Source organism: Magallana gigas, chromosome 5 (assembly GCF_963853765.1).
Source record: "Magallana gigas chromosome 5, xbMagGiga1.1, whole genome shotgun sequence".
Lineage (NCBI taxonomy): Eukaryota > Metazoa > Mollusca > Bivalvia > Ostreida > Ostreidae > Magallana > Magallana gigas.
Genome location: NC_088857.1, coordinates 7,113,407 through 7,181,188, shown reverse-complemented (window position 1 = coordinate 7,181,188; position 67,782 = coordinate 7,113,407). Strand labels below are relative to the sequence as shown.

General features: G+C 33.2%; 6 protein-coding genes across 12 annotated transcripts; 2 read left to right on the top strand and 4 right to left on the bottom strand.

The window, feature by feature from the left end:
• Positions 1 to 6,612: 6,612 nt before the first annotated feature.
• Positions 6,613 to 13,356, bottom strand: LOC105317495 (prolyl 4-hydroxylase subunit alpha-1). The gene is made up of 14 exons (XM_011414145.4): positions 13,085 to 13,356; positions 11,420 to 11,586; positions 10,388 to 10,731; positions 10,130 to 10,181; positions 9,831 to 9,958; positions 9,465 to 9,629; positions 9,121 to 9,209; positions 8,650 to 8,767; positions 8,454 to 8,504; positions 8,275 to 8,361; positions 8,090 to 8,158; positions 7,874 to 7,970; positions 7,624 to 7,718; positions 6,613 to 7,520 (listed from the first exon to the last, which is right to left on the bottom strand). The coding sequence occupies exons 1-13, from the start codon at positions 13,258 to 13,260 to the stop codon at positions 7,627 to 7,629; spliced, it is 1,635 nt and encodes a 544-aa protein (XP_011412447.3). The 5' UTR covers positions 13,261 to 13,356; the 3' UTR covers positions 6,613 to 7,520; positions 7,624 to 7,626.
• Positions 13,357 to 27,421: 14,065 nt separating this feature from the next.
• Positions 27,422 to 40,179, top strand: LOC105317494 (uncharacterized). Its single transcript, XM_066086091.1, has 18 exons — positions 27,422 to 27,534; positions 27,620 to 27,744; positions 27,934 to 27,971; positions 28,229 to 28,307; positions 28,482 to 28,508; positions 30,678 to 30,819; positions 31,424 to 31,616; positions 31,727 to 31,921; positions 32,459 to 32,862; positions 33,021 to 33,185; positions 33,363 to 33,529; positions 33,626 to 33,654; positions 35,424 to 35,708; positions 36,064 to 36,321; positions 36,750 to 37,007; positions 37,523 to 37,771; positions 37,996 to 38,286; positions 38,745 to 40,179. Exons 1-18 carry the CDS (start codon positions 27,532 to 27,534, stop codon positions 39,185 to 39,187), a joined length of 3,351 nt encoding a protein of 1,116 aa, XP_065942163.1. The 5' UTR covers positions 27,422 to 27,531; the 3' UTR covers positions 39,188 to 40,179.
• Positions 40,180 to 41,122: 943 nt separating this feature from the next.
• Positions 41,123 to 49,230, bottom strand: LOC105317493 (prolyl 4-hydroxylase subunit alpha-1). Of its 3 annotated transcripts, XM_066085705.1 has the most exons (13): positions 48,865 to 49,229; positions 47,606 to 47,772; positions 44,507 to 44,850; positions 44,249 to 44,296; positions 43,934 to 44,065; positions 43,626 to 43,790; positions 43,408 to 43,502; positions 42,935 to 43,052; positions 42,735 to 42,785; positions 42,552 to 42,638; positions 42,366 to 42,434; positions 42,189 to 42,285; positions 41,129 to 41,477 (listed from the first exon to the last, which is right to left on the bottom strand). In XM_066085705.1, the coding sequence occupies exons 1-13, from the start codon at positions 49,038 to 49,040 to the stop codon at positions 41,386 to 41,388; spliced, it is 1,641 nt and encodes a 546-aa protein (XP_065941777.1). In that variant the 5' UTR covers positions 49,041 to 49,229; the 3' UTR covers positions 41,129 to 41,385. The 3 variants fall into 3 exon arrangements, with proteins under 3 accessions (XP_065941778.1, XP_065941777.1, XP_065941779.1); XM_066085706.1 differs by lacking the exon at positions 42,189 to 42,285 and having other exon boundaries at positions 41,123 to 41,477; positions 48,865 to 49,230; XM_066085707.1 differs by lacking the exon at positions 47,606 to 47,772 and having other exon boundaries at positions 41,131 to 41,477; positions 48,865 to 49,003.
• A 1,453-nt stretch (positions 49,231 to 50,683) lies between these two features.
• Positions 50,684 to 56,656, bottom strand: LOC105317492 (KRR1 small subunit processome component homolog). The gene is made up of 10 exons (XM_011414141.4): positions 56,501 to 56,656; positions 54,429 to 54,628; positions 54,153 to 54,287; positions 53,415 to 53,624; positions 53,139 to 53,195; positions 52,616 to 52,786; positions 52,304 to 52,381; positions 51,525 to 51,630; positions 51,312 to 51,358; positions 50,684 to 50,999 (listed from the first exon to the last, which is right to left on the bottom strand). Exons 1-10 carry the CDS (start codon positions 56,520 to 56,522, stop codon positions 50,976 to 50,978), a joined length of 1,050 nt encoding a protein of 349 aa, XP_011412443.2. The 5' UTR covers positions 56,523 to 56,656; the 3' UTR covers positions 50,684 to 50,975.
• LOC105317491 (uncharacterized) lies at positions 56,530 to 61,102 on the top strand. 2 transcript variants are annotated; one of them, XM_066084164.1, is made up of 3 exons: positions 56,530 to 56,678; positions 59,515 to 59,615; positions 59,830 to 61,102. In XM_066084164.1, exons 1-3 carry the CDS (start codon positions 56,632 to 56,634, stop codon positions 60,573 to 60,575), a joined length of 894 nt encoding a protein of 297 aa, XP_065940236.1. In that variant the 5' UTR covers positions 56,530 to 56,631; the 3' UTR covers positions 60,576 to 61,102. The 2 variants fall into 2 exon arrangements, with proteins under 2 accessions (XP_065940236.1, XP_065940237.1); XM_066084165.1 differs by lacking the exon at positions 56,530 to 56,678 and adding an exon at positions 56,782 to 56,930.
• A 2,379-nt stretch (positions 61,103 to 63,481) lies between these two features.
• On the bottom strand, positions 63,482 to 67,205 carry LOC105317489 (vitellogenin-2). Of its 4 annotated transcripts, none has more exons than XM_011414137.4 (5): positions 67,053 to 67,205; positions 66,334 to 66,452; positions 65,624 to 65,716; positions 65,250 to 65,340; positions 63,482 to 64,635 (listed from the first exon to the last, which is right to left on the bottom strand). In XM_011414137.4, the coding sequence occupies exons 2-5, from the start codon at positions 66,419 to 66,421 to the stop codon at positions 63,735 to 63,737; spliced, it is 1,173 nt and encodes a 390-aa protein (XP_011412439.3). In that variant the 5' UTR covers positions 66,422 to 66,452; positions 67,053 to 67,205; the 3' UTR covers positions 63,482 to 63,734. The 4 variants fall into 4 exon arrangements, with proteins under 4 accessions (XP_011412439.3, XP_011412438.3, XP_034336739.2 ...); XM_011414136.4 differs by having other exon boundaries at positions 66,334 to 66,473; positions 67,053 to 67,200; XM_034480848.2 differs by having other exon boundaries at positions 66,334 to 66,473; positions 66,926 to 67,057.
• Positions 67,206 to 67,782: the final 577 nt, after the last annotated feature.

Below are 67,782 nucleotides of genomic sequence, written 5' to 3'. Positions count from 1 at the left end.
TAACTATTAACCAAAGTCAAAAGCACACAGCGAACTGCGTATGTCACTGATCTTACACACTGACAATATACACAAGTCGGTCCGCTTTACAGCACAAAGAACACTGGATGACGCCTTGTTGATTCATTATAATAGATAAGTGCCAATGACAATTATATCTCTATTCCGGTATTGACATTTCCCAGGTCATTCAAGGTTATATATAGACCTTTAAAAGACAGCTGTCACCCCTTTTGATAACGCTTATGAACCCCCAATCAATCGAATTGTCACCCCTTAACACACAGGCCAGGCTATGTCTGTGGGAGGTTTTGTTTTCAGATTGGTAAAACATACCTTAATGCAACGCAGGGATCCAAAGAATTTAAAGGAACTTGAAAAACACAAACGGGCTTTAAATCTCATTTTATTGTTAAGTCGTCGTTTAACTTTGAATTATTTTATATTTTATAGACGATCGCTCAAGAGGGGAGAAGCTCACGAACCACAAGAACTAGTTCCTTTACTCGAATGAAAAGAGATTCTTATCGTATTGAGATTGCGTAGTTTTTTCAACCTACTTACATATAAGAGAATGAGATAAGGTGTAGAAAAAAAGCTAGGTTAAGGTGCCTCACTACACCTTGAAATATTTCCTCAAATCAGCAGAAAATTACTTGATTATGATAGAAAGCATGATGGATAAGAGGTATCATATGTCAAATAGGCGAAAAAAATGTGCAATTTTGGATAAAAAATGATAGTTTCAAAAATTTCATTTAGTTAACATAAACAAAAGCCCAGGCGAATTCGAACTCATGATCTGCGGTTCACAAGCCTGATACTTTAACCACTGAGCTATGACGATATAAATCTGAATCGATTGATACAAATAGTTTAACAAAACATTTAAATCGCCATGTTGTGACGTAGTGTCTTAAAAAAGTATAAGTCTATAAGTGTGGTGAAGAACCTTAATATAAAATAGACTGTTGTTGTCAGGGAAATACATAGTCTAGTAAAAAGGAAAATAATTAACTTTCAATTCCGTATCAGGCACGTAGCATCGTTTTTGAAAGTGGGGAAAGGGGGGGGGGGCAGACTCATCCAAAAAATCTGGTTAAGAAAAAAAGAAAAGAAAAAAAAATTGAAAAAGTTACTTTCCAAAATCATGAAAATCTAATCCGTGGGAAGGGGGGGGGGTACAAGTATACTGTTCACTTCAATTTCACTCTTTATTTTCTTATTTTCAATTCAATTTATACATGGTCACAGAAAAGTGTGTGTGTGGGGGGAGGGGGGCAACTCCATTTTAATTCAATTTATTGTATGTAAATTTAAGAAAAAAGCTTTGCTGCGCAAAAAGTGGAGGGGAAAGGCAGTCTCTCTCTCTCTCTCTCTCTCTCTCTCTCTCTCTCTCTCTCTCTCTCTCTCTCTCTCTCTCTCTCTCTCTCTCTCTCTCCCGATGCTACGTGCCTGAGTATCAATGACGTCACTAAAATGTAGTGATCAATTTGTTTTAGGTTTGAATCCGCCGAAGATTTTGATTTGTATATTGAGTATCCGCATTTCCATGCTTGCCATTTCTTTAACTGACCTCATGGAATATATATATTCATTTGAATACATGTTAAATTTAAAACTTGCACTAATACTTTTTTTTCAATTTTGAGAGTTTTCCCTCGTGTCTTTGTAATTATTTATCATAATCATAAAAAATATAATTAATTATGATAATCATTTAAAATGAGCAAAAAGTCAATTAACGCAAATAGAAACCCTATAGAGAGCATATTATTTCTAACGTTTACATTAAGAATCAGATACTTCTGTGATACTCTGGAATAGATATGGACTGGCTCTGAATAAAATCAGCCTGTATTTGCAATTTCCTGTACAAAGTTCTCAGTAACCTTACGTCAAGTAGTAGTCTTTGACTCCATTGTCTTCCCACGAATGTTTATTTAAGGTTATGACTATTTTAAAGAAGTCATGACATCAAATTTTATTTTTAAATAAACTTTCGTGGGAAGACGCTATCTACATACGGTGAACATCTCGTCAGAGATGGGACGACGGCCAGTTCAAGATCAATGAAGTCTCTGACAGTAGGATTGATATACCAATCCATTCATTGACATTCTGTCATTGGTGTTAAGAGACTCAGAAATCAAGAAAAAAATACGACAGCATCTGATTGAACCAGGCTGTAACCTGATTTATGGGAATAATGATATCGCTCTTGTCAATAAATATTCTGCCATTAATTCAGTTATGATTAATGTGACTATGAAGGAAATATCGATATATACAATTAACAGAAAAACAATGTAATTTGTCTTCCCAAAACAACTTTGTCTATTTCAAACTTTAAAATAAAGTGACGAGTGCAACAATTGGTTAACATATGTGAAAAACAGTTTGAAAAATACCTAATCAAATGTACATGTACTTGTATATTGAAGGATAAATGCAGCGTACACATTTCTATGTAAATAGCCATTCAGCACCATATGAAATACTTTGATTTGTTTATTTGCTGATTGATCTCTAAGATTGCATCTCCACGTAGTCTTCTAAGGTACTGACATTCAATAAGTTTAATACAGACCCGGAGAGAGAAGCTGTTATAATTGCTGATAATACTGATAAACCCTGAATCGATATGACAGCAGTTCTTTGGATGTCAGACGTAAGGGTCTGTGTTTGCACATCTGTGCTTGCTTTAAGCAAAGTATTGCATAATTATACATAAAGTTTAATCTCGAAAACATTTGACTGTCTTTGTGGCCATCACCTTTCTTTGACTATTTCAACCTCATGAAAAAGAAAAATTGATCTATAGAAATGTTTTCAAAATTATATCAAATTTGAAGCTAGATTTGTGGATACTTTTTTCTTTACAAATGTCTATAGCTCGAATTTTATTTTACATATCTATTCAATGTAAATCTTATTTGATTAGCTTATTGTGACTTAGCCGCCTCTTTTGATACTTAATAATTAAGACTTTGTTTTGTTGTTAAATTCGGTCAGTTTGTTCGAATTCTTACATGTAAAGATGTAGCTTTTATATGGAACGAATTGTCAGCTTCCCGTATAAAATTAGCTGGATTTAACAAAATATAAAAGATAAATCTTTTGAATAAATCACGATATATAGCTAGGTAATATTCCTTCCAAATAGCTCAGTGGTTTGTTTAGTAGTGGATTAGAGACATTAAGCCCTTTTCACAATTTTACAACTTTACAACACTTTGCAACTGAAATCTTTTAGATTTGCACGAGCTCTCTCATACGTTGCACGAGCTCTCGCATCCGTTGCATGCGTTTTAGTGCTCGCATCAAGTCTTCTCAAAATAGTAGACATGCACACTATTCAGACTCGACCGAATGCGATCCAAATCATCGCAGTGAAACGAGCAAACATTAGTACGAACGTTTTACAACGTTTTGTGTACTCGCAAGACTGATGCACGATTTTTAAAGTTCGTAAGATGAATCGCGGTTGTTAATGCGCGTATTGTGCGACCATGAGTCTGTTGCTCAACATGTCTCATGTTATCTTGCAACGTTTTACTACCATTGCACGACTTATCAGTAATATGCCTTGCTTTGCCACTAGTTTATATACCCTGTATAAGCATCTCTGTTTCAGACCACAATTCAAAAATTTACATTTATCGCATGATGGTGAGGGATATATGAAGGTTTATTTCTCCAAGAAAAATCATATTTCCCCAGGGCATCGCCTTCAGGATTTTTTGGGGGGGATTAAATCTTCATATTCCCTGAACATTAATGCAATAAACGAACAACATATGATTATACAAAATACGTTGATTTCATACTTGTCTACATCATATGCTCATATAGGCTTTTTCAGTCCTATGAAATCGCCCTGTCAGGTGACTTTCTAGACCAATCAAATATAATAGAATAATCATATTGAGGTATAATAATAAATGTTGCTGCATCTCTGTTTCTTCTTGGGCGGCATGTACTCTCGCTTTCAACTATGTCTTCTGAAGAGCAAAGGAAATGGGCGGTATGTATACCCCCTCTGATTAGCACGAGCATTCGTACCATGGAACGCATGATCGCATGTCCAATTGAATTGGCGCACGTTCAATCGTCTGATCACCTGGTCTCTTGCGGGATCCTATCGCATTATCTTTCAACAGTCGCTTTCATTGTACAACAGTCGCATATAGATGCAAGATATATAGCAAGATTTAATGTGTTTACATCGCACAACGCTCGCTTAGATCGTGCGAATTTCGTACGAATACTTTTTTCAAATGCGATTTTTTCGGCAACAGTTTACGATTGATATCTAATTTAATCGGTCGCACGAATATTCAGTCGCTTCTGCCCGTGCGCCAATTGTGAAAGGGGCTTTAGATGTAAAAGACCTCGCACAGGTAACTCCACCTTTTATCTTACATTTTTGAAATGGTTGACAGTTTGTTATTGTCATTTTTCATGATTTAAATGATACACTCAATAGGTCTCATGATATAGATGGTACAGATGATACAGATGTACAGATGATACAGATGTACAGATGATACAGATGTACAGATGATACAGATGGTATAGATGGTACAGATAATACAGATGTACAGATACAGATGGTACAGATGATACAGATGTACAGATGATACAGATGTACAGATGATACAGATGTACAGATGATACAGATGATACAGATGGTACAGATGATACAGATGGTACAGATGATACAGATGGTACAGATGATACAGATGTACAGATGATACAGATGTACAGATGTACAGATGATACAGATGGTATAGATGGTACAGATGGTACAGATAATACAGATGGTACAGATGGTACAGATGATACAGATGGTACAGATGATACAGATGTACGGATGATACAGATGTACAGATGATACAGATGGTATAGATGATACAGATGGTATAGATGATACAGATGTACAGATGATACAGATGGCATAGATGGTACAGATTGTACAGATAATACAGATGTACAGATGGTATAGATGTAGAGATGATACAGATGTACAGATGATACAGATGGTATAGATGGTACAGATGGTACAGATGGTACAGATGTACAGATACAGATGGTACAGATGATACAGATGTACAGATGATACAGATGTACAGATGATACAGATGGTATAGATGGTACAGAATGTACAGATGATACAGATGGTATAGATGGTACAGATTGTACAGATAATACAGATGTACAGATAATACAGATGTGCAGATGGTATAGATGTACAGATGATACAGATGTATAGATGATACAGATGGTATAGATGGTACAGATTGTACAGATAATACAGATGTACAGATGATACAGATGGTACAGATGATACAGATGTACAGATGATACAGATGGTACAGATGGTACAGATAATACAGATAATACAGATGTACAGATACAGATGGTACAGATGGTATAGATGTACAGATGATACAGATGTACAGATGATACAGATGGTATAGATGGTACAGATGGTACAGATAATACAGATGTACAGATAATACAGATGGTATAGATGTACAGATGATACAGATGTACAGATGATACAGATGGTATAGATGGTACAGATTGTACAGATAATACAGATGTACAGATGATACAGATTGTACAGATAATACAGATGCACAGATAGTATAGATGTACAGATGATACAGATGGTATAGATGATACAGATGTACAGATGATACAGATGGTATAGATGGTACAGATTGTACAGATAATACAGATGTACAGATACAGATGGTACAGATGACACAGATGTACAGATGATACAGATGGTATAGATGTAGATGAAGAGATACGAAGATCTTGACATTAAAGTTAAGAAAGAAAAAAAAACAATTGACAATATATGTATGGCACGTCGAAATCAACATAAATAAGCTCGGCATATTTCCACAGTTGATAAACTAAGTTTACTGACTGAAAACTATAGTTGACGAACCAAAACTATAGTTAACGAACCATAATTTTTATCTGTAAAACCAATTATTATTTATAGACTGTAAACTAAAGTGGTTGTAAACTATAGTTTACGAATGCTTATCGAAGTCTGTAAATAAACGTTAATAATAGATTCTAGTGAAAAATATTCACATCTGTAAAATATACGGTAATTTACATTCGTTAACTGTTACTAATAGTTGTTAATTATAGTTTCACAAATTGTGAAACTATGTATCTCAGACAAACAATGGTTTGCAATCATTTGCTGTTATCAGTGTTATAGTTTACACGTCTAAAACAAAGATGATCGCGTTAACTATGGTTTAAAAATGCGAAATGTAAATAATTGGCATTAACTACAATCTAGTCCATAAACTAACAATAATTTACAACCAAGAAACCTAGTTTATCGACGATGAAACTATGTTCACCTCATTTTTGTGAATTTTACGTGCCATATCTATGTACCAAGTTGTAAAGGAGACTCGACAATCTACACGAGTGGCCACGTTTTCCAATATGTCTGGATTTCATTTTATTTTGTTCATTTCTTCTGTGACCGAAGAAGGAGGTCATAATTCATGGTAATCACATATAACATTAAAAATAAGTGATGAATAAGAAAAAAACATCATCACAACAAAGTTTCCCAAAACACGTGTGTTGCTATTTTATTATCTAAACGTAAGCACTGATCGATTGACAAATACCACAGAACAATAAATCGTTGTCTTCTTTCTAATTGTTTCTTTTTTACTTCTTCAGTTATAATAGACAGTTGCTACAACTACTATACAAAATACTTTTTAAAAAGTCCACAAAACAGATAAAATTCATGTCTGTTCGGCTTTTTAAAGTACCATATTGAGAATTTTTGTTGTTTTATAGCATTCTATGTTTATTTATTTTGATTCAAGTACCTTGGTAACAAACTTTATGTGAAAATTCTACAACTACAGTAATTAAACAGAAACATCATTTGTATGTAATCGTTAATGGTATAAAATAAGGCGTTTATCTTTAATTTTATTAAAAAACCCATCAGGTCTCAGGATAATGAAGCAATTTCAGACTTAAGTCAAAGTTTCTATCAGTCATAAAATAATCTTTAATCATAAAATGACGATTAGATCGAAATTTAAAATTTAAAATTAACAATGTTATATCAAGGCAGTTTTAATATCATGTCAATTTCGTCAAAAGACATTGTGCAATTTTCGACTTAATTCTAAGATGGCTTTATGATTTCGAGGTCTTTACAACAAAAATTGTGTTGTTTGAAAGGTTTATTAAACATAAAACGATTACATACAGATGATGTTTTTGATTAAGTAGTTTAAGAGTTTTCACATAATTTTGTAAACAAAATACATCGACCAAAATAATATTTTCCATAATTTCAATGCAAGGTGTAATAAATTGTGAACAGCATGGTCCTAGTTTCAGCTGTCTTCAGTTTGGTACTTCCACTCATTTACAATTTGATTTCAACATTTGAAATATGATACCAGATTTACCCAACCAATACAACTTCGTTGTAGGTAAATTAGCACCTTAGCACTAATATAATTAACAATTGGATTTCAATATTTGAAATATGATAATTAATTGATTTAATCAGTACAACTTCGATGCAGGTAAATTGGTACAATGTACTCGTCAAATTTTTGGAAAGTCTTCAACAGCATCTTCGGTCAGACCACATAACCTTCGGTCCATCTGTCCTTCTTCACGAATCCACTTGTTGCTCACTAAAACAATAGTGAGCTATTTTATAAATAGATCAAGTCACACTTTATACATGTAGTGTCATAACAAAGCTTAATAAAATTATTAGATATTAACGAACATGAATTTCGTGTGGATAGAATGGACAAAAGGCAATCAGATATGCAATAAGTGTTACCCCATTTAGATCCAACTAAGACTGGACAGCCCCCATGTAAAGTTCGGGGATCTGTCGCTCCACTCGGTCTCACGTTATACCAAAACGCCGCTCCTCCCTGAAATCAAGTGATACGTCACCGAACGAGTGTAGAAAAAATATGATCTCTATCTATCTATCTATCTATCTATCTATCTATCTATCTATCTATCTATCTAAACACACAAATTACAATACCTTGGCAACTGGTATTCTTGTTTTTACTTCCGGAAATACTGTGGCGCCACCAGCCTTGACGTCATTCAACTTTAAAAATGCAAAGAGCTGTTAAATCTTTCTAAATGTTTTGCATAAACTAAAAAGCATTTTATTGACATGACCAAATAATTTCAGAGTACTCCAGTTGTTTTTGGAAAACTAACATAAAACATCCAGGTTGCCATTCTCTCACCGGAAGTTCTAATGTCATCAGAGTCTAACGGATTAGATGGTATCCCCAGCATGTACCCCTATAAAAGCCAATGAAACATTTTCATTAAACAAAAGTAATATAATAGTTAACAACTACAAGACTACTTAGCCGTTAGTACACAAGACTTACCGTATAATCGTAGTGAACTGTGTACATTCCTCCCACTCCATAATTCAACACCTGTACAACGAAAGTAAATATATTGTTTTGCAATCCTGTTCTCATAGGTGTTTTACAAATTTTTCATACAAAGAATAGCATAACAAATGACTCTCTTTAATATGCACAACTCCTTTTATATAAATCAAATTTAAAATGACCATACCTGGAATTTCTCGGAGTGACTTCTCACTGACTTGTACTCGGCACTAAGTCCTGTTGTAAGTTTGATCCTGTTCTCAAGCCGCGATAGCTCTGGGTATTCATCTGTACCAAGCCAAGATCTGTAAGGAAATAGTAATATAAAAGACTTATCGCCATTATGCCAATTTTGTTGTATCGTTATAATTCCCCATATTTAACCAGAATCTCTCGACTGTTAACTATCAAATTACTATTTCTTTTTCCAGACAGCTGTAAAAGTGTATCTCAAATTGTGCCAAGTTTACATTAATCTCGATTCGTTCAAAATTAATGAAAATAAAGCAAGACTGGTCAGTTATTTGATAGAAGTCAGTATTAATCGAGAGCGTACGGTCGAAAAACAACAAATGAAAATATAATGAATGATAACAATAGATAGCAAATAGTTTACTGATTTGGTTTAAAATGATGAGTCGGAATAATGTAGACTTACGTTTGACTCACGCGTACGTTATCAAGTTTTCCATACGTTACATGTCCATCTGGCCCAGTATTTTCTAGAAAAACGGTGGATCTTGTGAACTACAAACATTACACACTACGATTGAAGTAAAATATAAAACACCAACGTTAAAATATTTGATTTTATCTTAAGATCGATTACAGGCTTATAATTTTGATATTTCTTATTGATTTAACATTAGATCACCGTTCTAACATTATGTAATGATAAAACAGTTACATGTAGATTCAAAAGCCGATTTTGATGACATATTTATGAATGTAATACAATTTATATAAAAAGACAGCAATAAACGCAATTAATTAAAAACATACTCCCTTGGAAGCAACGGATTTTAGATGTTCAATACTGGTGGGAGAGATGACGTCATGAAAAATGGCAATCCTTGGTTCGTAATTGACAACTTCCTCTTTTGCTTTGTAATAAGGTATAACAGTTTCCCTTAAAAAGCACCGAAGCTTGGCTAGCTCCTGTAGACTCTGTGATAAAGTTTTCATTGTTTAGCATATGCATGTAAATAATGACACGTTTATAAACACAGACATTTGTTCTGTAAATAAATTTCAAGGTACTTTCTTTCGGTTTTCTGAGAGTAAAAAACAAATAATACCATATACTTCAATGATAACTGAATCAGTAATCATAATTTGCTTAATATATATACCATCAATGTCATTTACTTTTTGTTCCTCACGACATAGAGCTTCGTACATTGCATCCTTTGGTGTTGGTTCTGGAATGGTCTCGTTCTCGTTGCTGTTCGCACTGGACAGATAAAACGCTACGTCTCGATTTATACCACGGTTATCTAGGTGATCCAAACAAGTCTCATTTAGACGATTAACAAGTATTATCATCTTTGGAGAAAGATATTACTTTAAAAATAATAATACAATGTATAAAATTTTTAAATATGTATGCTTTATAAAACTCAGTTAATGAAATGAAAAGTGTTTTCAAACAAAGAAGGAAAAATCACCTAAACTATGGAAAGGTTCCAAAATAAGAATCCCTTTCTTTGGAAAACCTAACTGAAAATACACATTGCTTTACACTTATTTTTCATATTAATGGTAAACAAATGCCCAATATTACTATTATTTCAATGATATTTATTACAAATTTTACATGCATGCTTTATATATATGTTAATAACAACTTTGAATTAAAATATACAAAATGTAATTTTAACAAAAGAAAGCTACTAGACGTCTAAGAAAGTATTTATAATTCTAACTTTGTAGAAAGACGCTGCTAGTGACCGCGCAACACGAATCACAGTGGTCTGGTTGTAGGAGAACCCATCCCGTGTTTGTAATCTTTTGTACAAAGCTTCTAGCCATCTCATTTCTGAGTAGTCGTCCTTGACACTGTCCGCGAACTTCGCTACGGTCAACACCTCGTCATCAGACATAGGTTGGTCTGCAGTGTATGTTTGGACAATGCCATTGATGAATTTATTGAGATCTAGCTTGTACACCTTCCACAATCGTAGGAGAGCGCTTGATGCCCCGTCTAAATCGTAGGTCGAGGGCCACAGACCAAGACGCTTGCTCACCAGCTGAACAGTGAAATTAAAATCTGAAAAAAATCGCCACATTATTGAACAAAAATCCTCATTGTTTTATTACTAATGTGTCAAATTTCAAACAGTCACGACCATTTATCTTCTATTGTTATTAAATGATTAATTGTAAACGTAGGATATTATATCAATAAACAAATGATCCAGTGTAACGAAAAATATTGACCCGGGTTGAAATTTGATCCGGGGTTCACTTGTTAACGTTGAATATTATGCCATGGTTGCTTTTTCTATTGAAAATATAGACCTAGGACTATGAATCGGGTCATTTTAGCGGCTTGTTAAGTTTTTTTTTTAAATTTCCGATTACCTCAACATGTTGAAAATTGATCCTGGTGAAAATTATTCCACCTCAGAGCGTAAATTGTCTTTTAACTGAAAGTTGCTTAGCAAGATTTATTCAACATTGAAAAATGATATCCAGGTCAATTTTCAATCCAGGTGAAAATACTTCGGTCCAAAGTTGAACTTCAAATCCGTCTTGTTAACATTGCGTTAACTACCAAACATAAAGGTACTTTTATGGTATAGATATGATTTACGTATATAACTACAAGAAAAAAAGTTCATAAATCAATTTCTTTATGGTATGCCTTGTGTTAATCATAAGATTTATTTACCAACATGTTACGTGTTCTAACGTTATTTGAATTATCTTCATTTACTCATGCCTATGATTTATACCTTTAGCAGCTTCAGTATCCTCGCAATCTTTGCACCAGATGTTATCAAATACCGACTGCCATTCCACGACAAATCGATACAGTAGATGGAAGTCGTTAATAGGGTGTTCGATGTAGCGATACCCATCCTTGATAGTCTTTCGTTTTATTTTAAGCGACTCAGAAAACCTACAGGAGATAATGAAAACTCCCTGATAAAACACGTCTGTGATGTGATTTTTGCAAATTCAATGCTGATTCATTGCTCTGAACTGAACGATAACAGGAGAGAGAGAGAGAGAGAGAGAGAGAGATAGAGAGAGAGAGAGAGAGATGATAAGGTAGATGTGTATTGAAATATCAACACTTTATCAATCAAACAAAACATTTGCTGGTGAATTATGTGCTAACCATAATTCACAATTTATGCAAGATCATGGGGGCTTCAAAATCTGAAATCGCATTTTGAAAACTTGCCTTCTTAGTAAATTAGGCGATTTAACTGAAATAGTTTGATAGCTTTTTTAAATGGTATGAGAAAAGAAAGTTTTTCATTTCTCAAAGAACTTTAATGAAAAAGATTTCTTAAGAGCACCTTATTTGGCCGAATATATATATATATATATATATATATATATATATATATATATATATATATATATATATATATATATATATATATATATATATATATATATATTGTCAACATGCTTGATTGAAACTATTTCGGAAACCAGAATAAAACATACATTTGTAGATTTACTAAGAATGAACACGTCTCTCTATACAATGATGTCGCCCGAGCAGTAACAGATTCGGTATTGAACGAGCTTTTGCTTTTAATTCTATTCTCATTGATTAATTTCCCAACGTACAGAGCCTGTATTTTAAAAGATTCTGAAAAGGACAGCTGTCATTCTTGCTGCTTAGCCTGACAATCACTGACCGTCATCCCCACCAGATGTTGGACAGGATGATGACGGGGCGAGGTAATCGTGGAACTTTTGTTTTTCGAAAACCTGTATTTACCCAACGCCTGGTCTTGAAGAATTTAAAAGACCTTCGATTTAAAGAACGCAGAGCTTAAAGCTTGAATATTACATTGTAATGTCTGAGCATTCATTAGAGGTGGAACACGCATAATAAGTGCAAACATTAACTATTTGATAACGACTTAAGAATTCCTGCCGGGGAGACTCTCAGTGCATCAAGAGAGAAAATAAATGTCTCAATCACGGAGCGATATAAGATTTTGAAAATTGTTCTGTTAAAAAAATAGTTTACTTTTAAAAATTCATTTTATTATCTTTCTACACTATTATGTAAGACGTATGAGATTTTCCAGAAGTATGACCTATTTTACTTTGCACTCTTTTTTTAATGCACTGCTTTTCAAATAAAAAACAAGATATTATGGTTTCATCGTGTATTTATTATTCCTTTACTTTACCATTAAATATGCATAAGATTTACCCTTGTATTGCATTAGTTTCGGTGAACTTTTCGATCTTAAAAAGGATACGCACAATTACAAATCTAATGGTATCTTTTTCGCAAATGTTATACTGAAACATATTACAAATATAAAAAATCAAAAGACTCAAAAACAATAAGCAAATATATAAACATCCATGAAGATCATTAAAACCTTAACGAAAGAATAATAATTAGAAACCCCCACACATACCTTAATATTTCTTGGGGAACATCCTGTCCGCTTTCCTGTATACTACTGATGTATCTATTCAAACTTAATTGTAATTTCTCTTCTTCTCTTAAAAGGTCCTGTAATTTACATAAAGCACTGAAAAGATCACACTGCAAAACAGAGAAAAGACCAAAGACAACCAATAAACGGAGCATGATGTATAATGTCTCGTATTTTCAAAAGGACAAATTGACATTCGATGGACCATGTACCACTAGATACTGGGCGTTTTACAAGATTTGTGTTTTACTTGATGCGTGTCACTGTATTGGAGGGATAAGGTCGATGAAATACATATGTGCGCAGATATGTCCAGGAATGTAGATTAATTTTTATGTATCTGAATTTGGTTTAATATTCTTGGTGACATTGCATTTATACTTTTGATTTGTTTTTTATTCATGTATTATGTTTTTTTACATGTAGTCTCATAAACAACTGTTAACACAATCTTAAAATCAGGAAATTTCAAGAAAAAGTGCTAAATGATCCTATCATTTAAATAATATCGAAAATAACAGAAGATATCCTAATTTTCTAAATTTAATTACTCATTACATATTTTTGAGACGGTTGAAAGTTTGTTATTGTCATTTTTTATTGATATCATAAATACATTATATCGTGAGAGGATAAGATATCCAAAACCCAATGCCAGCTAAGATTAACTATACGTGCACTTCAACAATTCCCACACATTGTAAACAATGTATTCCGCCGCTTAGCAACTTTACATTGCAAACTCGAAAAGAATAAGCAATAAAGAATAATTGCAAATAAGAAGAGATTTCCATGTGATGTTTAAAAATATCTGATGTAAACTTACACTGTCCAACTAACATGCTACATGTATATATTCACAGATTTTTAAAAAATTGGAATTACATTTTTGTGCAAAGAACGATTTCCATTGATGTTCAGTCGACATCCGGGCCACCATGCCCCGTATGTATAGTCTGGCCATCGCTTACGCACTGTGTCGAAATTAAGAGATTCTAGATATTAAAAATATCACATCATACATAGTCCTGTTGATCTTTATTTCAGTCGTTTAAACTGCAATCATGACAAATCGATAGAAATATGTAAACTATCTTTATCATAAGGATTGTGAGACTCAATAATTCAGGTTGTTTATTCAAAAATAGCTAATTTAATTGTCAGTACAGGATGAACCATAAATTTTAATACTGTTTTAAATACAAAGTACAGTTTAAAACAGCACTTCTGTATTCAATGAAATTGGACTGCAGTTTTATACTACGTAGCTTAAGTGACGTTTTTATGTCTTATTCGGCATAGCAGGGGAACTTAAAATTAACATCAAAATAACAATACACTATATGGTAATTTGACTTCTTCCGTTTTGCAATAACGATTGTGTAGACTACGAACCCCGGGATAATGACACCACTGCTATGCCCAGTAACACAGCAGCAAGTTGCCTTCTGGATTCAGTCCTAAAAGTAATAAAACTTTCTCTATTTTCTTGTTCAAACCATACGGCCATTCATGACGTATGTGTTTATGGCACATCTTTTCTGTACTTTTTCATACCTCAATCTTCTATTATTCAGAATTTTATTTCGAATATCATTGATACCATCATTGTTAATTCATGCAGGTTCCTTTTATATATTCGCTTTGACAAAGCATGCAGAGACCTTGATAGTCATTGTTGTTCATGGTTGTCCTTAGTTCATCTCAAATAAAATCTGTGTTCCAATCTTAAAGTCTTTGCTTCCCTTCTACTCTAGAAAGAATTAATCGTATTACTATTTCTTTGGCATATTAACGTTTAAGATTCTCAAATACGTGCGTTTGATTTGTAGCCTTTTTTATGAAATTGTTACACCTTGTAAAATCCAACAACAATCATATGCCGTTATTCTTTTCAAGGATATTTTTACCTACCTTAAACATATTTTAAAAAGTGTAGCTATAGGTGATTAAATTGATACCTTATGCATTTATTAGTGTATCTCTTAGCATATCAATGTATGACAATTTGGAATAGTATCAGAATCTATAATTCTACATAATTCTTGATTCATCTCGTTTGACCTTATGAAATAATTAAACAACACGACTTTAAAGACGCTGAAAAAGGAACGGATGCTGTCGGCAATTTAAGGTAGTCCATTTTTCAATCAAAGAATTTCGATAATTTGAATAGGTACTTTTTTAAAATTGTTAATGCTAAACTCAAATTCAGTCAATGATAAAACAAAACCGCATACCGATCTTATTTCAAAGACACTTTATCGACCCGTGTACATCTTTCTGGTTCAATGTATTATTCTTTGAAGTTTTGTGGATCACCCTATTTGTTTAATGTGCATTTTCCAAAACATCGGAGAGACTGTTTTCATTTCATTGTATTCTTTGGAAATGTTCAAACCTATAGTATTAAGAAGAGTAAAACAGTTTAAAATACACACTTTTATTGAGAAAATAGACGTTTGAATTAAAAATCCCGATCGCTTGGATCGATTCGTTGTCTTGAAAAAATGGGATTTTAAACTGTGTTACAAGTTAAACACTATTGCAGCGTGTATCGCTTTTACGCAAATAAAAGAGCGCGAACGTGTTATTATGAACCCCAACGCTTGTAGAATCTTGCGTGGAGTTAATTGCAATGTTACTAGGGCATTTAAAACAACTTAAACTTATGTCTACTTCAGATGACAGAAAACCCGCATAGGTATGTATATTAATTCTCATTCAAAAACCTTAAAAAAACTTTCCGAAAAACTTCATTTTTTAAAAAATGTAAAACTTTTTAAAAGTGTGCAATAACTCAAAATTTTTTGTTTGAAATTTGAAATTACTTTTAGATAATATTTTTAGTAATATTCAATATATCAGCGATTTGTTGCATAACCTACTTATATGATTCACTAAAATATACAATAAATACAGGAATACTTTTATTTTTAAGTTAAAGTTTTACATTTAATGTACTGTAAAGGCAACATTAAAAGTGTAAAAAAGTAGATATTTAGAGAAAGTTAAAGTTTTTCCCTTTATGTTTTATTAGATTTAGTGTCTAAACTTATGTTTTACTGAAAATGGTCACGGTGTTGATTGAAATTTTAATTGTTTTATTGGGGCTGGGAAATAGACAAAAAAACAAAAACAGAGTGGAAGTTCATGGCATACATTGATTGAAATTGCATGTGGTTCTCTGCCAGAATATACGTGTTAAGACGTACTTTGTATGATTCTTTGCTTTTAGGACTAAATGCAAATGAATAGTAGGATTTTTTTTAAAAAACAACAATACAAAATCGTCGTTCAAAGAAAACAATCGAAGTTGAAAAAGTGCTATTCAAAAAGCGTTTTATCCAACAGCAACATTTTGTTTAAAAATATAGACATATCTTCTTATTCTTTGCCAATTGGCCATTTATTCTAGAAAAATCGCATCAGAAAAATAGGAACCAACTATAGATTTACTACCTTTTTGCAAAATATAAACTATCTCAAATCAGTTCATGAGAATAGATTTGGTAGATACGACATGCATTTTCGAACGGAATCACAAAACTTTTTTTGCGTTTTAGATATTGACATTTTCTCTTTGTCACATAAATAAAAATGCCTTTTGAACAATAAATAATTCGTAAGATTTGAAATATGATCTCAAGTGATTTTTAAAGTGTACTAAATAAAGGATCTTTTCTAGGTCTTTCCGACCTATATACTGTTTAAAAACCCAACTGTTCTTAAGCACACTAAATAGTTCATCCCCCACCCCCCAACCCCCCGAAAATGAACAAAATATTAAAAAAAACCGACCATTTTTCAGTTCTTAGTCGTCTTGGCCTAGCTATTAAGAAAAGTTTAAATTTTCCGATACCTGTTTCGAAAAATATTTCGATAGATTATGGAGATACTCTTTAAAAGACCTTGAGATATTTGTTCTTTTCTCAATCTTATATCCAGGTTAAAGAATCTCTTTATTTTCGACCAGTGCTGGTTTAAAAGTCTGCCCCTGTCTTATAATTATACACATGAATAATTAGTTGTTTTGAATCAAGATAACCAAGAAAACCAGCCTCTAAAACTCGATTTAAATGAATATGATCAAGCATTATCGGTTTATTCTTTTCCAGTAATTTAGAAATCCTTTATTTCACTGTTTAAAACATGTTTATTCGGCAAGAATATGTGTGCATAGGAAGAGTGAAAATGTCATTGATTTTCTTTGCTCATTTTTCGAATTCTAATCAGTATTTTGTTTCTATTTGATGACGAAATTGGGAAATACATTTAATTAAAATACTATGGATCTAAATGTAGTTGTTTTTAATATAATTCTGTAATTCTGTTGTCTTTGGGTCTTTTCTCCACGAGTTTGAGACATGTAAAGATTACCTATTTCAACATAGAATATGCTGTCATTTGAAAAAGAGACGAAGAGATGACTGTACTTTTTATTTTTTGGAATATATATATATATATATATATATATATATATATATATATATATATATATATATATATATATATATATATATATATAAACAAAAATATGATTCAACACTTTGAGCATTGTATTATTTAGTTGCATAGGGTTAATTCCCGCGTTTGCACGGGATATCATCTAGTATGTTTGAAAAGGAGCAAAAGATGTATAGAAGCATGTCCAATATCCAGATAATAACATTTTGCAAAGATCGTACACGTTTACATCGAACAAGTTTGTTGTGTATACAGAATACATAACGTCTGCATCACATTGTATTCGGTATTACATCCAACATAATACATAAACGATGATGAATCGAAGAAAGTAAAGTTGTATTAACATGTTCATTAGATTTTCACGATGTTTTACAGTGTATTGTTTCAGGATAAACGATGCTATATAACAGCACAACACATTAAGAAGGCCGTGCGGCCATTTTGTGCATTTAAAAATAAAAATGTAAACATTCTTTGAAATTGCTTGTTTCTGCCAAACACTGGGCAAAACTGTTGCCAAAAGATAAAAAAAAAAGCAATATATATGCGGTTCTATATATAACTTTGTATACGCATACAAGAACAGAACAATGGCTTTTTAATTGTTAAGAACAGCTGTAAAACTGCGCATCTGCAGATGTTAAAATCTGATAAAATAAGAGAAGGGGTTCACTGGTGTCCTCTCGTTGAGAAAAAGGTCGAATCTTAAACATTAATGTGGAAACTTTGCATCAAAATAGGTTGCCCTATTTTTGGGAGTTGATTTTTAATCAACTCTCCTATGCAGTCACTCGGACAAACCGAAAGTGAAACAGTGTTTGGACCTCAGCACAAATCATTGCTCCTGACAAGACTTAGTTCTTGAAAATAATTGATGAATTCGATGTAATGTATGCTAAAGCATTGTTTTTTCAGGGAAACTTATTTACAAATACCTTAAAAATAGTCAGATTTTAAATGGCACGAACAATTTAAATATTTTTTGTAGTCGTATGTATTCCTACGCCAGAGTTCAATATAGTCTCGTTCAACTCGACGCTCGGCTGTCTCCGTAAACCATTGTCGGAGATTTACGGTGTCAGCCGAGCGTTTGGTTGAACGAGACTAGAGTTCAATATTGCTTGGATCCATACAATTTTCGAGAAATATTTTTAACAATGATACATAGTTTGATTGAATTAATTTTATCTTTAAATATTATTTAACATGATTCATGTGAAGGTTTCTCGACATTCTAGTCGAAAAAGTTCAAAAATTCATATTATAAAAATATGCGTAATTCAAATCAGAAACTACGTATACATGTACTTGTCATGCAAAATAACATAACATATCATTGATTTTAAAATAAATAAACATCGACAAAATCAACTCCCGTCAGTTCTTCGGTACTTTGATTATCAGTCGGCATGAGATCTATTTTTAGAACAGGAAAGTTCAAGTAGGGTAGAGGTACAAAAATATTTTGTCTTAAATAAAAAAAAATACACATATATTTTCAGTAAAAATATAACTTTGATGTACCTCCAGCAAAGTGGACACTAATGACCTCCTTTAAGTTATTTTTAGATTTTTAAATCTTTAATTTAAAGGTATCACACCGGTGATTGTAATTCTCACTGTTTAGCACTGCAGAGGGGAAAAACGTCTTAAAAAATTATTTTGTATTTCTTATGACAAAATATTCGGAGGAAATGTTATTTGTTACCTATCTCATCAGCTAACACCATAAAAAGGGCAAACGATACGGCATTTTCTCCTCCAAACAGGTCTACCCTCAAAACCACGTGTTTCCCGTCTGTATATGAACAGACTCCCTAGGAAGCTTCTGCATGTTCAATGAAAGAGGTAGTCCCTGTGAAAAAAGATCATCATCTAACAAACTACCTGAAATATCCTTCTCAGTGGTACAAAAAAAATTAAAACTGAGTACATTTTTGTAAATGAAATTGTAAAAATACAGTCAAAAAAAATAATTCCGAGTATATATGGAACTACAATTGACTAAATTCATCTTGATTGGTCGATTACCGATGTGATTCCTTAAGTCTGTAGCTGCGCAATTCTAAGTAATTAAAAAAGGGCAATGTTCTGCTCTTGTATGACTGTGAAATATGCATAGAAAACAACATGAAAAACGTTATATTTTTTGCTTTTTTATCCTTCAATAACAGTTTAGTCAGTCTTGGGTAGGCACAAATCAGTTTAAGAAATGTTTACTCTTTTATTCTCTTTATTCTCAAATGTAAAAGATGGCCGCACATACACATTCCTCTAAACTGTAGGTTCTACAAAAATAAAAAGTTTTTGAAACGTGTGTGCCTGCATTGAATCTGTTTTGGTTAGTCTTTCATTTAGTATTCTTAAGCGGCGCAGAGGTAATATTTAGTAATATTTTGTTACTTACGCGTTTCTCCAAATCTTTTTGTTCAAGGTGAGTGAAATACCTGAATGCAGTGAAGCATGAATAGTGCTCTCATCCTTATATAGGGAGTGTGTAGCGAGAAGCGTAACATTCATAGAAAACTTTTGGCGATAGTCAAGATATGAAAGCATACAATGAACGAATGTCAGTTTTAAGGCTCACGGTCCAATTTAGTCGGAGGGACGGATGTCAAACAAAAAGTTCCCTTAAACGTTTCTTTGTCAAGGTGAACATTGACGAAACCACTATTTATTACTAACTCAAACCTTAAAAAAGAACATTCATTATTCATTATATCAGTATTTATGAATCTAAGGCTGTGAATATGCCTACCAAAGGATAAATTACAAAGTATATATTTGTGTTTTTGAATATAAAAGCTCACTGTTCATCAAGTAACACGCAAGCTTCCTCTCAGTTCTAGAAAATACTTACACAAAAATATTTGCCCCTATTGTGTACTTTTAACATGCAATCAACATGTGCGCGACCGACAATATATTTATAGAAAAATAATGTATGTTGTCTACTTTGTCAAGCAAAGGATTTAATACTTTCCTTTCGTTGGTTTGAACGTTTCTTGTTGTAACTCAATTTTCAATGACTGTAATATAACATTGAGCTTTAAACCACGTTATTTATAATTTATCTTCATATTAAAACTCCGAATAAGAAACATTTTACAATACAATCTTTTTACTATCTTTTTATTGTTGTTCTGTGAACATATGTATATGAAAAAGATTGACATTTAAAAAAAAGTCTTTTCAGCGGAACAGTTCGATGTTTATGTTACGAAGTGCATTACTAAAATACCTTTGATTCCTATATATATATATATACAGCTTACTCCACTTATATTGAAATCGCTTATTTTGAAATTCCGCTTATTTTGAAATAGAAATAAATCCCCAGTTTTTGCCTCTCATTTTTTTTGCATTGATTTAACGGATATAATGAAATCGGCTATTTTGAAATATCGCTTATATTGAAGCCACTGATCGGTCCCCATTGGTGATAATTAGTTGTTTTTATAACGGTTATATTGAAGTACTCCCTGGTGGCTGTCGTCACGGTTGGTGACAGTAATTATGCCAGATTGACCGGTTGATATACAAAGGTGTGAATTGATAAGTTCTCTTCATGTGTGTTTTTATACTTCTTTTAAATAGTAAATAGTATTCACTGTTGATTGTTTTGTTTTTACGTATACGGATGTATTGAGGCTAGACGTAATATGGAAATCCCACGAGAAAAAAAAACAACTTATCTTCGGGCACAAAATACGAACTAGTTAAGGCTATTGATAATGCAGGTATCACAACACTATTTTTTCGAAGGTTCACGTCAAAACATGGCTGAGTGAAAATAATTCCCGAGTTCCCCTTCGTTTTTAGGAGTTTTCCGCCAGCGACAGGGACTGTACTTTTTTTTGAGATAAAAAACAACATGTAAAATGCCTGATTTTCCCACCTTTGTAAAACTACGAGGTCACTTGAATTTTTGATGTCAGTTGTTTAGGCAGGGGTGTGAAAGGGCTCGGACATGATTTTCAAGCACATGTGTAACTTTGATGTAAACAAACTCTCGTGCCTTTGTGGATGGCTGTGTGTTTTTTGCTACTAAATTGGTTAGGAACAATTGTTTTAAAAGTTGTAAAGAGGAATTTACCCAGAAGTTTGTTTTAAACTTGCTACCCGTATCTAAAGTTGCGTAATTTTGGTAAGAATATATAGTAAAAATTAATAGTGTTGTGCAACCTGAAGGAAAATTGTTATGATGTGTTTTAAGTCATAAAGTGGAGTTTTTTGGCGTTCTATCGATGTGTGTAGATTAGAAATCACCAACAATGAGCCTTTGTGGCCGGCACCTCTCTTATTTTGCTGTCAATGGCGCATACAAAATTAGCCCAGATTTCCTCTGAAATTTCGTAGAACATCAAACAGCGACCCGATTATAATGTATCGGACCGTCCAAACTGCCCCAAAATTATACAGCAGCTTATCCAGAAAGTTGGTTTTATCGTCGTAAACCAAAAAAGCTTTTATGTAATACGAATTTTGTGTAAAATGAGTTATTTAGACGCTTGTATGGTATACAGAATCTATAAAATTATGCCCATAAAACGCCAATATTAAAGTAAAATATGAATTTAGCTATGATCCAACACCCGCATTAGTTTTATTAGAACCTGACAATGCTAATTTATATGAAAATGCACGCCAATTCTTTAAAATTGAATAATATAACGGCAGTTTTTCAACCCCTCCCCCCAAAGGCAGGGTTCGCTAAACTTGTACATGTATATATTCTCGGGTCGTCATGATATCAACAAGTTTGCATTGTCTTGTGAATAAACATGCATATTTGCACAAATTAGAACCAAGAAAATCATTCAAAATTAACACGCCGTGAAATTACATACAGTTTAACTTTTAACATATTTTCATAAATCAGAGGCCACCGCGAGCACCATGGTTTTAATAATCGCTCATAACTTTATGATATAGCTACAGAATTCAGTAAAACTTTCCACATGTGTTCCACAATAAATGTTTTTGTGTTTTCAGTTTTTATTTTAGCGAGTGTAAAATAATAGATTACTTGCAGGTATCACAACACTATTTTTTCGAAGGTTCACGTCAAAACATGGCTGAGTGAAAATAATTCCCGAGTTCCCCTTCGTTTTTAGGAGTTTTCCGCCAGCGACAGGGACTGTACTTTTTTTGAGATAAAAAACAACATGTAAAATGCCTGATTTTCCCACCTTTGTAAAACTACGAGGTCACTTGAATTTTTGATGTCAGTTGTTTAGGCAGGGGTGTGAAAGGGCTCGGACATGATTTTCAAGCACATGTGTAACTTTGATGTAAACAAACTCTCGTGCCTTTGTGGATGGCTGTGTGTTTTTTGCTACTAAATTGGTTAGGAACAATTGTTTTAAAAGTTGTAAAGAGGAATTTACCCAGAAGTTTGTTTTAAACTTGCTACCCGTATCTAAAGTTGCGTAATTTTGGTAAGAATATATAGTAAAAATTAATAGTGTTGTGCAACCTAAAAGGACAAAGCCTAAATTCAAAATAGCTAAGGATTTTGTGATTATCGCGAGTACACTTACGCTGATATACAAGCAGCGTTCAGCAGTGTTTGAAGCGTTTGAGTCTGGTGATTATTTTTCTCTAAAACGTAAAAGAATGCGACCGGATATTATGATGAGGGTTATGATAGTAACAAGATGAAACTTACAAGACTTACGGATATAATTTTATTCAAACCTTCAAGGACTAAAAATCCATGTAATCTGTTCACTGTAACAAATAAATGATGACCAAATAATTTGTTAGCGTTTGGTTTTCTATGCTTACATCGGGATTGAACTTTCAAAAATGGCGGCTTCACGTCAGTCAACTTCGCTTATATTAAAATCCGGATATATTGAAATAATTTGCATGGTCCCCTGAATTTCAATATATCCGGAGTAGGCTCTATATATATATATATATATATATATATATATATATATATATATATATATATATATATATATATATATATATATATATATATATATAGGGCAACATAGTGTAGTACTATATAATTTCGAAGATTTGTCTTAATATTCAGTTCATTAACACGGTATGTTTACTCTTTTACGAATGTAAGACACACATTACAAACTGTTAGTCATTATAGTTTTAAAATTTTCGAGAAAATATATTACGCATATGTGTTGTCAGTATAGATTTCAGATTTACTAGACAGTATCGGTATTAAATTTGATAAAACAACAGGCAGATGTTTCGGCTTACAAAAGTTCTCCTCCATTTGAATGTATATTATTAATAATAACGTGTTTTGAATTTTATATTTATTAAATAGGTCAACACAAACATACATGTCATTGCTGAAGTTTAGCATCTATGATGGTATTGTAAAAAGTATTTGAAAAGAAATCATGCCAAACCACGGTGTTACAGACAGTTGCAAGTAAGTTATACCAGTTGTGTAAAAAGGCAAAAGGAAATACTGGAAGTTGAAAAATATTTAAAATATACTTTTTTTCTATTTCAGCAAAAAAAACCCTTCGGATTTGGTCCGACTCTCTGCTATCTTTTTTTCTTTGTTTCTTATGGGTGCAATTTTTACCAGCAACATGTTTGTCACCATTTTATTCTATAGAATGGTTAGCAAACTGTATCCGACAACAAATATATCTGTTGGATATAATTCAACCATTAGTATCTATGCCACAAACGCCAGATATGAGGTTCAATTAATCTGGATATGGGCTATTTTTTTGGTACTCGTATTTCCCCAAATATATACAATTCTATCATGTTTATGGAGGATGTGCATAAAAAACGAAGATATCAGAAGACGGAACAATGAAACCAATGACGGCAGTAATACGATAAACAACGGAAACAGAAGCAATGAAAACGGGGAAAGAAGTAACAGCAACACTATCGTTAACAATAACAATGAGATAGGGGATATAGTCAATGACTCGGCTAGTGATCAAATTAATACAAACATTGAAACCAACGATGAAAGCAGAGGCAATAGTAACGAGAATGAAAACGAAAGCAGCATTATCGTTAACGATAGCAATAGGAGAGGGGCTTCCATCAATGATGCGATTGGTGATCAAAGTGATACAAACAATAACGTAAACTTAGGCAATGGAGACATAGAAAACAGAAACGATGACAACGGTAACAGAACTAACAACAACAGCAGCAGCAACAACAACAACAACAATAATATTAATGCTTGGAACAATTGCATATCCAGGAAACACATAACACAAATAGTAAGATAAACAAGCAAGATGTCATTAATTAAGTAAAATTGACAACATAATACATCCTTTTAATGGATTGAAATATTTTTTTTTTGTGCGTGATTTTTTTTTTTACTTTTAAATGCTGTTAAGGGGGCTGGGGGGTGGCTGCCATTTTAGACAATATTGTTCCCCTTTAAAAGAAGAGCTCCATATAAAAATAATGGAAAATTATAAAATTTCATATTAAAAAAATGAAATTGTTCTTTATCAAATAGTAGTTGATAGCTTCAGAAATCACATATAAAATTTTCAAATAAATCTGATGGTTTTATATTATATTATATTTTGACCCCCCAGCCTCCTTAAAACGTATCTTTCAACCCCGTTTTACTGAGTCTAATCTTGTAGACATCTTTTAAATAATCGTAAAGGATAAAACTAAGGAAATAAACATTCAAATTATTGGAACTAATTTCTGTACAAAAAATTAATGCTATAACATTGCATCTTCCGTAAACTTTTGCAAAAATGTAAATCTGAAATTCTGTTTTGTGATAATTTTTTATTAGATTTTAAAATCAGGTAAAACTGAATGACTGTTATGTGTTCTTTCTCCGGATTTTTTTCGTTGCTGATTTTGCAAATAAACACAAAATTTCTACCAGCGTTAAGTGTAATAATCAAACAAATATACATCAGGTAATATCGAAAGCTTGCATTCATTTTCAAATTGTGTTTATTGGAAATTTTAATCATCGCTTTGCAATGTTATTGAAAAGATCTTGTTTCGAAAGCCTGTTATAATTAGGTAAGAAAGATACATTTACCAACCTGACTACGTGAATTGATTCGTTTATATAAGATATGATTAAACTGTGTTGGGAAAATTCATGATTGAGTGAATGTTTTGCCTCTTATTACACGCACTGTTTAGAGAAATTGTTGTTACGGATTTAAAGTTTCGAATTCAAGACGAAGAATGGTTTAATCATTATTGTACTTTAAATAAAAAAAATGAAATTTTCTTTTTCAGATTTTATTGCCTCTGAGAGCTGCAACATGGACGTTTTTTATCTATTGGTGTTTACCTCGGTTCAATGCAATGGCAGGGTTTTCGACTGTTGTGCTTTTACAGTCTTCATTGATTTTTTTCAGTCAAATAGATAACACAATTCTCAAAAAGGCAGTGTTGGCAATCTTTTTAGGGGGGTTTGGGTTAATAATAGCAGTATTCTTGGGATTTTCCTGGAATAGCACGCAAGATTCGATAAAAATAGGAATAATAATTGTTGCAATTTTCATTTTATTTGTAACAGTCTTACAATGCTCAGAACAAATCTTTTGCTCTTGCCAAAATAAAGTTTGGCCTGAATCAAATGAAAATGGAAGCTATTCAGAACAGAAACTTGGAATCAAGTTTTTCATTATAGTCTCTATCGTTCAAGTTATTTTTATGTTTTGCTCTGTGTTTGGTGCTTTTGCAGTATATTGTGAACCACCCCATAATTTATTTTTCCCTGTGAAATGTAGTTTTAAAGACTACGATATTCATTTCACAAAAGATGGAGACTTTACAGAGGCACTTGTGTCTGCAGCTTTGTGCATTGTATTATCATTTGTTTGCTTTAAATTGTGTTACTACGCTTGCGCCATTAATGCGCATTTTTCTTGCTGTTTTGTCCCTTTAATTTTAAGCACTTTTGTGACAGTGGTGGCGATGGCATATTTCTCTATTTTTCAATGCTCTTTATTCGGATATATAATTTTGCCTTATCGATTTAATAAGGAAGTTGAAATGATAGTTCAGATATGTTTATCACATTCTGCAGTGATTTTGTTTATAATCGCCTTTGGATTTTTTGTTGGCAACCATCCAAAGTATCACGCAAAACGAATGGAAAACCAAGAAAGGTACTTATCCATACATATAAATAACGTTATATATCTTCACAATAAACAATCTTTATTAAACTTACAATATTCTAATCAAAAAACAATTTACTTAATGATAAATGAGATGGTAAGAAATAACAACATATTATTATACACTACAGAATTCATTCAAAGGTAGCATACTCATACTTAGTTCAGCATTTATTACCATAACTTGTACATTTATACCTTTGAAAAATCACGAATATTGCTGTCTCAGGATACTATTAAGTCAAATATTGGCGATCTTTAAAGAAAGTCCACATACAAAGAAATACATTTAGAGAAAATATTTTTCGTCCGAAAATGTCAAGGAATTTTTCAATGACATGTCTACATTTTAACCGGAGAAATTAAGAACTATAACACATTTCTGGCTTCGATTTTCAGTGGGACCATCTCACAACTTTTATAATTCGGAAGTCACTTGGAAAACCTAGCATATTTTTCGACACCATCAGCCGGATACTTTCTGGCAAATGCAATGAAACATACTCGGCCTTATTAATTTTAGCCAAAATCTTCAACCGGAAAAGCTAGAGGAAATATCTGACAATATCTAAATACTATATTAAAACAATAGGTGTTGAAAGTTAAACTCACACTTCTTAAGTATTTTATTTTCCTGTCTGTCTGTCTCTTATTCTATATTTCTAGTTTATGGAATAATAGACACAATTTGTCATGTTTCTATGTTATGAAATCAAATTACATGTATATTCTTTTGATTGCAGCTTGTTTTGCTACCCATATTACGAATCATTTGGAGTAGGGATATCAATTATCAACAGTCGAATCTCCAAGTTTAAAGATATGGTATGCATGCCAACACGTAAACTTGGTAGTATTATACAAATACTAATTTTTTCATGTATCTATTAATCAAATTAATTTCTTTTAGAACCAAAATGCAACTAAAAACATTGATAGAGTAAACAGTTCACGGAAAAGACGAATTTATGTCTGTTCTACAATGATGCATGAAGACAAGGAAGAAATGAAAACTCTTGTGTCGTCAATATTGCGGTAAAAATGAAAACCTAACTGTTAAACTTTCATCCAATATTTCCTTTTTGAAATATAAAATGGTACTGTTAAAGAAAATCTTGACGACTTATTATTTATGTACTTCTTCAACAGTGTTTTTAATTTTAAAAGAAATCTTATTCTTTGATACAGGTTTGTTTTATGATAAATAGTATAATGTATTTTTAGATTGCAACAAAAACCGCCTATAAATTGCACGTGTGAATGTGAGTACAGATTATGCATTGTACATTACGATATGTTAAAAAGAGAATAAACATAAATATATTTAACTGCTGAACACATTTATCAAAACATATTTACTCTATAATATATTTATTCTAATTTACGAATGTGTCTTTGGACAAGTTAATAAAAAGGCGTTGCTATTAATGAAACAAAAAAGTCAGTATGTAAAATCTTATGGCTTATCGTTTAACTACAGATAATTGTTTCTTTGCATGGATGAAATTGGTTTTTACAGCTCACATAATTTTTGATAACGCCTTTATTGAAGAGGAGCCAAACGAATATGTCAAGCGATTGGAAAATATAATAGAAAAGTAAGTTACACATTGATTTTCATTCTTATCAACCATATTGGCTTGGATTACAATCACAAATTGATATAAACCTCATTTATACAAACCACTTATGAAATTTATGAGGTCAACACCAAAATACAGATTGATTAGTCGTGTTACATTTATCTAACATTAATATTTTGTTTGTTTCAGCGAAATCCGCAAAATTAAGGGAACAAGGTAAATGCACTGTGACTTTTAGGCTTATTTTAACATGCAGATTATCAAAGAATGTGTTTTAACTTACTATTTGTAAATAAAGATTAAGAGATACTAAATTGTCTGTAAAACTGGTTTCTATTAACATTTAAAAATGTATTTTAGGAACAAAACATCAAAATTAGTAACCTTCTAGGGATTTTAGAAGGTCACTGAGTTTGCATCAAATTCCCTTTTGATGTGATTTTAGATTTTTGTCCCGACATACTTCTTTAAGAACCCGCAATATCTCAAAAATGTTTTAAAGACGTTCTCTTAAATCTTTCACTTACCGCTGACATGAATTCATAAAAGCATGTGGTCACCATATTACAAATGTACTTTCGATCTGTCCTCTGCTGCCCCTGGGGTACATATACCGGTTGTAAAAAATACGGTCAGTTGCTTTCCGATCGAGGCATTCAGGTTGCACGGACTTCTAAATGCATGAACTACATGTACATATTGAAGAAAAATGTTTGTAATAAAGAATTAAGGAAACAATAATCAATGAAATACAAAATTTATTTATTCTTTGAAAGAAATTCCAAGGTATCCGTATTATTTTGTAGGCAATGCTGCCCTACTTCTCATGCACATCGATCACGTGTGAGGTTCATACAGAGTGCATAACGTCTGCATCTTTTTGAAAACCCCGGCGGTACTACACCCAACACAGTAGTTAAACGATAGTAAATCCAAGAAAGTAACAACGTAACATCATATTCATCCGTTCCTACAAAAACGCTCCGTTTCTAAAATCCATGCGATCATTGACATTGCTCGATCTGCCACAGTGTGTGGTTTGCGCATGTGCGATGTTACAACACACACACAGGAAAACGGTCTACAATTATCGAGGAATTTTTGAAGTATCTGTGTCTGGATTTCAGTCCGTGTTGTTTTGTGGTTTACTGGATTTTACTTGCCAGTGCAACGGTTGTCATATTTTTTTTGTTCCTACACGTGTTTTGGTCCAAAAGGTAACGTGATCGGGTGTTTGAAATACCTGAATGCAGCGAAGCATGAATAGTACTCTCGGCCTTATATAGGGGGTGTATAGCGATGACCGAAACAATAGATATAAACTTATATGGTGATGGTCAGAAATTAAAGGGAAATAATGCCTATTTATGAATTCGTGTCAGCTTTAAGCATCCTTCTTCGTGTTATGAAGGCGCACAAGGCTGGTGCTTATCTCCGGTTTCCGTGTTGAAAGATAAGACTCCATGAAAGGTCTTTATTATACAATACATGTCGACTGATTTCGTATTTTTTATTCTTAGTAAACGATATGGAGAATTGGGACAATAATTTGTGAAACAATGAAAACAAAAATAAAAAGATGATGTGCTGCTGGATGTGTATATGTTGCAGTTAATTTAACTAGTAAACCGGAATTAAGCCCATTGTTATGTTTTCCGACTGAGTTGAAATGTGAATATCAAGATTTAAAATTCAGACTATTAACCCCTACCCACAATTCTGAGAGAAACAAATGCATGTTAAAATAAACTAATTATTGGTCCCCTACCGGTTTCAAATAAATTTCTACAAACCGGTAGGGGACGTGTATTGCTTATGCAATACTCTCAGAATGCTTGTTTACAAAGTCTTGGATACGGAGTTATCGAAAACTATATACTGTTAATAAATATCAAAGATAAGTAAATCATGCGTAAACTTTCGAAATTCCTTCAATTGTCATTTCGTTTGAACAAATTAAATATGTGGTCATTAGTTATATTTTGTGGGAACGAATTCTATTTCTTAGAAACGAATTTAATTTTTTTGCCACGAGTTTTAAGACTGATTTTTTATGTTTTTTTTTATATATATATAATTATGTAACGTTTAACTTTAAACGCAAACAGAAACAACACCAGTAAATAGGTATTGGGTACTACTAAATTAAATCAGAAATATGAAAAAATCGAATTGAAATTAAAATATATTACTTATTTACTTAAGTTAAACAAAGTACACTATTGTTGTAATTTTTTAAAAACTTTGAGTTAAACGCACATCTTATAATAAAAATCAATATTGAATTTATATATTTAGGGAAACGGAACAAAGGAACGATGATGTTTTGCATTACATGAATCATACCAATTTAAAATATTGACCAGAATTTTTTTTTCTTTTAAGCTCGTATCAGAAAATTGAATATCCAACGCCCTATGGAAGTAAATACAAATACTTGAAACGGACGAAAAACGAAACATTATCATTATTATGTGTGCACTTAAAAAACAAGAACAAAATACGAACGAAGAAACGCTGGAGTCAGGTTCACGATTAATCTCTCTCTCTCTCTCTCTCTCTCTCTCTCTCTCTCTCTCTCTCTCTCTCTCTCTCTCTCTCTCTCATTTGTTTTCATATGTTTTTGATGCATATATACATAATGAATAAGGAATCATTCTTTGAGTATTATCAGGTGATAATTTTGGTCAGGCCGTGATTAAATCCAATAAAGCCCGAACAATAAAGCCCGAAGGGCTTTATGATAGATTTGATCACGCCCCGACCGAAATTATCACCTCATAATATTCAAAGAATGATTCCTTATTACTTGTATTTATATAATTTTTAGCCATCGTACGATTAAATACTTAAATAAAGATAAACAAACCCCGCTGGCGCCTCATTTTGGCGTTATTTGTATTATGGGTTATATAGTACAAAATCGATACGTAGTGTTATCACAGGCAAAGACACTGGAAAATGTAAATAAACACGCATGGATCAATAAATGTCTAAACATATATTCAACTAGCTGGAGCAACATAGCATTGCTTTAACATTTATTTTCAAAGTAAAAACGGTTTTTATAAAATTGGCGTGTGTTCAGAAGGTTGGATAAATCAATATTTACTGAAATTGTATGTTTGTAGGTCATGTATATGCACTTTTTCCTCAGAAAAAGTACATCAGTCGAACAAGAAAACGATTCAAAGAATTGTTATATTCTAACGCTTGATGGAGACGTTGACTTTGAACCCGAAGCAGTAGAACGCTTGAAAGAGTTGTTAGACAGAGACGATAATGTTGGCGCTGCTTGTGGACGTATATTTCCAAAGGGGAGGGGTGAGTCTTTTTATCTTCATCAACTTCTTTGTATCAAGAAATACTGAATTTTATTTGTGAAGACAATGATAAAAGAATCTATTGGTTCTTTATTTTTTTTGTTATTAAAGGCCCCATGATTTGGTACCAAAAGTTTGAGTACGCGGCAAGTCATTGGCTTCAGAAGTCCACGGAGCACGTGTTCGGATGTTGCCTGTGCTCACCAGGCTGCTTCAGTCTTTTTCGTGGCAGTGCTCTTAACAAAGTGCTTGATATATACTCCACCAAGCCAGAAAGTTCGCTTCATCATATCCAGTATGATCTCGGTAACTCAATTTTACAAATATATTTGAAAAGTATAAATGATTATATCTATTACTTCTTTAACAATTCATTGATACAATATTAATGTTTTCATCCATTGACTTGAGTCTGTATAGTAAACTATATTTTCAGTGGATGCCCTGCTTTTCTAAAATGTATTAGATGCTACAATCTATTCAGAATAGTACAAACTAGGATTAACGCAGGTGCTCGATTTTTGTAGCAAGCTGATGAAATGATGAAATTGAAATTAATTTGGGTATAATGCATGGATATGAGATTATTGATTTATTAACTGGATTTAAATAATTATTTAAGATATTTAGCCATTGAAGATTTTATTCAGCATCTGCTTTTGTCGTCACAATTTCATATCATCAAGGATATTGGATCACCCTGTACATATGGAACATAGTTTAAAATTTAAACAATTTTCAAAAGTTTTATATTCACGTGACTGAATATTTTCGGAAGTTTGAAGAAAAATGAACCAAAATATTTTCTTTTAATTGAGAAAAGTTTGATTCGTCTACATGTAGGTGAGGATAGATGGCTTTGCACTCTGTTATTAAAAGAAGGATATAAGGTAGAGTATATGTCTGCAGCTACTGCCAAAACGTTTGCTCCGCAGAGCTTTCTAGAATTTTGTAAACAAAGACGACGCTGGACACCTTCAACTTTGGCAAACATTTTAGACGTGATTTATGAAAACAGCAAGGAGGTTCGGCGAAAGAATCCTTACATCAATAAACTTTATCTCCTGTATCAAACGTACTTGTTGATGTCCTCTATCGTCACTCCTGGAACCATCTTTCTGGTCATCCTTGGAGCGCTGGTCACAGCTTTTCCCGAATTACCTCTGTGGGTGGCGCTGCTGCTTAATGTTATACCAGTAGCAATTCTGATGATTATTTGTGTAATCACTGATAAAGACGAGATTCCTGTAAGTTTATTCTTATATTGTATTAGATGATTATATACCAAATATTTTATATTATTCTGAAGCTAACATAACACGCGAATGTTTTCGGAAAAGGGGGTCGGGGGTAGTGTTTCAACTTGTACTTTAAAAAAAAGAAGCCAACCTCTCTTTACTTACAGATTTACTACAGTGGATTTCTGTCAACTGTATACAGTCTCCTGATGATTGTACTACTGATTGGTCTTATAATAGAGGCAAAGCAGAGCGATTTTTGCTCAATTTCGACTTTTTTCTTTGCATTTGTGGTCGGAGTATTTTGTTTCTCCGCTCTGCTTCATCCAACGGTAAAAACATCAGGCTTTAAATTTTTAGCTTTACAAAATTAATCTTCATTAAACCGTACCAGTACACATTTTTAAAAAGTTTATATCATATTTCTTTTTTTGTAAATTATTATTATTAAATGATATGAGGATGTAATTCTTTATCGGTTTTCAAATTAAGTCGCTCCCATGTTTTAGGAGTCCAAATATCTATTCTACGGAGCGATGTATTTCTTTGCCGTGCCGGCAGTGAGCATGATATTAGTCATATATATTCTTGGGAGCTTACACATACTGAGATGGGGCACGCGAGAAAAACGATCAGACTACGTCCTTGATGATGACAAGCTATCTTTATTGGATAGGTATGAATTACTATTTCATTATCAATTTACTTTCAAAATTAAAGATATAAAAAGTCTGCTAAAGCTTATTTTATTCATATCCACGTTTTTTTATAGATGTTGTGGTCGCCAGAGAGATGAAAGAGGTAAATATATTGTTTCTTTTGTTCTTCCTGAAAAAAAACAATAACAAAAAGCTAAAATGATATCGTACGGACGCCCGTTGGTGCCACAAGGGGAAAGTATTATGATTATGTGGCGGTGTAAAGAAGAATAATGATCATTTTCTCTATTCAATAACTCAAGAGGCCAATCAAAGTACTAAAAGTACTGAAAAGCGCTAACCTAGCTTGGTTCTAAAGGAAATTTACTTTGTACAAGCTTAGTTAGAAATAAGACTTATTGACATAATGTTAATTAATATTAATTGAAAGTATCTAATGCCAGAAGGGTCAAAATGGCGTGGAAGTTGTACTCATCCAAAATTTTTCCTTATTTAATCTAATTTTGGTTAAGAAAATTTGGTCGAAATTGCGTTTCTTTTAAATATTCATGTATATTATAATTTATCATATACACTTAGGTTAAATTAAATCAAAGCTGAACACGACTTGTAAATGGACACTTGCCTGAATCGTGATATATAAAAGCCTTTTATTTTGGTAAACTATATTTTATATCTATACCTCCTGTGCGACTGTGGTAATACTGAAAACAAAGAACTGAAGTACTGAAAGCCGGGCTCTTTTGGTGTGTCTTTATGCATATGTTGTAGTAAAGACTGAAAATCTCTCTTCTCTCTCTCTCTCTCTCTCTCTCTCTCTCTCTCTCTCTCTCTCTCTCTCTCTCTCTCTCATGATTTTAATGTCGGCAAAGCGTCAGAGAGCGACCAAATTTTGTAAGCGGCTATAACAAAAATATGTCTGTCGAGTAGAAAAAAGTTTAACACTTGCTGCCTTGAATTTTGGCTTAAGAATTTTTGTAAATGTCCGAAATGCATAGTCTTGTTTTTAAAACACGTTATTCATCAAAAACTAAAAATCAGAATCATGCATATAGTGTTCCTTCAAATATATATGAAAATAAAATTTTTTTTTCTAAAATTTCTTAGATGGCTATATTTGCTCAACCCTCGGGCCTGAACCCCTTTTACAGAGGGCATGAATTTTAGAATTTAGGTAGAGGACGTCGTGGGGATCATAACCATGTATTAAATTTTTCGCAAACATGTATGGGAGTAGTGAAGATGATCATTTAAGATCTAATACATTTTTACTACAAGGCCATATTGACTCAAAACTAAGGCCTGAACCTCTAACCCTTGGATAAAAAATTCGACAATCTTCGTGGCCATCATAATCATGCATTTTTTTTATCTCCCAAGAAGTATGGGAGTAGAGAGAAAACTTTTGAAAATTGCTTTTTCGTATATTTGACCCTGCCTATGACGCCCCAGGGGAGGTAAAGCCATGTCTTTCACAATTTGGATTACTCTTATAATAGTGATGCTCCACACTAAAAATGGTAACAATTGACTTCAAAGTTATCTAGAAGTTAAAAATGTAAAATTGGTTACGCACGAACGTCGACGCAAGACGAAGGACGAAAACCAATTGCAGTAGGTCATCTGACTCAGGTGACCTTATTGAATTTTTTATCTCTGATATTACCAATGTAGCCATTTAGGTCAATGTGTTTTATACATTTTGGAAACCAATACAGAAGGAATTGTTTAAATCTCATTACCTGAACTATTTGCAAAATAGTTTGGTATACATTCTATTGCTATATATCAAATTGATGCAAGTGATCATGATTTAATTATAAATGTTGCAATTTGATTTAATTGATATTTGATATTTAATCAAAATACCTAAATAAATGATACAGATTCAACTTTGTAAACTCATTGCAGGCGCAGATGAGTATTTGTTGCTTTGTAACGAGCCAAACTCCCCTGTCGGTAGAAAAATAGAAATTAGATGCAATCGGCGAGTGCCACCATATTGTAATGTTGTATGGAAAAAAGATGCAAGAGAGATCAACAACCATGACAGACGTATAAACATTATCAACTTTGGGTTTCCTAAACTCGTTATCAACAATGCAAAGATCAGCGACTCCGGATCATACACTTGTGACGTCACACAGATATCTGGTGGCCAAATCGAATTTAAATCTTGCAACTTGACTGTCAAAGGTAATTCAGTATCTACCAAAAGTTGAAGTATAAAGTTGACTAGCGCCGTTTGCATTTTTGTACTGCGTAAACTGTTCTAACTGAATTAAAATGAGAATATCTTGAGCCACTTTATTAGTGTAGTTCCCTTTTTTGGCTCTTTTATGTAAAAAGTAAGGCCATTTGACTATTAAAATATCTGTCAATATCAATGATTTTAAATTTAACGTCAGAAATATTGACTCGATTTTGACAATTGTTCATGTTTACAAAGCAATATCATTGATACAACATAAGTTTATTTGTTAAGCTATTCAAATAGTGCCTAACAACATAGACATCTTTAATTGTATGTACTTTCTCCTAATTGCGTTAGGCAAAAAGGGTAAAGAGGCAGTTCGCTTAACAACTGCCACAGGATATGACACAATAGTAGAGGGTCATGATGATGATATCGTTTGCAAGATATCTGAAAATATACCTAACAAAGTCATATGGAAAAAGGACAGCACGATAATAAATAACCAATTCATCACACAAAACACATATTCCATTAGAGAGGCAAGGAAATCAGATGCAGGAACATATTCATGTGAAGTGATATTCCAGCCATTTAAAGATTTCATTACCATAGGTATATATTATCATTTGATTATATTTTAAATTATTTTCGTTTAAATCGAACATTAGGTTTGGAATTAATATTTTGTGAATTAAATGTTTTGTTCTAGTAGTGCTCGAACACGCGTCCGTTCGCTAATCTCATTTATTTCTTTAAATTAAATTCATATTTTTACACTCAATTTAATTTGATGATCATAGTAGCATATTTTATCCACCTTGATTTTTGAGTTTGTTTTTAACAAACAAAAAGTATATTCCTTATATATTACATATGTATATGATAATTTGTTTTATTTTAAAAAAATGTCTAATGAAACAACAGGAAATTTTTAATAACTTATTGTAATGTTTCATTAAGAAAGAGGCATTTTAAAACAAAAATGTGATTAATAGGATATCATTTTTATAACTCCTGATTTTTTTATTATTGTCATACAGGGAGACTAAAAGTGAAAACAGAAGAAAACTGCATTAACATTTTATCAAGAGATGGTAAACAAGACGGGTCTAATAAGGTTTCAGTGGTTTGGAAAGTTGACGACAAAACAATAGACCAATTTGGAGATTTTGTGAAAATCGACAATGAAACAGATTTGAAAATTGAAATAAACAGATGGAATAAGGATAAATTCAACGTGTCCCGCGCCTTTAAAAGCAAAACGCTTATTATAACGGACAAGTTTGAAGTTTGTAAACGTGAGTATTAACATTTGAAGCCAATGAGATTAAAATGAGGCTAGACAGTGTTGTCAAAAACGTACTGGTTGAATTTTCGAAAGATGCGCATAAATTATCTCTGTTGAAATATAATATGATATGAATTGATTTGGCAGCACTGACCCTTTTAAAAATGAGAGAAAATAATTTTTTAAGAGCGTGTTTAAAGGGCATTCGGAAAGCAAGCACTGAAACTTGATTAATTGAATATAAAATACTGAAAATACATATTTTTATTATAAGCGATACCCTTTACAAACCAAAATGCAGTATAGTAATGGCATTTTGCGCACGAGAGAGGTTGCATTAAGTTTGTTTTTTAAATCATTAAAGAAAACTTTGCAATCGTGGAAATACTGAGTAATCTTCCAATCGATAAAACAGTCACAATGTAAGGCAGTCGGTTAGGGTAAACTCTAGTCGTAATATCTGCACAATATTCTATTTAATAGTTTACCCTTTGAAAACAATTGCTGATTTTTTTTTCTTTCCAGAAAATGAAAAGTTTAAAATAACAGACAAAAGCTATAAGAGGATATTAAAAAGTACGAGAACAATGTTTACAGACTCTGATATAAAATGGAAAGAAAATGATATAAATATTGAAGACATTCAAGAGGACGTTACGCAACAGAAGAAAAAGACGGGGAATGTTACTATAACGGAACCTAAAAAGAAAAAGTGCAGGTACACATGTGCTATAAAGCACCAACCAAAGTCCGACAGCATTGCAATTGAAATAGGTAATGTTTATATATTAATATGAGCAATTTTGGCAAATGTAGTCATAAGTCATTTATAAGTGACTCTTATTATTTATAAAGTACATATGAATTAGAGTGTTATTCTAAGCTGTGCACGCTAAAGATTTTTTAAACACTTTATACATTGTAACCTAAAATCTAATTACACAAAATTAGTATGAAAATCACAGCCTCGACTCAATTCAACCCTTATTTTATTTCAGTCAAACCAGAACTTACAATGGAGGGTCCTGATTTAATGTTGTTAAACTTAACCAAAACTGAAGAAATTATATGCATATCTACAGCTAAAGATTGGGAAAGCGTGGAATGGAAGAAAGACAATTGCGTAATAAAAAAAGAAAAAAGAAAACACAATCAACAAGAAAACGAACTTGAAGGTCAAAGCCGCTTTTCTTACAAAATTGAGAATGCAAAGCAAACAGACGCCGGAAGATATACCTGCAAAGTAGAAACCACTATGGGTACTGTGTTAGAAGCATCAAAGTCCATAGGTAAAACACTCACCTTGATGATTACATTACTAAACTTGTTTGCGAAAGAGAGAGAGAGAGAGAGAGAGAGAGAGAGAGAGAGAGAAGGTTGAATATCAGTTTTATATTTCCTATATCAATATTTGCATACATCCAAATATAAATGACTTGTATATATGTGTCTCAAATTTATCTTAAAATTCATAATTCTTTTTGTATATTATTGCTATCTAGGAATATGTTATCTCGACAACAGTATTAACAACTAATAAACTAATAAATGAATAGCATTTGCATTCTTTTTACTGAAAACATCGTATAGAATGTGTTTTTACAAGTAGTAAAAAAAACCCCAACTATGACAATTTGAAATAACATGAGTGAAACAAATCTAATAATGTAGAAAAATATGTAGAAAAGAAACACTTGTTTTCAGGTTTTTTCAGTTTTACAGTTACTTATTAACTCTTATTTTCAAGGATGTAAATTAGACTCTCAAGAGACAAAAGCATGGGAGAAGCTAATAAAAGATTATCTATCTCCTGACGAAGAAAGCTTTCAAAAACAGAAGGAGGTCCATGAAATGATGCTGGCACTTAGAAACCATGTGTACTTTCTTTTTTTTCTCGTAAATGCCCTGTTTGTGACGTCAATCTTCATGATGACGCAAGTTAACGAATTCAAAGGAAACATTCAAATTTCAATTCCTTGTCCCAATAAAGATGGAATGTTTGAAGTGGAACCAATATCAATGATTTTCATTTTCACTTTTGGACTGACTTTACTCCTCCAACTGATTGGGATGGTGGTTCATCGGTTTAACACCTTTCTTCACCTTGCATACGACATCTTTTCTCCCACAGGTGGCAGTCAAACAGCACAGCAGGAAACGCCTGAAAATTCAACTTGTTCTAATCCTTAGGATGATAAACCTATCGTATATAAATCGTATCTAATGATATGAATTTTATAATGTTTATGTATCACCCCGTAGATTACACCAAAATAATTTAATTCTGGTTGTAACGCGATTTCTGATCGGCAAAAAAAAATTATATCGCGGTTTACAAAGCATCAACTGCCACAAACCATTTTATATCGTATAATACTAATGATGACTCATTGTATAAATAAGTATAGGCGGTTTATTGGCCATAATCTATGTGAATATTATCTTTGTTCTTAAATCCATAATTTCAGTACTATGAGTTAAAAACATTTTCTAACTGGCAGAAACAAAATAGATTCAGTTCATTTTATGGTGCTTCAATGTACCGTCCGAGGTGAGTAAGATGGTTTTGTTAACATGATTGGTGTCAAAAGTATGTTCGTACATACTGTTCGCTTTGATCACTTGAGACTCGATCACGTGACCTACTAATCTGATATTCTCATAAAGGTAAAAAATGATTCCTTATTCCTTATTACAATCGTAGTCAATAAACTGTATGTAAACGTTAAAATCGTATTCAATTCAGTACACATTCAACCTTACATCAAATGAATTGATACGTAATCATAAATATTGCATAGATTCGTTAATTAACATCATACTATGGAATTCTGGCGTTTAACAAAGTCATGTGATGTTTGACCAGCTATAAACAAAACAAAAGACAGAAATTTGTGGGGGGGGGGGGGGGCATTTGGAGTTTCGTCGTATTGCTGTTGTTTGCTGTAGTTTTGTTGTATATTCGTTGATAATATTTAGTTAAAGTTATTATGTATTTTGTTCTTTTATTTTCTCACTAAACATAGCAATCATCTTCTATTTCATTTGTATTTGGATCCACTGCGCTTCATTTCTTTTAATTCAAGTCGGTGGTGTTTTCTTAGGAAAACCCGAAAAGCCTTATAATCTTTTTTTATTTCAGTGTAATTTTACTATTTGTTGTCTCCACACTTAAGTTATAATAAACAAATATATTTTCGTGTGTCACATTCTTTGGTTGGTTTCTTTTTTCTGTAATCCCAATTTGATGTCATACAGTCATTACATGAATTAAACTATTTTGATTGATTGGTAATAATAGAAATAAAGTATAAAAAAACGCGAACTTTTTTGCAAAACAATTTTCAAATCATTGCCTCTGCATTTTTTATACATCTTTGTATACATTGATATGCAACCTTTTTTGCCACTGCCCTAATCCCTTTGAAAGGTCTGTGTGTCAAATTGAACGAAATCAATTCCAAATGTATGTAACCCCAGTGTTCTCCATCAGAAATTGGATAATTTTAATTTAGGTCAAATTATAACCCAGGCCCTGTCCTTTATTACGAATTGTCAACTTGTATATAAGAATAGAAGCACGTATATAAAGAATATCTCGCACATTAACTTGAAGACAAAGACATCAATGTCTTCTTAAAACCTTTTGATCTATTGACAACCTTTAACATAATGCATAACCAGCGTGGGCCCTAGGACTGATACCAAAAATGACAAGTCGTCAGATGCATATGCATTGTTAGGTAAAGATGAAGAAAGTTGCAGATTAGGTTGTTATGAACTATATAACGCTAGTCATTCATGTGCAACAAGCGCCGATTAATACCGGGACAGCTTCACCCAAGACAAACAATAACTAAGAACTATGTTTAAAATCGATGCGTCTATCTGAACAACGGAGTGGGAAGTGTCCAGGTATTTAATTTACAACAAGTAGTGTAGTTTAATGGCGGGAACAGATAAAATAACAGGTTTTCGAGATCATGTAACATGGTTATTTATAGATAAAGTCGATTGTCATAAGGCTAAAAATATTAACTCACACGAACACTCTCAAAACAAATGCTATTGTGTTAATACTTATCTAATAATGTAAACCTAGTTACAGAAGTTTTTTCCATAATTTTTGCAGGATGTAAAAGAAAAAACAAAAGGATAGCATGGTCTCTAAGTTTTCTTCAGCTCAAAATACATGTAAATCAATCAAAAAACAAAAAAAATTTAAATAATTTTTTAACCAGGGTGTATAAAATGTGGATAGCATGGTCTTATTTTTAGTTAACTTCAGTTAATTACTAATCTACAATTTGATTTCAACATTTGAAATATGATAACAGGTTGATTTAATCAGTACAACTTCAATGCAGGTAAATTGGTACAATGTCTTGTCAAATTTTCGGAAAGTCTTCAACAGCCTCCTCGGTTAGACCACATAATCTTCGGTCCATCTGCCCTTCTTCACGAATCCACTTGTTTGTCACTAAAACAATAATATGTTATTATGAATATATCAACAATCAAAGTACTGAAGAACTGGCGGGAGTTGATTTTGTCGATGTTTATTTAATTTAAAATCAATGATATGTTATTTTGCATGACAAGTACATGTATTCGTAGTTTCTAATTTGAATTACGCATATTTTTATAATATGAATTTTTGAACTTTTTCGACTAGAATGTCGAGAAACCTCCATATGAATCATGTTAAATAATATTTAAAGATAAAATTAATTCAATCAAACTATGTATCAGTGGTAGAAATATTTCCCGAAAATTGTATGGATCCAAGCAATATTGAACTCTAGTCTAGTTCAACCAATTGCAAACGCTCGGCTGACACCGTAAATCTCCGACAAGGGTTTACGGAGATAGCCGAGCGTCGAGTTGAACGAGACTTTATTGAACTCTGGCGTAGGAATACATACGACTACAAAAAGTATTTAAATTGTTCGTCCCATTCAAAATCTGACTATTTTAAAGGTATTTGTAAATAACTTTCCTTGAAAAACAATGCTTCAGCATACATTACATCGAATTCATCAATTATTTTCAAGAACTAAGTCTTGTCAGGAGCAATGATTTGTGCTGAGGTCCAAACACTGTTTCACTTTCGGTTTGTCCGCGTGACTGCATAGGAGAGTTGATTTAAAATCAACTCCCAAAAAGCAATCAGATTTGCAATAAGTGTTACCCCATTTGGACCCAACTAAGACTGGACAGCCCCCATGTAACGTTCGGGGATCTGTCGCTCCACTCGGCCTCAAGTTATACCAAAACGCCGCTCCTCCCTGTAATCAAAGAACTACGTCACCGACCGAGAGAAAGTGTAATATGTGTTTTATAAATATACAAATTACATGTACCTTACCTTGGCAACTGGTATTCTTGTTCTTACTTCCGGAAATACTGTGGCGCCACCAGCCTTGACGTCATTCATCTGTGCAAATGCAATGAGCTGTTCATTTTTATTTCAATGTTTAACATACACTAAAAGTATTTTATTGAAACGACCAAATTATTTTCATAAAACTCCTGTTGTTTTTGGAAAACAAACATAAAACATCCAGGTCGCCATCCTATCGCCAGAAGTACTGATGTCCTCAGAATCCATCGGATTAGATATTATCCCCAGCTTGTACTCCTATAACAGCCAATGAAACAATTTCTTATACAAAAGTAATGAAATAATAGTAATTGAAAAGTACAGACTACTTAGCCGTAACTAGATAAAACTAACCGTATAATCATGATGAGCTGTGTACATGCCTCCTACTCCATAATTCACTACCTGTACAACAAAAATACATATTGTTCTACATTTTGATTTGTACACATCGATGTTTTTCTAATTTTTATATAATAAATGACAAACAGTTGACTCTCTTAAATATACAATGATTCATTTTAAACCAAACAAATCTAAAATAAAGATCATACCTGGAATTTCTCAGAGTGACTTCTAACTGGCTTGTACTCAGCACTAAGTCCTGTTATAAGTTGGATTCGATTCTCTAGTCGCGATAGCTCTGGATATTCATCAGTACGAATCCAACAACTGGAAGCAAATAGTAATGTTCGCTATTACACTGATATTCTTGTATCGTTAACATTTCCCATATTTAAATAGCACCATCGACTGTTAACTATCAAACTACTTTTTCTTTTTTCTAGATAATTTGGAATTATGTTTCCCTGATTGTGCCAAATTTAAGAAAATTTTTCTTCGTTTCAAAATCAATAAAAATAAAGTAAGATTGGCTCACTTATTTCATAGAGGTCAGTAATTATATATAGTGAACGAACGATGAAAAACCAATATAAAAAATAATGATTGAATACAACCGATAGCAGATAGTCATCTGGATGACGGATTAAGTTTAAAATGATGACTCGGATTAATGGGGACTTACGTTTGACTCACGCGTATGTTATCTTGTTTTCCATACGTTATCGTTACTTGTCCATTTGGCCCAGTATTCTCTAGAAAAACGGTGGATCTGGTTAGCTAGAAACATCACATACTAAAATTGTAGTAAAATTAAAAAAAAAACCCCAACATTTAAACATTTGATTTAAATTTAAGACTGGTTATAGGCTTATATTTATGATAAAAATATCAAAAACATACTCCCTTGGAGGCAATTGATTTTAGATGTTCAATACTGGTGGGAGAGATGACGTCATGAAAAATGGCAATCCTTGGTTCGTAATTGACCACTTCCTCTTTTGCTTTGTAATAAGGTATAATAGTATCCCTTAAAAAGCATCGAAGCTTGGCTAGCTCATGTAGACTCTGTAATAAGGTTTTCATTGTTTGACATGTACTAAATAACATGCGAATAAATACAAAATGGTCCTTAAAACAAATATCAACAAACTTTAATGATAACTAAATAAGTAATCATAATTTTCTTAAATATCATCAATGCCATTTACTTTTTGTTCCTCACGACATAGAGCTTCATACATTGCATCCTCTGTTGCTGGTTCCGGAATGGTCTCGTTTTCGTCGCTGGTCGCATTGGACAGATAAAATGCTACGTCACTGTTTATATCCCGATTTTCTAAGCAAATCAAAAGAGGGTATCATAATGAGGCGTTAACAAGTATTTTCATCTTCGGATTAAGATAATACTTTAATTATAACAAGATACAAAAACTCTTAAAATATGTACTGTACTGAGTATGCTTTCTAAATCTCTTAGACTATATGAAATGTTGTTATCATACAAGGAAGAAGATAAATTACCTACTTTGGAAAGGTTCCAAAATAAAAATCCCTTTCTTTGGAAAACCTAGCTAAAAAACAAACATTGATTTACACTTTTTTAAAATCTTAAACGTAAACAAATGCCAAATATTACTATTATTTCCAAAAAATTACTTTGAAATTTTACATCCATGTTTCTTTATAGAATAATGTTAATAACATCTTCCCATGAAAATACCCTGAATGTAATTTTGACGAAAAAATTTACTAGACGTCTAAACAATATCTATAATTCTAACTTTGTAGAAAGACGCTGCTAGTGACCGCGCAACACGAATCACAGTGGTCTGGCTGTGGGAGAACCCATCCTGTGTTTGTAATCTTTTGTACAAAGCTTTCAGCCATCTCATTTCTGAGTAGTCGTCCTTGACACTGTCCGCGAACTTCGCTACGGTCAACACCTCGTCATCAGACATAGGTTGGTCTGCAGTGTATGTTTGGACAATGCCATTGATAAATTCATTGAGATCTAGCTTGTACACCTTCCAGAGTCGGAGGAGAGCGCTGGATGCACCGTCTAAATCATAGGACGAGGGCCACAGACCAAGACGCTTGCTCACCAGCTGAACAGTGAAATTGAAATCTGAAAAATTCGCCACAATCGTGATAAAAAAATCCTCATTGTTGTCATGATAATGCTTCAAATTTTAAACAGTCATTACTGTTTATATTTTATTGTTTTTTAACAATTGTGAATGTAGCATTTTAATATCATTAAACGAATGACCCAGTGTAACGGAGAATATTGACCCAGATTGAAAATTGACCCGGTTGACTTGTTAACGATGATTTTTGATCCGGGATTGCTTTTCCTCTTTTAAATATTTAGACTTGGGACGATGAGTTGTGAAATTTAAACCCGTGTCATTTTATCAGCTTGTTAAATTTTCAAACTCTCTGATTACCTCAACAACAAATAAAATATCCTGGTGAAAATCGACTCCAACTTCAGAGCGTTAATTTTCTTTGAACTGATAGATTAATTCAACATTGAGAAAATGGTTTCTAGGACATTTTTCAATCCAGGTGAAAATTCTTCGTTAAATCTGTCCAAAGTTGAACTTCAAAACTTTAATTTTCTTCTTGTGGACGAAGCGTAATCTACCATATATAAATACATCTTTCTAATGTTTAGTTATGATTTACGTATATAACTACCAAAAAAACTAATTAAAGTGCCATCACTAAATCCTTGAGTCAATGCCCACCGTCTCAAAATAGGTTCTACCAGCAAGTCATATTTCACACCTCCCTCCTCGCCAAGGTGACCATCGAAATGCATCGGTAGCTGAATGACAGTGGCGAAAGGCGAGCCTTTGGCGCCTTTAAATAACCGGAACCAGTGATTAAGGGAAGGAGAACCCTAACAGAAAACATCAGGCCATCCGGGTTGGGACTGAGACAACAACTCCACTCCATAAAAATCGCAGTGCTACAGACACCGCAACAACACCTCATCAAGAGCGAGGATGGCTCGCAGGATGAGCTCATGACGTGTGCAGGTGAAAGCCATCGGGAAGTCAGTGCACCGACAAATCTTCTGTCGATTAAAGGCAACACCAGTATAGGAACCTTGAACATTAGAACCCTATATGAAGTCGGAAAAGCTGCCTTAAGAGCAGTGGAAATGACAAGGTATAACATCAAGGTACTTGACCTAAGCAAAGTAAGATGGAATGGAAGAGGACAAGTTTGCTTAGCATCAGGAGAAACCATTATATACTCTAAACACGAAGACCAGGACCATGCACATACTCACGGAGTTGTCCTTCTGCTGTCACCAAAAGCAAGAAAATCGACTACGACAACAACAACAACAAACAAGTAAAAATGATTGCTAGAAAAGACAGGAGACAGTTTTTCTATGACATGACTGAAGAGGCAACAGCCAGGCAGAACAACATTAAAAAGTTGTATGAAATAAACAGAACGCTGTCGGAAAAGAATGTGAACACCAACACCCCAATGAGAGAAAAACAGGAGATGAATATCCATAGTGATATAGGACAAAGAGCTAAATGAGTAGAGCACTGCAAGGAAGTTCTAAACTGGCCACCTCCATCACCACCTAGTATTGCAAGCATTCCAACAAAAAAGAATGAACTTCACATCACTACTGGACTTCACCTATAGTAGAAATCACCAGGGCAACTAATACAATAAAAAACGGAAAAGCAGCTGGTCCAAATGGCATTCCTCCAGAGGCTCTTAAAACTACCCCAACAAAGTCTGCAGAGATGTTACAACCACTACTACGAAAAATAGGGAAAGATGAAAAAATCCAGATACTTGGAAAACAGGATACCTTGGTAAACTACTAAAGAAAGGCGACGTGTTGCAATGTGGAAATTGGCGAGAAATTATGCGTTTATCCATTGCCAGCAAGGTTCCAACAAAAGTAATCTTAGAAAGAATGAAAGAAGCATTAAACAAGGAACTCAGATCAGAGCAAGCGGAGTTTCGCTAGAACAGATCATACACAGACCACATTGCCACCCTTCGAATCATCATAAAGCAGTATATTGAGTGGCAGTTTCCACTATATTCAACATTTGTGGACTTTGAAAAAGCTTTTGACAGTGTGGATAGGTCAACATTATGGAATGCTACCAAAGTTCATTAGCATCATTAGAAACCTGTATGATGACGCCACATGTCACAACACTAGTATCCACAAAGGACCATATTTTTAATTGTAATTGACTTGATCATGAAGAAAACAACGCAAGAAAACAAGACTGAAATCCGGTGGACCTTCACTTAACACCTCGAAGACCTTGATGTTGCAGATGACATCATTTGACCTCCTATCCCACTAACAACATCATTCGTAGTTGTTGCACCATGCAGCAGAAGCAGAAAAGACTGGCCGTAAAAAAACATAAAAAGACAGAGGTGATAATAAATAGAATAAATAAACAGAATGCACCAATCCAGTGAAATGGAGAGAACATCAGAAAAACTAATGAATTTACCTATCTTGGGAGCATTGTCAGCAATAACGAGGGCGCTGACGACGATGTTAAAAGCCGCATCAACAATTTAAGGCAATTCATGCATTCAACACCCTCCGCCAAATTTGGAATTCAAAAGCACTTTCTCCATCAACACCAAAATAAAAATCTTTAAAACTATGTGAAATCAGTCCTGTTGTATGGTTCGGAAACCTGGAAGGTAACAAAAACAATCAATACCAAAATCCAATCCGTTGCCTCCGCCATATTCTTAATATCAGATGGCAAGACACCATGGCGAGGAGTGGTTGTGGCCCTATGCTCCCTTAGGAGCAAACAGGAATAAGTCAAGTAAGTCAAGTCAACCATGCCTAAAATGTATACCTTTAGCAGCTTCAGTCTCCTCGCAATCTTTGCAAAAGATGATATCAAATACTGACTGCCATTCCACGACAAATCGATACAATAAATGGAAGTCGTTGACAGGGTGTTCGATGTACGCAGACCCATCGTTGATGGTCTTTCGTTTTATTTTAAGCGACTCGGAAAACCTACAGGAGATAATGAACACGTATGGTAAACCAGGCTGTGATGTGACTTATGCAAATTCAATGCTGGCACATTGCTCTGAATTGAACAATAACAAGAGAGTGAGAGGATAAGGTGTGTATGTTTAGAAATGTTAACACTTTGTCAATAGAACAAAAACCATCACATTTACTCTTGACTTGCGTGCGAACCATAATGTATAATGTATGCACGATCCTGGGGACTTTAATTTTTGAAATTGCATTTTGAAATCGTGCTTTCTCATTACCTTAGTTTAATTAAGCCAACACAAAATTCAACGATTTAACTGAAATAGTTTGAAGGCTATGAGACGTTGTTAAGTCTGACAACCATTCAATCGATCTGACCCTTATCCCTCCTGATGTTAGACGGGAGGGGTAATAGTGGAACTTCTGTATTCCGAATATGTAACACAACGCCTCGTTGTATTTAAAGACTTTAAATTAAAGAACGGAACAAACACTGATTATCACATTGTAAAGTCTTATCATTCATCAGAAGGGTACAACACGTTTGATGAACACAGACATTAACTATTTGATAACGGCCTAATAATTCCTGCCGGGGAGGCTCACAGTGCATCAAGAGACAATAAATATCTCAATCACAGCGCGATATAAGATATTAAAAATTGCTCTGTTAAAAAAATCAGATTAGTTTTTAAAATCCATTGAATATTCTTTTTTCACTACTATGCGAGACAAATAAGATCTTTGAGAAGTATTACCTATTTCACTTTGCAATCATTTTCGAATACAATGCTTATCAAATGGAAAAACAAGACATTTTGTATATTTTGTGCATTTACTATTCCAGTACTTTTCGATCAAAGACACATAAAATACGATTTACTCTGGTATTGCGTTAGTTAAGGTGAACTTTTCTATCATTAAAAAAAATGTATGGGCGCAATTACACATCTTATTGTATCTTTTTGGCACATTTTATACTGAAATATATTCTAAGTAAAAGAAATAAAATAATAAAAACCAATAAACAAATAAATTAACACCCATGAAGATCATTAAATCCTTAACGAAAGAAAAATAATTAGACCCCCCCCCCAGACATACCTTAATATTTCTAAGGGAACATCCTGCTCATTCTCCTTAACACTACTGATATATCTACTCAAATCTAATTGTAATTTCTCCTCTTCTCTTAAGAGGTCCTGTAATTTATATAAAGCACTGAAAAAATCACACTGCAAAACAGAGAAAAGTCCCAACAGAACCAATAACCGGAGCATGATGTATACACAGCGTAGGAACGGACGTGTACAGTTTGGGGTGGCGCTGTTCGTCGAACCGGGTAAACTTGAATTCGTAACTTTGCATACAGTCGCAATTTTAGTAAAATTAATTCCTCATTGGATTAAAAAATATTCCAGAACAACTCAATAGGTAACGGTAATAAACTGACAGAAGTTAAAAAGTTGTATGTTATCTTTTTGCAACATGATTTTCATGTTAACATTTTGACAATGATCAAACCGATTATTATGTACAAAATACAATCATTACGACTGAATAGAGGACATATGAAGGTAAACTTATACATGAAGAGAATAAGTTGATCTGGCGTTAGATGTCATTACAAATTAAATATGAAAAATTCCTCGGAATATTATGAAGTGTCATTATTTCGTACATATTGTTCGCGTAGCGCAAAAGCATTGGAATTAATTTACTTTACGCGTCGTTCTTTGATTTAGCAATGGTTTCGGGTGGTAAGTTTACTCAATACGCTGACCACTGTATGAATGGACTCTTCAAATAATATTTCCATGATGAAAAACAATATTTTGTTGCGATTTTCCCCCAAAATAAGTAAATGAACTCGATATTGTTAATCACAAGAAATAATTTCAGAAAAAATTATAGGACAGGAAGGGGAGTGGAGTATATATAATCCCCTTGGGCGGCTTTGGTCATTTGATGTTGGGGCATATTATTTACCAGAGGATTGCAGGCTGCGCTTCAGTATGAAATTTCAAAATATATGTAGTGTGTGTATGTGTTTTAAATTACAATCCCCTTTTCGGAATGAAGCAAATACACTAATCATTCATATTGCCTCGTTTTATTACAAAAGTCAGGAAAATTAGGTTCGCCGTCGCCAACTTTCCCCACCTATTAAGAAGAGAATTAGGCTATTTCAGGTTAATGCACTCTTCTTTCATGGATTTGAGTTGAAATCTGAGTTGAGTAATTTCAAAACGCTGGTGATGGAGGAACAGATATCTAACATTTTGGGTTTTTCCATCTAATATATTCATCTCCTTTCGCAGACAGAATCACTCCACATTTCAAGGGTGAATTCGGAAATGATTTTCCTCTATTATCTGTTTTGATGTGATTTTGTTAAAATTCAATTTTGACATCTTTATACGTTGCAGATTAAGACAATGATGTAAAAACGTAAACTGAGCATGGCATAAGAGTTTACGTTGTTGACGTTATTGTTCTATGATATTTTAGATAATATGCAAGGTTAATGAAGTTCATAGGTCAGTTTAGCAAATTTCTATGAATATTTTGAAAGAAGTATAGAAAAGGGTGTTAATATTTAAAATAAATTGTCACCAGGAAGCTTTCTCTAGGCCTCCTCTTGTAATACAAGATATAGATTACTCCCCTAAACACCTAGACCGGGTCAGTGCAAGGTCTAAAGTTGAAAGCATTGGTCCCCGGGCTTTATTAAAACTCAAATATACAAGAACGGTTCAAATAATACACTTTGTGCAAATGAAATTGTTTTCACCAAGTGGTTAAGGAGAAGATGGAAATGTGAAAAGTTGGTGAAAGACACAAGAAGTTTTTGGTCTGAAAACCTACACTCTTTTAAAACATCTATAAATCAAGTCTTAAAATAAATAAAAGACTAACAAAATAAAATATCCCCTTTAATCAACATAACCAACTGATAATAATTGAAAACATTCATCTCTATTCAAAGAACATTCACAATATGTACAACAAATCAGTATGATTTTCAGATAAATACGTATTTCTGTCACTTCAGCATGTAATCAAACTGATAATGAAAATATCTGTAAATATTCACAGAAAACACATTCCTATACACCTCACAGTTCGTCTTTCCCTCAGTGGCATTGATCAATGTTTATTTCTTACAATTCCTCTTAAAGCCCTATGAGAATTTCAACGTAGGTTGTAGAATTTCAAGATTTTCCCAATTTTTTCTTCTGCAAAACAATAAACCTGCTTATATAACTTATCTACATTTAGTGACAAAAATCGTAAAAAAAAAAAAAAAAAAATCATATTTATGAAACGAGGAACAATGTATCAAACTTAAATTAATATATATCTAATCCTAGATCAATATAAAATCACACTTAGATTAATATATCAAATAAAGATAAAACATCAAGATAGATAATTTTGCCAAATCTTTATTAACATCAAATCTAATGCAATTTAGGAATTTTAAGTAACTACATCTAAACATATATCATATTGAAAGCATGAATTGAGAGCATGAATGAATTACTTACCTGTGACTTTTTTATCTTTTTCTTCAACTCCTCTACATTGACAGCCTCTGAATAAAAAGTTGAAAAATTGAATTTAAAAAAAAAATCCATATTCATTAATTAGGTACTGACAAAATTGTAAAAGGTAGGGAGCTAACTTTAATTCTATTAAATGTCATATCATTGTCCATTATCAGGGTGAAGAGAGTAACAGTAAGAAACAATTGACGATACCTGACACTTTCTGCTTCTTCTTTGGAGGCGCTGCGTCCTCCTTGGGTGCAACAAAAGCTTTAGCTCTCTTCTCCTGACTCTTCTGGACTGCCTTTAGCTGTTTTTCCTGATAATGTTGAAATTTGGCATGTACATACATGAATAGAGTACACCATAATAAACTTGGCAATGCTTTTGAAGATTGAATACTATTTGATTTTTGTGACAGAAGAAAACATATTCAATTTTTGTCATTGTGTTGATATTTTAACCAATCATCAAAAATCATTCATTGGACACTTGGAATTATCTTCCATCTTATAGTATTTTTAAAATTATGAATAAGGAGAATTTAAACTGTCTACAATAGATATATCATCTGACATACATGTAATATACTTAAAGCAAAAATGTATCTGTTTCATAAAACACTTATGGGAAACAAGATACTATAATCCAAATTTTATTTGCATGCAAGAAATTTTTGTGAGGTTCACAACAGCCTCCTCTTTGCCAATATATCTCATCGCAAACCAATCCTTGCCATATTGGTGTAAATAATAACATGGAAGGATAAGGATTTATTGCGAGAACAAGTTGCCTCAAACCAGTTCATCTCCAGTAAATCGAAAAATAAAATTGTCGCGAATTAAAGTTGGTACATTGATGTGATTCCTCTTATACAGCTTAATGCATGAATTTATTTTTTTTTTACTTTAGACATTGGAGAGAGATTTTAATGTACAAAAGTCAAAGGACAATTTGATAAAGAAAAAGGAGTATCAATAATCATGTCTCACCTTTTTCTCCTGCTGTATTTTGGCTTTCTTTTGATGAGGTTTAAGGAAGTATTCCCCTGATGCCAACTCTTTGTCAACCTGTTTATCAGTAAAGTAAAATCATACATGGATATGTTAGTGTAATTCACACTGTACGTAGCTTGTTTTTTTATTGAATAAAATGCTTATTAAACAAATTATGGCAGCTACACTGCACAGATATATTTTTACATTTGTCTATATATTGTTTGTATTTTCTAGCACCTGATCTTGCTATCTATATAATTTGTTCTACTTTAAATTACTGTTTGTATGATATATCAAGACTCTGACCTTGCTCTCAGGTTGAGGAGGTGGGAATGGTGTATATTGCTTTTTGACCCTTTTCTTCTTTGGTTGTTTGCGCTTGCTGATATTCTTTGACTTAAACTTGGGTATAAACCTTTCCCAGTTCTCATTTCTTAGCTCTGGATCTTTTGCTAATTCTTTTTTGATCATCAGTGTCTGTAAATAAAATTTGAATTGTTTATACAAAATAAAATTGACGCGAAGCGGAGGTTGACAATGTATTTCAAGGGGTGTCAATTTTAACTGTTATCCTCTCAAACAGGCACTATTTATTCTATTATACTGAATGTCTTAATATTAGAGAATTTTTTACTGCTTTTATATAGAAATGACGATAATTCTACGCCGCACCGTACGCGCATAATTTTCGCGCATGTAACAATTCGTTGTGTTACCCGTTGCTAAGTGTGTTGCTAACGCTGAGGGTAATAGAACGTATTATTAACTGTGTCTTAACCAATCAGATTTCAGTATTTAACATGAAAGTATAATAAAATAAAATACACACCTTGATATTGTAGATTGGATGAATATTCTTCATAGTATCTTCAACAATTTTTCTAACCTAAATGAAATATAAAAAAAAGGAATGATTTACAATCTAAAAAAATGTATACAGGAAATTGAAAGACATTTACCAATAACTCTTACATAATAAAACAAACAATGATGGGATTTAAAGATAATAAAAATGAAAACAACAGAATGCTCGCTCTCTCTCTCTCTCTCTCTCGAATAATTTAGATGTAAAAAGAAGCAGTCTATCCTTATTGAAGTAAACAACCTCTCTTAATCCTTTATACGGCCCAAGAGCTGACACTGTGTTTCCTTGAACAAGAATATAACAGTCTGTCAGAATTTCAATGGCTTTCAGGGTAGATCCATTTGGTCCAATCAGGCGCTGTCTTCTTTTCACAAATCTTTCCTTGTTCCTTGTCAGAGAACCAATCTTGATGATGTCACACGCAGTGTCGTCCTCTAACACCCTAACAGCCTGAAAGGATGGATGACAAAATTAGTTGGCTATAACTATATAGTGTGATATGGTTTGCAATGACTTTACAACTTCAAATTTGAAGGCTTTTCAAGAATTTCTTCTAATTTTCTAGACCATAAATACAAACCTACTGGTATATGGGTGACAAATAATGCTCTATATGTTATATATCTTTTACAAAGTAACAGCAAAATAAAATATAGAAACAAAAATTATTTGAAACTAAATCCTCTTAATTGTATTTTAAACTCCTAATTTCCGAATTGTTAAAAGAAAAATATTAAAATATCCAAAGAGAATTCCTTACAATCAAAGACTTTTAAGCACTTTGTATTGCTTTCAAAATCTTCAAAATTCAGTGTAAAATTTAAAGAGTGTTATTAAAGACTAATTGACTTTCAAAATCTTTCATGAACAATGTGTGAACATATCCATAAACATGTTTTATTTAGTTAGTTAATCATTAAATATGAAAACAAGATGGTCTAAATAACATAATCATTTAATTAAGGAAAATGAAAATACCTGTTCATATGGTACACTTCTGGCCAAGAGTTTCAGCAGGTCTCTGGCTTTGATTATAATATAGGGGTCCCATGTCTTCTTTGTTGTTCTTACAGTCATACTCCCTTCCACCAAATCCAACTCTGCCTTGATATTCTATCAAATAAAGAATATTTTTAAGAAATATTCATTACATATACATGTATATTTATAAAGTATTTCCTCCTTTTTATAGAGAAGAAAGCATTTATTTATTAATTTTAGAACAAAAATCCTTGATAACAAATTGGAACTTACATGGTCTCCTAGTGTTTTCTTCACAAGTGGCCAACACTCATTTATATAATTTTCTCGATACTTTGGGAAAAGTGTGGCAAAGGAACTTTCACTGACTACGCCATGTGGATTCTGTTCCTTAGAGATTCCTGGCTCTTTCCATCCATCTGGAACCTCCAATAGTTCTTCTTGATTTACTGTCTTTTTCCCTTTCTGTTTACCTGATACAGAAAATAGATATACCAGGTAAATACATATAACACTTGTCAATAATTGTATAAAACACCATCATTTAATATTATTGAGGGCCCTTGATTGGTCAATAAATAAAGAATATAACTCAGCTGTACTTTTAATATATATTCTGCATATATATCAATAATAACAAGTACAGTGTAACTTCGTTATCTCGAACTAGATGGGCTTGTTTAAAAACATTAAGATATCTGAGTATTCGAGAAATCGAGAGTAAAATACTTAAAAAATAAGTGGTTGGACTTACAGATCACTTCGACATATCCATTGTATTCGAGATATGAGTGTTCGAGATATCGAAGTTCAACTATATATACCGGTACATTATATACACAAAAGGGGTCAAAACACCCACTCAATATGTTAAAAACAAAATCTGAAACAATCATTTATTGATATTTTCTCGATATTTTCATTCTGTAATGTGGACATATTAAGCATAGGCATAGCCCATTAACCCTAAACTCTAGTGTTACATTCAGAACACTCCTTCCCTTTACAGAATACATCTCAGCTAACTTAAATATCCCCATATCAATATAAGAATGACTGTCGAAAAATGATCAACAGGGGCTGACAAATACATTTTTAAAGCACTTTTAATACTTTTTATGTAGTATATATTATTTTATTAACAGTTTTGGGTGTTTTAATAATTTTTTTTACCTTAGGTGAATGTACGAGATAATAGGTGACAAGCACACACGATTACACAACCGTGGTTTCAATAAGGCCGCAGAGGTGTTAAAAATAAAGGTGAAATGAATCTTCAGTGAGTTCTTGAATTTAAACTAATTATATCTAATCATATTAGGCCTTATTTTAAAAAAAAGTTCTAGGCTTTGATTACGATTAGCGAGTGATAAGAGACACACATCTATTTTTAACATCAATTATGGCGGCGTACATGGAAACGGTGAGCACAGCTAAAAGAAGTTGAACATAGAATCAACAGCCCAAATTGATGTAAAATTGCCATTTTATAATTATTTATCTATTAACAGAGTATAATCAAAACAGTTTTTGCAATTAAACGCTCCAACAAAGATTAAATTAGTTTTAAACATTACGATAAACAAACACAAGAACAGTAGTAATAAAAAACATTAGTAAGAATTTCATTTCAATATGATAGCCTGTGCTGCACCTGGAAAAAGAAACATGTCAAAATCCTATCGTGGTGTATAATTTAAGCACCCCTAGATGTAAAGAATTTTTTAGAAATAAAAAGTGCGTTTTATATTCGACAAAATACGGTACTTTCATTTTCAGTACACATGTGAAAGTTTAAAAAGTCCGTTATTTTACTTGCCCGACCGTAAAAATCACTTGCCCCGGGCGTCGGATTTGTCAGCCCCTGGATTAAGTAAGAAGAGGTCATGATCAATCTGATTATAGTGCTTGCTAGTCATTCATCCATGTTTTCCCACACACTGAATAACACTCGTCATAAAAAATCTGCAAACCAAAGCCCGATCAGAAGAGCAAATGCTTGCATGAAAAGTCCCTACTCCTACAACATCTTTTTTGCTAGACCTCACAAGATCCTGCTCATCTAAGACCTGAGCACTGACCCTTATAAGGTATAAATTTAATACATGTTGATATATCTTCTCCAAAACATTCAAGTCTTACGATATATAGTTTTATATTTATCAGAATATATTTTGAAACATTCAAATCAAAACCTATGCTCGATTTTAAATAAACCATACTGAAACAAACGCATGGTTTTTACATTAGCTTACACATTCTACGCCTATATATATTTAAATGTAGGTTTGAAGTACTCTAATTGAAATAGAGTTTTGAGAAAGTAATTAAACTAGGTAATTTACCTTTATTTACGGGAAAATCCATTTCTTTTTACAATGCTGTGAACAGTTCGGGTTGTTTTTTCCATGCAACATCAAACTGGAAATACTTGTGGATTACTAAATTTAAAACCCTATATTCGTTCTAATCCGGAATGGCGTCGTTGGCTGCTCGAAAAGGACATACTTTGGGAAGATGGGCGTAAGTAAATAAAAGTTTGGTGCTAAAAAATCTAAATGATTATGTTTGTGAAGTTTTAAAAAAGGTATTCAGACATTAATTATCAATTATGCTACTATAACCGAGTGACTACCACACTATATGTAGGTCAATACATGCATTTACTGCATGACCCATTTAATGACCCCAACCAGAGACAGTTATTTATGTCTCTGCCCCAACTGCCCAAAGGACTATCATGGCTGCAGGGAATCTCCTGAAATCCTGGTCAACGTAAGGGTTAATATCTTTGTTGAAATTACCTTTAATTAATATATAGGGGAAAGAGAGGTAAATTATAGATACATGGGATAAGTATGAAAAAAAATGTTTTACATACATTATAATTAGCATCTTGTGCATATACATTAAAATAATCAGGTCAGTGTTATTACATTATACAACTTCAAGCAATATATTAAAGTAATGGCTATCTCCAATAATTCATTTATGGAATAAGGAGTCCTTTAATTATTATGAGGTGATCAAATACAATCAAATCCAAATAAAAATGATAAACGTGATAAAGCCCGAAGGTTTGATCACCACATGGTTTTTAAAGAATGATTGTGTTATCACTTTTCTTTCTAATTTTTAGCAATAAATTGGGCGACTGAATGTTAAAATAATCATTGTTGAAATGTATATAGGAGTACTGTATTATTATATAATCATTATAAAATTGATTTGCAGTGTTATCATATAGACAAAGACACTGAAAAATGTAAATATATGCATGTTTATTATATCTCACTGAATATATTCTGTGTAAAGTTACAATGTTTCTAAACTTAGAATAGCTCTGAAGTAATCAAAGTCGCAATGTTAAATTCAAAGTCTGACAACTCTAATTTGTTTACATGTACCTTCAATAAAATCTGCATTGCAAACAATCTGACTAAAGCACAGATCTCTATTAAATATGCTATTGCATAGATATGCGATAGCGTATAATAGAGGTCTGTGTTTTAGTCAGGTTGCACTGCAGACAAAGTTTTCTTGGTTATAATAAAATACCTGCCTGTTTACTGACTATTAGGACGATAGCAAGTTTATTGTCCCCCTCGACAGCAACTATTTCTCTCGGCTTTGCCTCATGAAAAAGTTGCTGTTTCGGGGGACAATAAACTTGCTATCACCCCAAAAGTCAGTTACTAGGTATATAGTATACAATATATTTATTTGAATCAGACAAATTGCCTGCATGAAAGAACATCATGAAAGTTTTTATGTACATCATGTACATTCAGTTAATTTAACTTTTCATGTCATATATAGTTGCTTCATTATTATATTTGTGTGGATGGGGTTATAAATGCTGAGACATTCTTTATTTTTAAACCATGCACGGATCCAAAGGGGGTAAAAAAATGTCTTGGACCCCCACCCCTGCAAACTCAAATAATCGCCTTAACCCCCCCCCCCCTCCCCCCCCCCCATTCTTAAAAAAATTCTGGATCACCAGTTGTACCGTTCTCTATATCAAACCAGTCATGGAAAATTTCAAATCTCCTCATGCAGTTTCACTAAGTGTCACAAAATATTGTGGATCTTGGTTGTGTTTCTGATATAGTCTGTCCCAAGATATTTATGCTGCATATTTGAACGAGTTTTAATAAAAATACACATACCTGTGACTGAAGTGCAATTAAAATCGATGAAAGGGAAAATTCCCAAGATAACTTCATTCACACATTATTATTTTTCCCTCGTAAAAATTCACAGGAACGAAAACAGATTTCCTACGGAGATTTATAATGGGGAATGTTGACATCTTTTCTCCATTCGGAAATACTCGGGACCCCTCGCGCAAATTTTCAACGTTATCATCCGGGCGTCTTCATCTCCTTGGCAATGGAAAAACCTCGTAGACTTTTTATTTTTAGCCGTGTACTGATACCCGACAAGCTAGAGGGGGCGTTTCAAAGGGGAACTCTTGGGATTTTTTCATACTATTGAATGAACATCGTCTGAACCAAGAGGTATTTATAAATATTGAATAATTTAAGAAAATATGCGGCAAAAATATCTTGGGACAGACTATAGGAGTCTAATCAAAACCAATACAGGGTTTGCTGATAAAATTTTATACATATATATTATAACAACAATAAACAATGTACATTGTCCCAATGGTCTGTCCATCCTCTCATTCACTTATTTTATATCTATCACCTTAAAAATGTATAGCAGCCCCATAGTTACATTAGGGCATCTGTTAGGGCACCCCGTTATTAGGCTGCATATAGTCAGGGTCTGCTGGTCTATTGTTCAGTGTCAGGACATCTAATGCATCTCGTTATCTACTAGGTTCCTAATTGGGACACTAATTAAGCTTCATTGTCATAGCCTTCAAAGTTAACAAGAATTAAAAATACCCACTAACATGTACCAGAAAGCATTTCATTGCTATGGTTCAGTTCAAGCAAAAAAAACATTCAGTGTTTTACTCAATTAAATATATATATAGCATCCCCAAACTCTTATTCCATGCATGGCCAAATCAATGAAATATGATTAGTAAACATGCAAGTACTCCTTTAAGTAATTAGTAATTTCTACTAACATGCATCAGTTTTTTTTATATGCTGAATGCAGCAATATATTAGCACTTGTATTTTACATTGTCTGTTTTTTATTGTTTGTTTCACCTGTTTCATTGAGAAAAGTCTTCCCAGATGATATCAGGCCATGTCATTGTCAGTTCATAAACTTGCATGTACCAACTGACTAAAATCTACTTATTACAGGTATTCATAGCATGAACCTGTGCTTCATACAGATCTGTACTTTACATGGGTAATAAATTTTATTTTAGGATTGCAAAGCAGCTTGCTTACACAAAAACTGCAATTAGTCCAGTCCAGATGAGGATAGATATCCCTGGAGGTCTGGCATATGAATCCTTTAGTTCAATGGGTAAGGATTGCTGTTGTAAAAACTACAAGGAAATCTTATATGTAGAACCAAACTCAAGCTCATTCACAAAGTAATTGATTATATTCAGTGACATGATAATTTTGAAATAAGAATTTCATTTGCTATACCATTAGAAAAAATTATATAATGAAGACTGATGATCAAATTTTAGCTTGATATTAAACCTAGCAATGTTTTTTTATTTCATTTTTAGATGGTCGACCTTTGCCTCAGAGCCTCTTCCTTTTGTTTGAGTCGGCTCGATCGTATGCATTTTGGCCAGTCAGTAGTAAAACTGGGCCTTTGGTGGACAGTCACTTGCTTCTGAAAGACTATCTTTATTTCATTGCATCTGCTAGATTAGACATCAACAGAAAATTCTATGAAGAAGCCTCTCCTAAATTTCCACTCTCCATCACTAAAACATTTGACTATATAGGAAAATCCTCTTCAGCAATTACCAGTGTTTTGGAATGTCCGTCCCAACCATTTTCTTATGCCACTTGCAGAATTCAAACTGTTTTGGTCGATTCCAAAACAAGAAAGCCATCACCCTTTCCTGATTGGTGGAGAGAAAAGTATGCCCCATTTGTACAAGGGGGGCAATCCATGATCATGCATCATCTAGAGAAACCAAGAACTGTTGAAACTTATCAAACTAAGGTGTCTTATTCGGATATTGATGCCTACCTGCACACGAACTGGACGAGTTATGTTGGGTTTTGTTTGGAAGCTTTCTATGAAAGCGTGTTTAGGAACCAGAACAAATCCTTTGATGGACAAGTAACTGGAAAGTGTTTGAAATCTTTTGAGGCTGGGTTTAGGAAAGAGTCATCGATGGGGGATGAATTAAATGTGTATTCATGGGTGTCTGATCAAGATAAAAGAGATATTCAGTTTGAAATCAAGCACAATGATGACATTTGTTTACATGCAAGAATGGAATATTATGAAACTTAGTTATTGTGTTCACTAAAAGGCTAATTTATTAAAATTGACATATTTTCTTGACTTGAATTCTCTTAAATATTGATCTGCTGAATCTTCTTAGAAAGTAGAATATAATTAGAAGGACTGACAAAAATCACAAATTTGTTGCATTTCTGGATCAATTGGAAGGATTGTCCGCAAACAGTGTCATAACCTGCTAATTCTTCTGCCCATTTGGAAGGTTTTTATAAAATTGTAATATTAATATCATAATTATAATCCAACATTAGTAATGTCAAATTTAGACTGCATTATTAATTCATTATTCTACTGTCAAATTTTCCGAGACAAACCTCTGAATATTTACTTAAATCTTACCTTTACAGACAGTCATTATTGTATAAAAAACGCAATGCGTAATATGTGTATATATGTTATAATTGTATTTGCAGTGACATATAGGCCCAATGGGCTGGGTGTTTCATTATCTATTTTGTATTACATATTTGTAATTTGTTATAACACATATCACTATAATGAATTATTTACTTACTTACTATTTGATGTGAACGGTTTTACTGTCATGACTTATGAATTAAAAAACAATGAATGCTACTATGGTCATGAGATAAATTTCATAAAGCCAAGGGTTTATTCCCATCAAACAGACAAATAAACAAGTACATGTAAGAGGTAACATTTTCAAGTTATTATTTTTTTTTTTACATATATACCATTGTATTATCAGTATACAGGGGAATTTGATATTTTAAAAAAATAAAGATTTGAGCAAATAAACTTCTAATATTGTATAATTGCAAATAAAAGAGGATAGTTTTGATTCATTTTATAGAAGCCATGTACATATAAGTTGTCCATTATTCAAACTGATTTTATTTTAAGCATGTTCTTTTTTTAATCAATTTTACAATTTTAGTACACACCTGAACCTTTGGAGTTAAAATGGAAAAATCAAAGTTACAGAATTTGATGTAATTCGATCTTTCTTTACTTGCATCTGTCTAGATTAGTCTAGTGGTAACGCAGTCCGAATAGATTGAAACCTTTTTTGATTAGGGTTCGAATTCTGAAACAGTTGAATTTTTAAAATACATATTTCCTTTAATCGCATTAAAAAGGTACTAGTAATGTATATGTATGTAGATAACTTAAGAATGTTAGAATAAAGTTATTCAAACGCTTGTTACTGTAATATTTTGCATGCGTGCTTTAATTTTTTTTTAAAGAATACTTACTGTGTTAAGTCTCCGTTATAAATTTGAATTATAAAAATTTTTCTTCTTTAAATAACAAAGAATTTTAAAACAAATGTACGCATCAATGTAGAAAGTTGATTTTCCCCCATTATTATGATATAACCGGGTATGCCGATTTCAAAGACACATGTACAGATTGTTAAAAGCAAAACAAAACAAAATCATTAAAAAAGTATGTATCGGTAATGAAGGAATAGGTTAATGAAAATATGTACGGATAAATTTTTCCCACCTTTTTATCTGGATTAGTCATTTATTAAGATACTTTAGAAACATGGGGTAATTATAATTACAACTCTGGCGGTTTTGAAGAGCCAGAATCAGATTTATCCATGTAGCTCCAAAGAATGATATTTTAAACACGCCGGACAGTAGAAATCAAGTTGATATATGTTAACATAAAAATACAGAACATATAGTTATATTCCTAACTGCATTTGGTGGTTGCCATGTTCGATAGAAAAGCGCGTAAAATGTTTGTGTATTACTTTATTTTGTCTTCATACGGAACATACCCGCTTTGTAAATATAGATGTCTACATGTACGTAATGTGTGTATATTTAGAAATGACCCATCAAGCGATACGGATATTAAAAGTCCTTTCCACATTAGGGAATATCCCTGCATTTTTGCAACACTCTCTTTACGATGAAATTAAAACCCCATTACTTTCCTGGGAATGTTGGCCCTACATGTATATTAAATTAAAAATTTAGTTGTGTTAAAGATATAGAAAAAGATGTGCATATTTGCACGGAAGTTTGTTCTTATGATTTGAGAGTTATGCCCGTTAACAATACTTATTGTTATACTTTCATGTTAAATACTGAAATCTGATTGGTTAAGACGCAGTTAATAATATTTACTATTACCCTCAGCGTTAGCAACGCACTTGGCAACGGGTAACATTAAAAAATGTTACATGCGCGAAAATTATGCGCGTACGGTTCGCTGTAGAATTCACGTTATTCCTATATAAAAGCAGTAAAATTTTCTTCAAATTTTAAAAAAAGACATTCAGTATAACAAAATAAATAGTGCCTGTTTGGGAGGATAACAGTTGAAATTGACACCCCTCGAAAACCATTGTCAACCTCCGCTTCGCGTCGGTTGACAATGGTTTTCTCGGGGTGTCAATTTCAACTGTTACCCTCCCAAACAGGCACTATTTATATATTGTATGTACCGTATTCAAAGCATACTTTGCTATTCATGATCTGTTGCAATGTTACATGTTACATGTAGTAATTAGGGAGCGTGCGTGTGAGCTTTCTCCATTTTCCTTTCACTTTGGTAAGTTGAAAAATTGGACTCGTATTCACTTTGCTTTCAGGTGAACGATGTAGCCAATCGTCCTATTAACAACGTTTATTACACATCATTATGAGTAATAAATGCCATTTCAGATATAAAGAAGTTTTTTTTCTTCACGAACTTACCGCCAAAAAACATGTCAGGGAATGGAGCTGAGGGGTGGAATTTAATATATATAGCTATTTTTTCGGGGAGAAAACTGCTACATAGCCTTTTTTTCCGCCGGGGAGGGGGGGGGGGGCTTGTAGGGAGAAAAAATGGCAAAAAACAACACCGGTTCCATGCAGTATTTAAGAAATGAAGGAGGAAAAACTTGTCAATTTGAATATATCACAAAATGAAACCACATTTAGCAATAAATGAATTTAATCTGATTGTTTTACACCTGCAAATAAGTATGAATGACGTTTTCTGTAGATCTTGCTAAGCGTGAGCAATGTTGAATGACTTTTCATAAATGACAGGCCAATTTAGTCACACAAGATTTTCATCTTATTCCAAATTTGGTTTTGTTACGCTATCAAAAATAAGTTTGGTTCAATCCACGATACTCAGTCACAATATTATGCACAGTTACTGTGAACAGTCACTTTACATTTAACTAGCCAGGTTTGGATCACTATCAATATGTTTCAGTTGCATAATGGTCTCCTCATAGCTGGCAGACGAGTGCTTACTGCTCCTCGTGCTGATGGGTCGTGTGACGTCAGCAACACCATTCACCGGACGTTGTACCGGGGGGTTCTGGGTCAGTTTCTCACTGGCCCTTTTGTCCGAGGAATAGCCCCCACTTGATCTCGCAGACCGTCTCTGTTTGATCCGCTCCTCCGTCGGATGTTCATCACTTGTGGTGTTGGTTTTGCTATTATTGACGCTGTGCCGGGGGTTAAGCTCCTGACCTGTCGTATCGTTGGCATGGTCACCTTCTTTCACGTTAGATTTTCGAATATTGGACGATAAGCGCGTCGAGCGAATTTTTTCTGAGTTACGTTTCGCAGATGGATTACTTACTGCATCAGCATTGGAAGACCTTGTCACTGTGGCTTTATTTTCGTTACTATTTGCGGCACTGATGTTCGATTTTCGTTCGATGTTTTGTTCAATTTGCTTACCTTCCAGTACGCTTGCGTCTTCACTACGTTTAATGTCATTTACTAGGGCACCAGAAACGCTGCCTTTTGAAGCTCTGTTCGCGGCATTTAATTCTCCATCTTTAGAACTTTTATCACACTTTTCACTAGTACTGTCCTTGGTATTTATTGGACCTTGCTCGTCGTTTCCCTGGACTTCAGGCCCTTGTATGATCTCCATGATGTTGAGATCATTCTGACCCTGAAGCTCCTGCAGCTTGGCGTTTTGAGCCGCCTCCTCGAGTTCAAAATACGAGGGGTCGGTGACCTGCAGAAGCTGTAGGGCGATGTCACTCCGTCTGTTCTCGGCCTCAGCATCTATAAACCCCATCCTCTCCTCCGAGCTCTTATGTCGCTTGTGGAAATCTCTGCAACAGCAAAATAATTGGTATATGCGATGATTTAAAAATATATATAATCGAATTCCAGATCAGTAGTTTAATGGAAAAAGTCATGTTGACAGGTCATGTATAGTTTCAGTTTCTAACACACAAAGCACTTGTCACTTACGGTGCTCAAAATCATGCAAATTTAGGGTTTACTAACCTAACTTTTAACCAATCTGTGAAAACTGTGGATACCAAAAGATCTATGTACATTCATGTACTGATGCTGTTACGTTACTTTGTCTTAACAATCAGAGAAATTCCATAAACAAAAAGAAAAGGGTTTGTTACATGTAACAAGAAGAAATTGAAACGACTTCGCTTGCACAATTTTAAACACTTTAATTTCATGAGTTGCTGGTGGCGTTATAGAGAAATCTTAATAAATTCAGTTGTAAAATGTCTATAAGGTATAATGTTAATGAAGAATTTAAACACATAGTATTTGAAGTTTAGGTATAAAGCAAGCACCGTTTTTGCGTCGTTTTATGTAAGGTAGGACTGCCAATCTTTAATATTTCACCAATACACAGGTCTGCAGCCAAACACAAATGATGTATTTCATAAAAAGAATTGTGTGAGCACTAGTCTATCACCTTTGTCTTTTCTTCCGATACAACAGTACCACCACTACTCCGATTAATGCCAACAGAACAATGCCTCCCAGTACGGCTGCTGTAGGCCACTCTACAAAAACACACAGCAACAGTCAACTCGCCTTCCTAGAATTAACCTAATATAAGCATCGTTCCTGTTTTTGACTTTAACCATATTTTATTACACCAGGAAATTCTGATGGCGTGTACAATAGCAATTCATTTTACATGCAACTGTTAGTTTATCTATCGAATTGGGTAACAGTTACTATATACTTCATGTTTTTGTGCAAAAGTTTCCTTTTCAAATTTCTTACTTTTTTGGCCCAAAAAGAAGAACTAATAGAATTTATGTCACCGTTATTATAACTCACGCGATGGACGCCATCGTGGATGATCTCCCCCACCCTCATTCTGTGGCCCTGAAGCTGGTTCGGTGTTCTTGGTATAGTTTGAAGTGGTCATATCTAGTTGAAATATAAGTTATACATGATTAACTGAGCCTAATGCCTTTTCTTTACCCCCATTTAATTAAGATAACATAATTTTAAATGAATACATATATGGCAAATCTATATTTAAAAAAAACCAATGTCGTACATAAATTATGTGGTCTATTAATACTTTCGGGTACATGTAAGTAGGGCGGTCTTCTAATTACTGGAGATATTGATAAAAAAAAACCATTAGACACAGATGTGCGTGCCTTTGGTTATTTCTAAAAGGGCAGGATGGTCGTGGCAATTTTTAGGCTATATAATTTTTTAAAAAATAATGTGTAGGTGAACAGGTCTTTTTTAAACATTTGAAGCAGATGTGATGGATAATGGGTTGACCCCCAGGTCCCCATTACGTAAAAATTGAAACGAAATTAGTTTGGTCTAAACGTCTCCTTTACTTTTATATAAAATTTATTCTTATGAGGTTAGAATTAATAATCGAAAAAAGCTTTGACTACCCAACCCTTAAAAAAAGGCAAAACAAATCACTTTAAAATAGAGTTAAGAAATGAATATTGTATCGATATCACAAAGGATAAGCTGTTCATACCAAATGGTTATTACACTACGTGTTCAGTACCCACCTTCTGTAGTGTATCGCTTGTTTCTAGTTGTCACCAGGTCTGTGGTATTGGTCGTCGGTGTTGTTAATGCTCCAGTGACCGACGTCATTGTAAAATTACGATGTCACAACAAGCCGTAACTACAAGGTAGTAAAGACAACCTGCAATGTACATAGATAGGAGTAGGCCCCTCAGTCAAGAAGGATGTTGACTATGTTATATCAAAACGTGATGGTGATTTTTTTTTAAAACAAAGGCAAACACAGTGTATAACTCATACAACAAAAGGCTGCACGTGCAATGACCGTTATCCGTCACCAATAGATATTGACACACGTGGATTAATTCCAGATCCGATCCGTATTATATGAGGACAAGGATTTAAGGTTTACATATTGACACAGTCAGTGTAAAGGAAGCTCTCATGTCGATTCCACTACAAGCAGCTGCTTTTGTCGTGTCCGTGCACCTTACCTTCAGTGTAATATCCTAATAGCGTTATCCAATACTAGTAACTAACCGAACGATGGTCAATAGCGTCATTACACCGCATCATAAGTATTTTAACTAGGCTAACATCCTTATATTAGGGTTAACGCATAATGGTACTTACATATAATCATCCTCTCTATTAAAGTATTAATAAAAGCTGGAAAACTTCACTCTAAAACGATATTATTTGTTTTAGAAGTTATTAGTTTGCTCTATTTCAAACGTTAACGACTATTTAGCTTAAATACCTGTTACATGAAGGCTGGGCAAATTCTGTTGATGATATTACAGCGGTGTACATAGACCTTTGACATACTTCCGGAGGAGATGTATTTGTCCTTACTATTCAGGAAATCACCACACCGCACTCCAGCGGGCTCACGTGTACGATACTAGTCGGAAAACCATCTTCAATACAGTCTTCTGTATTCGCCGGTACTGGGGCTTTAGTTATCATATCCCTTTATTGACATCAACATACTATTGCTCTTACAGTCTCAAAAATGAATTTATAAATTAACCTTCATACATAAGACATTCATTTATCCACTTTTTGTTGTAGATGTTAATGGCCATGAAAAATTGTGATCTACAAAAGTAGTGTGATGTCTCAAGTTATTTTTGTTTTGCTTATTTTTGTTTTCTTTTCTTTTTCGGGGGGGGGGGGTGCATTGGATTTAGAGTCTAAATGGGATTTATAGAATAAAAAATAGTTTGTTCTTCAAAGGTGGTGGTAACCAAGCATCAGCTCTCACCCTATTACATATTTGTATTTATGTAATTTTTAGTCGTGGCACAATGTTCAAATTAATACTACTAACCACACCATGACATAAATGAATTTAGAACCATATTAATGTAAGTGAAGTACAGTTTCCGGTTCTGTCTACACATTGATCACGTGATTGGCTGGTTTCCGGTTGTTTGACTAAGCCTGCTTTGATACGTCTCCGAGTCGATGACACTTGGCTTTGTCAC

Coding starts and splice junctions, on each gene's coding strand:
- LOC105317495 (XM_011414145.4), bottom strand. CDS start 13,260: ATGCTCCGTTTATTGGTTGTCTTTGGTCTTTTCTCTGTTTTGCAGTGT. Junction 8,768..9,120: donor AACGTACGCGTGAGTCAAAC/GTAAGTCTACAT, acceptor ATTTCCTTACAG/ATCTTGGCTTGGTACAGATG. Junction 7,719..7,873: donor CTTAGTTGGATCTAAATGGG/GTAACACTTATT, acceptor CTATTGTTTTAG/TGAGCAACAAGTGGATTCGT.
- LOC105317494 (XM_066086091.1), top strand. Junction 33,186..33,362: donor CCGCTCTGCTTCATCCAACG/GTAAAAACATCA, acceptor CCCATGTTTTAG/GAGTCCAAATATCTATTCTA. Junction 33,530..33,625: donor AAGCTATCTTTATTGGATAG/GTATGAATTACT, acceptor GTTTTTTTATAG/ATGTTGTGGTCGCCAGAGAG.
- LOC105317493 (XM_066085705.1), bottom strand. CDS start 49,040: ATGCTCCGGTTATTGGTTCTGTTGGGACTTTTCTCTGTTTTGCAGTGT. Junction 44,066..44,248: donor TTTTGGAACCTTTCCAAAGT/AGGTAATTTATC, acceptor CTTTTGATTTGC/TTAGAAAATCGGGATATAAA. Junction 43,053..43,407: donor AACATACGCGTGAGTCAAAC/GTAAGTCCCCAT, acceptor ATTTGCTTCCAG/TTGTTGGATTCGTACTGATG.
- LOC105317492 (XM_011414141.4), bottom strand. CDS start 56,522: ATGGATTTTCCCGTAAATAAAG. Junction 52,787..53,138: donor ATCCAATCTACAATATCAAG/GTGTGTATTTTA, acceptor TTTTATTTACAG/ACACTGATGATCAAAAAAGA. Junction 52,382..52,615: donor CTCCTCAACCTGAGAGCAAG/GTCAGAGTCTTG, acceptor ACTGATAAACAG/GTTGACAAAGAGTTGGCATC.
- LOC105317491 (XM_066084164.1), top strand. CDS start 56,632: ATGGCGTCGTTGGCTGCTCGAAAAGGACATACTTTGGGAAGATGGGC. Junction 56,679..59,514: donor CATACTTTGGGAAGATGGGC/GTAAGTAAATAA, acceptor ATTTTATTTTAG/GATTGCAAAGCAGCTTGCTT. Junction 59,616..59,829: donor TGAATCCTTTAGTTCAATGG/GTAAGGATTGCT, acceptor TTTCATTTTTAG/ATGGTCGACCTTTGCCTCAG.
- LOC105317489 (XM_011414137.4), bottom strand. CDS start 66,421: ATGACGTCGGTCACTGGAGCATTAACAACACCGACGACCAATACCACA. Junction 65,341..65,623: donor TCCACGATGGCGTCCATCGC/GTGAGTTATAAT, acceptor GTGTTTTTGTAG/AGTGGCCTACAGCAGCCGTA. Junction 64,636..65,249: donor TATCGGAAGAAAAGACAAAG/GTGATAGACTAG, acceptor TTGCTGTTGCAG/AGATTTCCACAAGCGACATA.